General features: G+C 41.8%; 3 protein-coding genes across 3 annotated transcripts in view; 2 read left to right on the plus strand and 1 right to left on the minus strand.

Annotated features, from left to right (window-relative positions):
- The window catches only part of LOC120066628 (cytosolic 5'-nucleotidase 1A), a 2,124-nt gene extending 119 nt beyond the window's left edge, over positions 1-2,005 (minus strand). Inside the window, exons 1-6 of the mRNA XM_039018057.1 lie at positions 1,705-2,005; positions 1,459-1,581; positions 1,164-1,293; positions 949-1,071; positions 612-781; positions 1-360 (exon numbers count right to left, since the gene is read on the minus strand). The exon at positions 1-360 is cut by the window's left edge and continues 119 nt beyond it. Coding sequence (XP_038873985.1) covers positions 88-360; positions 612-781; positions 949-1,071; positions 1,164-1,293; positions 1,459-1,581; positions 1,705-1,740 — 855 coding nt within the window. The 5' untranslated portion in view covers positions 1,741-2,005 and the 3' untranslated portion in view covers positions 1-87. The remainder of the gene's footprint in view (positions 361-611; positions 782-948; positions 1,072-1,163; positions 1,294-1,458; positions 1,582-1,704) is intronic.
- Positions 2,006-3,790: 1,785 nt separating this feature from the next.
- Positions 3,791-14,586, plus strand: LOC120066629 (synaptotagmin-1-like). The gene is made up of 8 exons (XM_039018058.1): positions 3,791-3,889; positions 6,095-6,264; positions 8,054-8,140; positions 9,030-9,197; positions 9,333-9,500; positions 9,686-9,803; positions 10,108-10,241; positions 13,621-14,586. Coding segments are annotated over exons 1-8 (1,086 nt in total). The 5' UTR covers positions 3,791-3,888; the 3' UTR covers positions 13,861-14,586.
- Positions 14,587-34,655: 20,069 nt separating this feature from the next.
- LOC120066630 (troponin I, fast skeletal muscle-like) lies at positions 34,656-50,892 on the plus strand. The gene is made up of 7 exons (XM_039018059.1): positions 34,656-34,722; positions 47,349-47,381; positions 47,498-47,534; positions 48,592-48,720; positions 49,157-49,246; positions 49,350-49,526; positions 50,195-50,892. The coding sequence occupies exons 2-7, from the start codon at positions 47,374-47,376 to the stop codon at positions 50,288-50,290; spliced, it is 537 nt and encodes a 178-aa protein (XP_038873987.1). The 5' UTR covers positions 34,656-34,722; positions 47,349-47,373; the 3' UTR covers positions 50,291-50,892.
- The last annotated feature ends 10,056 nt before the right edge of the window (positions 50,893-60,948 follow it).

Below are 60,948 nucleotides of genomic sequence, written 5' to 3' on the forward strand. Positions count from 1 at the left end.
CCAAAAAGCATACAAGAAAGCTTCTATCCAAAAATGTAACAGAAAAATACCCAAACATACATCTTCTTCCCATTGGTCTGCCATCCATCATGACATTCCAGTGAACCCCTCCATGTGATACAGGCCATCGAGGCAGAGTATGTGAGGCTGTACCAAGTTAAGGATGGGGCTACGAGGGGCTCCGGCCAGGCAAAAGGCCTCATCCACAAGCAGTCCCCAGCCTCGTAGAGTCTTCAGGGCGCTGGCACACACATTCCTGGAGCTCCACACTGTCATCAGGCCGGTGCAGAGGGGGCTGCCCTCCAACCCAAACCTCCTCCTCATCTCTCCCATCAATACGGCAAACTCTTTCACAGAACCCTTGAGTACAAACAGCAATACTTTTATTTAGTGAAAGCCAGTAATTAATCCAACTCACATATAGTAAGTGCATTATCAATGGAAACCCATGCAGTATTATATACACTGCTAAAAATAAAAGTGCTTTGCAGTTCTATATAGAACCTTTCTGAAGGCCATATGAAGTAAGCCATTGAACCCGTTTTGGTTCTATATAGTCATGTCTTCTAGAAGGGTAGGACAGGTATGTTGTTATACCACAACTACTGTACCTTTGCAGTTTTAAAGCCCTGCAGCTGGGTCTCGGTGAAGCCCTGTTCTCTTAAGCCATGCAGCATCTCCTCTGAGGATCCAATCACGTCTCCTGAGAACACCACTTTGAGCTGATCCTCTGTCTGATGATGTGGGTCTGTCGGACGGTACAGTAGGGCTGCTGGAACACCTGAAACAATGTCCAAAGAAACAGGGGAATTTAACAGTTGGGTTGAGAGAAAGATTGTGTGAGTGTGAGTGAGTGAGGGCGGTATTTAATTAAAACCTTTACGATAACAAATGTTCACCAAATTAAGGTTTGTTTCTAAGTTAATGTAAGACTTCGAAACACCATACCTTTTTGTAAGGCCTTGCACACATCATTAGTATCCGTTGACAGAAACAGTTTCACGTTGTTTGATTGCAGGCTCTCAATGGAATCCTCCTTGTTGCAGAAGCAAAATCTGCCAATATCAAGACCTTTTGGGGAATACAAGAAATACAAAATAGTGATTAATCTTACATACAGTACATACCCTTATTGTAGGCCTAATTCGGAGTGTATGCCGTACCATAATGTTTTGCACTGGCAATGATCCGTGAGTGTTTTTCTTCGCTGTCATTGGACAGCAGAATCACATCGAACAGCAATGTCTCATCAGAGTTCATGGTCAGCAGTCTTTCATTCACTACCTGGATGGCCTGATGAGGATGAAAGCATGCAAAACCATAAAAATATAGTACGGCCAACTAAATTTCTGTAAAGACTGTAATTCCATTTCTATTATGCATAACACTTTTAAATGTCACTTCGTAATACTGCTACCTGTGCATACATTATGGGTGCTTAAAATAATACATTTTCACCTTCATGAAAGAAAAAGCATCTCCCTTTCTCAAAGGTTCTGTTGCTCCATGGACTTGCTCAACTTCTGGGTCAAAAATTGCGTCTGATGACACTGCAACAACCACAGCCTGAGCTGCGTCTCTCTAGAGACAGACATAAACATTCAACAGCAGTGCTCAAACATAGACGTATAACAAGTCGTTTTTCTGTTGACGATTATGAAAATACAGTTTTGCCGCAGGATATGTGACATGACGTTGTCTCACCTGCTTGACATCCGGGTTGCGCACCATTGAATCCATCCTGCTCGATAAAGCAGTTTGAACGATAATAGTTTGAAAAATAATAACGCAAACAATCTCCAAACTCTAAAGTTTCTTAACCATGAAAACGAAAGTACAAAGCCAATTGACTTTCAGGAATACTTTAGAAGGCATTTGTTCTTGCAAAATGGTCTATTTGAATAGGCTATAATGACAAACCTCCACATATGTTGAACAGATTATGCAGAATACAGAACCATTTGAAACCAGTAGCCTTCGTGTATGCGAGTGCCTAAGCGAGTACGGTAAAATTGCCCTCCCTTTCTACAGTGTTTTTCCATAAAAAACATCTCAGATACTTATCCAATACTGCCACCCGCTGTACAGGAGTAGTAGGACTAGCAGACAGACAGAACTACACGAATTATGAGATTATGTTGTTTATTTGTCATGGCAACCAAATTTATAAATTGCATATTTATAAAACCAAGAGGACTTAAAAACTTGCAGCATAAATACAAAGTAGTCAGATGTGTGTAATTTGAATACAGGAAAGTAATGGGATAAATATAAATAGTTAATGAGATGATAGGAGAGGTGACTATTCAATCATGGAGGGACGGTTGTCACTTTTCACAGTGGTGTAACAGAACCGTTTTTTATGCTAATTCATATGTAAATGAAAATGCTTCTGTTTACTCTTGCTTTCCCTCCAAGATGTTATTTGATACTCTACTGTAGAAGGCTATTACCCCATGTGCATAAAACATTTCCAGACTATTGTACTATCTCCTGGTCAATCGAATGTCTCTCCTCTTCTAATCCTGAGATGGAGCCAAGCATTCCAATGTTGTACGTGTTCCCTGACACACAAACACACGCACGCACGCACGCACGCACGCACGCACGCACGCACGCACGCACGCACGCACGCACGCACGCACGCACGCACGCACGCACGCACGCACGCACGCACGCACGCACGCACGCACGCACGCACGCACGCACGCACGCACGCACACACACACACACACACACACACACACACACACACACACACACACACACACACACACACACACACACACTGTGTGGTGTCACTGTGTGTACATGAGTTGTTGTAGCCACTGCCTCTGTTACATGTGTTAGGGTATACATCAAAGTTTCTTACAGTGGAGGCTGGTGGGAGGAGCTATAGGAGGACCGGCTCATTGTAATGGCTGGAATAGAATAAATCGAACGGAATCGAACACGGGTTTTGATATGTTTGACGTGTTTGATACCGTTCCGTTGATTCCATTCCAGTAATTACAATGAGCCCGTCCTCCTATAGTTCATCCCATCAGCCTCCACTGGCTTCCTACCATACCTATCTACAAGTTGTAACAAAATAGAGGGAAGGGATGATTGGGATTAGCACACATCATTGGAATAACAAGTTCTGGAAACAAACTTATCTGTTATCATTGCACAAAAAGTTAAGTCAAGCAATATATCAGTGCAATATTTACACATTTAAAAGAAACCCACTCAAGCCTCTCCAAAATGTACTTATCACGTGACTGTCTAACAGACATGTGTTTTTGAGTAATATAGTCAAAATCATGGATGGTTCATTTTGGAAACGTCTTTGTTGTGTTACTCGTTAGGTATACTGACACATGCATCAACTCTGTCAATAGATGACCTAAATGTGTGTTTGTAAAGTGTAAACACTGTATGGCTGAAGATTGAGTACTTAAACACTACAGAAAGATGTGTGTAAACCAGAATACACAGCTTATTGTGTTGTTAAATTCTAGTAATACGCACCTGTAACATAGGTTACTCAAAAATTGTATTCTAAACGAAACTGTGATACTGTAGTTGGAACAATATTAAAGGCTACAGCCTAACTAAGTTGGCCTTTTATCTACTTAGCAATGAACTATGCAAAATGCATAATGGTATAATATTTATCTTCCCCATGTGATCACGTCTTCTTCTCACTGATCAACACTTCATACAGAACGTTTATGGGCTGATCCAGCCACTTTCAGACTTTCAGGGCAAAGTGACTTCCTTCCCCTCGTTTGTTGTTATCCTGTAACTCCCTTTTGCTGGAGAACTGCATGGATGAAGGATAGAGTAATACAGTCTTCAAGTAGGCTACGGTAATAAGGATACAACCTACACTGGTCCTGAAACAGTGAGTGTTAACTCGGTGCTTACATATTCATTTTCCTATATTGTAAAACTTGATTCTGTCAGAATATAGGTATCTTTTGATTACGTTTTTTTGGGGCTATTGTATGGTTGTTGGTTGTGTTCATGGGAACAAAGACTCAAGCTCTTGTGGTACTTTGTCTTTCCACTTTTGTTCTAACGCTCAAATAATGTGAACTGTATTTAATACACAGCAAATTCTCCAGGGTTAAATAAACACCGAGAGTATTACATTTAACACTGTTCCAGTGTCTATACAGGTCCACACTTTCCAGTGTTAAATTAACACACTGCTTAGTTTAAAGCCTTATTTGCATATTTCCCAAAGTGCTTTTCAATGAATTGTAGAGTTACCACCCATGACTGTATTGCTACTGACAGAAACATGGTTGCTGCATTCATTCATTTTCAGTTGTGTGGACTTCACCAAGTGAGATCCTAAGTGAATATGTTATCATTAAAATGTAATTCTTTAAAACAATATAATACGTATTTCATAAGGCCTTATTTTGAGGGCCCAGTTTTAACCTAATACAGTGGCCTCAAACTCATGGTTTACAGGCCACGTCAGGTCTGCAAGTCACATTATGCTGGCCAGTGTGGGGATATCCAACATTTAGAATTTTTATTCACCCGCAACCTGCATTCAGAATGATTTCCAGGGTCAGGAAGACTAAGATATGAGACTACCTAAAGCATCTAAACTGGAACAACCATTTTAGTAATGGTGCAATAAATTAAGTAGCACATTGGATTATTATTAATCAATCTATGTCCCTGAAAAAACATAGATATTGAAACAAACAATTCGAAAAATCAACCTACAAAAGAGCATTCTGGGATATATGATACTGATGGGTGTGGTTTTGGTTCAACACTGGTTGTTAACACCAACACTGGGGTTCTTTAACACCAATGAGTGTTAATTTAACACTTACATAGTTAATTTAACTCCTGAATCAACTCTAGAAATGTTACACTGAAAAATCAACACTAGGTAATACTGGCCAATTTGCCGTGTACAGTGTAAGAAAGTAATCCTCTGTGCTATGGCCATTTTGTCTCAAATAATGTTATCAGGGTGTGCAGCACACCCTCTTTTAATGAGCTACTGCCTGTGTGGAGTTGTCAGCACTCAACTCTGCAGTTGTTTAACAATGGTTATGGCTAAGTATCCGCTCTCTGTCACGGCAACCACGTTTTTGCAAGCAGAGCCACAATGTTTTTAAAGAATGGATGTTAAGAAAGAATGGGTGGGGGCATAACTTGAGTTTGAAAATAGTTTCAACATCAAAGCTATGAAAATGATTAGTGCTTTATGTAACCAGAAGAGGCTGCTGTGGAGCAACAGTACGGTAGCTGTGTTAAAGTAGCAGTTGCCGTCAGCAGACAGAGTAACAACCTGAGCTATGAATTACCCAAATTGCTTTTCCTCATAGCCTGTTTTTGCTGTTTCCTCTTGATTCTAGGTCTCAGCTATTCACCTGTACATATACCATGTTTCCTAAAACCCCATTAGCAAACGGCAAAATAACCCCTACCACTACTTAATAACAAAACTACTGCCAGCCCCACTAACGCCGCCTTCGGGTTTATAGACCATCTGCTGCACAAGATTCACTGTAAGTAACCACCTAACTGCCCACACCTCTTCCACCACTCCTCCACCCCCACCACATCTCTCCCTCCATCTATCTTTCCACCCCCTCTCTTCTTCTGACCCCCCCCCCCCCCCCCCCCCCCCCCCCCCCACACACACACACTCTCATGAGTGGGCACCCCTACGCTGCCCCCCATCTGTCCCACTTTCAACAGACATAGCCGAGTAGAGCAGCCTGCCTGCCTGGGCACCTGTTTCTATGTGACATATCTAATTCCAAATTCCACTTCAAGCGCACATTTTTTAGCTTTCAATTTTCACTTGTTATATATGTTAATATATCCTGCTGGCTGTGCTCTTTGCTGCATGATTCAGATGTGTGAGACTACTTGACTACACTGACTCTCAGGACTCGGCAGCTAGGGGCTGCTGCTGTCAAATAAATGCAAGGCAAATGTTTTCAAATAGCTCTCCATTTCAACTTGTTACAAGTTTATCTCTCCTTAATCTTGCTGGCTGTGCTCTTGCCTCATGCTTCAGAAGTGTGTCATAATGAGACAAACTGCTGTCTTTTTCTATCTCACGCAGTGCCAAGATGGGCCATTTACACCATCTTTGCCGTCATCGTCTTGCTGTTTTTGGTGTGTATTATTTGGGTCTTTGAGAAATACTGCTGCAAGAGCAAGAAAAAGAGAAAGAACAAGCCGGACCATCAGATCAATCTACAAGGGGTGACTGGTTCCACGACTACATCGCTAGTAAGTAAAGGTAGTAGTAGTAGTACTAGCTTGGTCTTCTTGGGATAACTCAGAGCGTCCGCTCCATTCTATCCATTTCTTCTTGCTTGGATTGGTCGCCGTTGTGGAGGAGTAAAGTAGAGGTGTAGCCTTAGCTCCTTATGTACAGTCCCAGTCAAAAGTTTGGACACACCTACTCATTCAAGAGTTTCTCATTATTCTTTTCACTATTTTCTACATTGTAGAATAATAGTGAAGACATCAAAACTATGAAATAACACATATGGAATCATGTAGTATCCAAAAAAGTATTAAACAAATCAAAATAGATTTTAGATTTTAGATTCTTCCACCCTTTGCCTTGATGACAGCTTTGCACACTCTTGGCATTCTCTCAAACAGCTTCATGAGGAATGCTTTTTCAACAGTCTTGAAGGAGTTCCCACATATGCTGAGCACTTGTTGGCTGCTTTTCCTTCACTCTGCGGTTCAACTCATCCTAAAGCAATTGGGTTGATGTTGGGTGATTGTGGAGACAAAGGTCATCTGATGCTACACCATCACTCTCCTTCTTGGTCAAATAGCCCTTACACAGCCTGGATGTGTGGTTTAGGTCATTGTCCTGTTTAAAACAAACGATAGTCCCACTAAGTCGCTCTGGATAAGAGCGTCTGCTAAATGACTTAAATGTAAATGTAAGCGCAAACCAGATGAGATGGTGTATCACTGCAGAATGCTGTGGTAGCCATGCTGGTTAAATGTGCCTTGAATTCTAAATAAATCACAGACAGTGTCACCAGCAAAGCACCCCCACACTATCACACCTCCTCCTCCATGCTTCACGGTGGGAACCACACTTGCGGACATTATCCAAAAATCTCAAATTTAGATTTATCAGACCAAAGGACAGACTTCCACCGGTCTAATGTCCATTGCTCGTGTTTATTGGCCTAAGCAAGTCTCTTCTTCTTATTGGTGTCCTTTAGTAGTGGTTCCTTTTCAGCAATTCGATCATGAAGGCCTGATTCACTCAGTCTCCATTGAACAGTTGATGTTGAGATGTGAATGTTACTTGAACTCTGTGAAGTATTTATTTGGGCTGCAATCTGAGGTAGAGTTAATTCTACTGAACTTATCCTCTGCAGCAGAGGTAACTCTGGGTCTTCCTTTCCTGTGGCGGTCCTCATGAGAGCCAGTTTCATCATAGCACTTGACGGTCTTTGCGACTGACTTTCATGTCATAAAGTAATGATAGACTGTCGTTTCTCTTTGCTTATTTGAGCTGCTCTTGCCATAATATGGACTTGGTCTTTTACCAAATAGGGCTATCTTCTGTATACCACCCTTACCTTGTCACAACACAACTTATTGGCTCAAATGCATTAAAAAGGAAAGAAATTCCACAAATTCCCTTTAAAAAGGCACGCCTGTTAATTGAAATGCATTCCAGGTAACTACCTCATGAAGCTGGTTGAGAGAATGCCAAGAGTGTGCTAAGCTGTCATCAAGGCAAAGGGTGGCTACTTTGAAGAATGTCAAATATAAAATATATTTTGATTTGTTTAAGTTTTACTACATGATATTACTTACTACATTATTCCCTATGTGTTATTTCATAGTTTTGATGTCTTCACTTTTATTCTACAATGTAGGAAACAGGACAAATAAAGAAAAACCCTTGAATGCGTAGGTGTATCCAAACGTTTGACTGGCACTGTATGTTAGGATGGGCCACTGCTTGAGGGATTGATTGGGTAACCGATGAATGTGATTGGCTGGTTCGAGCTATGACAGTGTTCTTGATGGGCAGGTCCAACCTGCATCGGATGATGCAAACTACGGCTCAGCTAAAAACCGTGGAAGACTACTCTACTCTCTGGAATACAAGGCACAAGAGGTTAGTTAGTCTTTTGAACTTGTAACTTTCTCAAAACACCGTAGCCACCACAAGCCAACATCTCATTCCAAAATCATGGCCAATAATTTGGACTTAGTCCCCACTTTTCTGCTATAACAGCCTTTGCTCTTCTGGGAAGGCTTTCCAGTAGATGTTGGAACATTGCTGCGGGAACTTGCTTCCATTCAGCCACAAGCACATTAGTGAAGTCAGTCACTGGCCATGGAAACCCATTTCATGAAGCTCCCGATGAACAGTTCATGTGCTGACGTTGCTTCCAGAGGCAGTTTGGAAGTCGGTAGTCAGTGTTGCAACCGAGGACAGACGATTTTTACGCGTTACGCACTTCAGCACTCAGCGGCCCCATTCTATGAGCTTGTGTGGCCTACCACTTCAACGGCTGACCCGTTGTTGCTCCTAGAGGTTTCCACTTCACAATAACAGTATTTACAATTGACCGGGGCAGCAGTAGCAGGGCAGAAATTTGACGAACTGACTTGTTGGAAAGGTAGCATCCTATGACAGTGCCACGTTGAAAGTCACTGAGCTCTACAATAAGGCCATTTTACTGCCAATGTTTGCCTATGGAGATTGCATAGCTGTGTGTTAGATTTTATACACCTGTCAGCAACGAGTGTGGCTGAAATAGCCAAATCCACTAATTTCAAGGGGTTTCCACATACTTTTTTATATACAGTATATTGTATGAATTAATACACATTACAAGAGCAAAATGTCAGATTTTTCAAAATGTCATTTAAGTATACTTCAGTGTGTCTTTATTTTTATACCATACAACAGTTGGAATTACAGTGATCTTGCATGTGTGTGTGGCCCTTTATCTTCCCCTACTGTCTTTGACTCTCCTGCCGTCTCTCATCCCCTGCAGCTGACAGTGGGGATTAAACAGGCTGTAGCACTGCCAGCTATGGACCTGGGAGGCACCTCTGACCCCTATGTTAAAGTCTACATCACCCCCAACAAGTCAAAGACATTCGAGACTAAGGTCTACAGGAAAACCCTTAACCCCGTTTTCAATGAACACTTCACATTTGAGGTATTAGATTGATATTCCTATTGTATGTTTTATATGTTTAAGAGCTTTTTAGCCAGGCTATTGTTTCATACACAGTGTTAGTGAGTCTGTGTCTCTGCCCCACTCTTCAATCTCATCTGACTGTCTTGTGTCCAGATTGACAAAGCTGAGCTCAATGAGTCCACCATAGTCATGAAGGTGTTCGACTTCGATAGGTTCTCCAAACATGACATCATCGGGGAGCTGAGGCTGCAGCTCGGAACCATCGACTGGAATCATGTGATCGAGGAGTGGAAAAACCTTAGTGAACCCTCCAAGTCTGAGGTTAGGATGTGACTTGATTTTTGGACCGGTCATAATGCTGATACAAGGACAGAAAGCAAAATGTGTAATTGTAGTCTACCTCTTTAGTCTACCCCTACCTAATTTTCCTTGAGATAATATTGGCCTACATACTGTATTTCCACCTGGTTGTTCATGTCGTTTCTGGTTACCTTCTGTGATTACAGGATATCATTCTGGGAGAGATCTGCTTCTCATTGCGTTACATCCCGACCACCAGCAAACTGACTGTTGTCATCCTGGAAGTCAAGAACCTAAAGAATATGGATTTAAGGGGCTCATCAGGTAGGTCCAAGCCCTGGCTCTCTGAGAGGAAGACTGAATGGTTGTTTTTGTGAAGAGGCTAGTCATGATTAGCCTGGAATCCAGACCGGTTTTGTGCTGAAATTCCACTCCTTGTACTAAGCGTCATATGCCAAACATATGACATGGAGTAACAAGGAGTGGACTGTTATAAAACAGGTCAGGATTCCAGGCAAAATTATGAATATTACAAATAATACTACAGGATTATTGTGGCCAGTTTCGATTATTACAAATAATACTGGATGCTCAAACTACATTCTACTGTCATTCATGTACACTGTAGATCCCTATGTGAAAGTGCAGCTAGCTCTGGACAAGAAGAAGTGGAAGCGAAAGAAGACATCTGTTAAAAAGTGCACAATAAATCCCTACTTCAACGAATCTTTTACATTTGTGGTGTCATTTGAACAAATTCAAGTAAGTATGATCGTATCTCAGAATATGGCTAAGATGCTGTTAAGATGCTGTTAAAGTTTTATTCCTATGTTTATCAACCAATTCAATTAAAACACTCTGCCCATACATAAGAATTTGTAAGATACTTATCAGCATAAAATGGGCAGAAACCAGTCTTAAAATCAATCAATCAATAGCGTTTATTCTCGAGAGTACTGATCATAATACATTTTACATCAGGTTATATAATAAAGATGATGTCATAGGTTTTAATGTCCATCCTCCTCTCGGATACAATGGCAGTATAGTTCGAGTTCTCATTACTGTCTGCCACCTGTTAAACTATCTGCAACCAACCCAAGGTCTTTCCCCTCCCTGGGTAGAGACATCATTCTAGCCTGTCTGAAGATAAACCCATTCTTTCTAACAAGGAACACATAACATTCAACATTATGATATAATAAGATTCATTCTTACAGTAATATAGTAGTATTCTGTTTGGTTATAATTCTAAGTCAAATGTATACATATTTTAGTCATTAAACACAAAAATCCCGTAACAGATGCTCTCCAGACAGTTTCAAGCTCAGCTGCCTGCATGTTATGGAGCTCCAGAAAAGAGGCCATCCCTTTACAATCCATTGTTATATTTTGGCTAAAATAATTTCAATCGTCAATCTGCGATTTGTACATCCATTTTTACTCTTTTTAAAGAATGCACTGTTTGAAACTGTAAGTTATATTTAACGAAACTGTAATTTATATGGTAATTTATGGTATTATCAACAGTTAAATACTCAGAAACGTTTTACTGAAGCATACTGTAAATGATGGTGCATTGTGGGAAAATGTTGTAGGCGGGGACATAATTGCTGTATTTAGAATGGAATTCCATTCCACCCCATAGAATACAGTACTGTACTGTACCTGTGGAGCGTCAAAAACCTTTTGACCACTAGTGGGTGCATGGTATTGCTGTTTCTGGCTCATTATTATATTTTGAGTTCTGCCTTGTAAGAGGCGAACCTCTTGCACCCATGAGTGATAATGTTATACCAATTCAACTCATATGTGGTTATAGTGCCCCATCAATTTAAAATGTATAGGGGTCAGATTGGAGTAGCAGCAAGTCTTAAACCTTGAAGGGGGTCTTCCTGTTTTAGCCTCGGTTTCAATTCTCCTCATTATCATTTATTTTTTATTTTTTATTTTTTTAAATTTTATCCCCTTTTCTCCCCAATTTTCGTGGTATCCAATCGCTAGTAATTACTATCTTGTCTCATCGCTACAACTCCCGTACGGGCTCGGGAGAGACGAAGGTCGAAATGCTTCTTTAACACAGCGCGCCTCCAACCCGGAAGTCAGCCGCACCAATGTGTCGGAGGAAACACCGTGCACCTGGCCCCCTTGGTTAGCGCGCACTGCGCCCGGCCCGCCACAGGAGTCGCTGGAGCGCGATGAGACAAGGATATCCCTACCGGCCAAACCCTCCCTAACCCGGACGACGCTAGCCCAATTGTGCGTCGCCCCACGGTCGCGGCCGGCTGCGACAGAGCCTGGGCGCGAACCCAGAGACTCTGGTGGCGCAGTTAGCACTGCGATGCAGTGCCCTAGACCACTGCGCCACCCGGGAGGCCCCCCTCATTATCTAATTTGACTGAGAATGAGATTTGTGTCTTGGAGGAGTGCTTTGATATATGTATCTCTGATGTGGGTATCTCGTGAGAAGCGTTTGTTCTTTCACTCTGCAAAACAGTACACAGTTACAGTCACTCACATTTCTAGATAACTTGAAACAGTTTAACCAGGTCTTGTGTTTGGAAGTAGCCTGGACTAGCTAGCAAGCTAGCCAACTTCTTTAGCCGGTTGGTGTGCGACCTGTGGCAAAATTGGTTTGACTTTGGATTGCCGATCTGTGGGGATAGTTAGGGACTGTCAATGAACTACACAATGTAAATAGGACAATATTTTCATGTTGCACATCTTTTAGTTGTCTCATTAAATGCTTTCAATATTTGTATATGAATTTCTACAGTTTATAATTGGTTTGAGGTTTTTAAGTCATTGAAATTTGGAGCATTTGACATTTTAAAATATTGTCCCCTGTACATTGTGTAGTTGACTGATCGTCCCTAACACAGGAGGTTGGTGGTACCTTAATTGGGGAGGACGGGCTCATAATAATGGCTGGAATGGAGTCAATGGAATGGTATCGAACTCATCAAACACATGGTTTCCATGTGTTTGATACCATTCCATTCACTCCATTCCAGCCATTATTATGAACAGTCCTCCCATCAACAGTGGTCCCTAACTTGCCCATAGGGATATTGAATGTCAAACCAAAGTGCAAGTGATATAAAACACAAAATATTCATTAATATGCTGTAATGTTTAACACTTTACCTAGCAGCCAACCTGCTTGTACCAATCCCTTACAATTACAGTAAAATACTGTGAAATACAAACCCCTCCCCTCAATGAATTTCATTCATCCATTCATTCCTTCAGATTACGGTAACATGTACTTTTTTCTACAGTAAAGTACAGTCAACTTTACGGTATTGTACCGTGTGTCTATCACAGTACTTGGTTTGATACCGTATTTATAGTAGAGTAGGTGTACTGTAATATGAAATATATCATTTTACTTGCCACTGAGCTGCCTGTAAATTACTGTCAAATTAACAGCAACCCCTTTACAGTGTGATATAAACAAATACATTTTTAAAGAATATAACTTAAAAATGCCTCATGAGCTGAGTTCAACTGTTGTACCCCATCAGAACCCAAAATACACTGAGCAAACAAAATATGAGTATTGAGTTTCACCCCCTTTTTCCCTCAGAACAGCCTCAATTCATCGGGGCATGGACTCTATAAGGTGTCGAAAGCGTTCCATAGGGATGCTGGCCCATGTTTACTCCAATGCTTCCCACACTTGTGTCAAGTTGGCTGGATGTCCTTTGGGTAGTGGACCATTCTTGATACACAAGTGAAACTGTTTTTAAAAAACTAGCAGCGTTGCACTTCTTTCCACACTTAAACCTGGATTCACCTGGTCAGTATATGTCATGGAAAGACCAGGTGTTCGTAATGTTTTGTACACAGTGTATAAGCTTGTTTTACTCCACAATTTGTAAACGATTTCATTGTAAACAAACACTGTACAGCATCAAAGCATGGTTAAACTATCATTTTGATATAATGGATGGTCAGTCCTTGCATCCATTGCGCTGTCTATACATTTGAGAGTGGTTAAATATTTTCAACCCCATTCCTCAGCTGTTTACCAAAACCAATATTGTTTGTACTGCAGATTGCCCCTTTAAACAAAAAAGGTGATGGGACCTCTGTAGTACATTTTGCAGTGACTGTTGTCTGCTGTTGCTCCCTCCAGAGGCTTCAGCTGGTGATCTCCGTGTGGGACCATGACAAGTTTAGCAGGAACGATGCTATTGGGAAGATCTTCCTGGGTTGTGATGCTACAGGGAACCAGCAGAGGCACTGGGAAGACATGCTGTCCAACCCCCGTAAGCCTGTGGCCCAGTGGCACAACCTGTTTTCCAGTGAACAGGTGGACTCCATCCTCAAACTCAAACACTCAGTCAGGATCCCCTTCATTAATAAGAACTTTTGAGAAAACTTAGACTTGCTTGCCAGACTCATGGCACTCCAGCGACTGTGGGAAGAGGCTAGAAATAACCAACTTCCGTCCTCTACTTCACTAAGCTAATAGTAGCTTGGAGGCTCTACCACTTTTAAAACACTGATAAAATATTCCAATATGTATGCTGGACATCCGGATTTAAATAGTTGCAATTTTTATAGACATTTTATGAAATACATACGTGATAGGTCCAGTTAAGAATAGGAAAATAATCTAACTATTTTCCATGTAGCCCATTGTTTATTGGTTTTATACTCAAGTTGAATATAGCAGTACAGTCCAACTTGAATGCTGCACAGACAGTATGACCAGCATACAAAAAGACTCCATGGCCTGGGAGAGCATACTGTAGGCCCACCAACTTGGGAGCCAGGCACACACACTGGGAAGTCAGGCCCAGCCAATCAGATAGAGTTTTTCCACAACAAAGGGCTTAATTATTCATCAGCTGTCCTGGTGGCTGGTCTCAGATGATCCCGCAGGTAAAGAAGCCGAATGTGGAGGTCCTGGGCTGGTGCGTTACACGTGGTCTGCGGTTGTGAGGCCAGTTGAATGTACCGCCAAATTTTTGAAAACAACGTTGGAGGCGAATTATGGTAGAGCAATTTACATAAAATTCACTGGCAACAACTCTGGTGGACATTCCTGCAGTCAGCATGGCAATTGCACACTCCCTCAAATTTTGTGGCATTGTGTTGTGTGACAAAACTGCACATTCTAGAATGGCCTTTTATTGTCCCCAGCACAAGGTGCAGCTGTTTAATCAGCTTCTTGATATGCCACACTTGTCAGGTAGATGGATTATCTTGGCAAAGGAGAAATTATCACCAACAGGGATGTAAACAAATTTGTGCACAAAATTTGAGAGAAATAAGCTTTTTGTGCATATGGAACATTTTCTGGGATCTTTTATTTCAGATCATGAAACAACGGACAAATACTTTACATGTTGCATTTATATTTTTGTTCAGTATATTTGTCTCAATTGTAGAACAAATGTCATAGTGTCTGCCTCAAGTTATTCAACAAACACTGCCCCTATATGGAAATACTCTAATACTTGTAATTAATGGAAATATGCAATAAATCCATGTATGGCTTCTCATTTCCGCAAGCGTCTAATTGACTTTGTCTGATTGAATTTCATGTGAAAATATCATGTGGCTTACCGTGGCTCAATTAACCTGAGTTCAGCAGCCTCCTGTCTCCCAAGTGACACAGGGTTGGGACAGTGGGAAATCAGGGAGCCACAGCAGTGTCAGCCTATAGGACCTTATGATACCTCATTAACAGGGATGAAAACAACAGATCAAGGGCTTGGAGTCTCAGCCAGAGATGGTTTATAATGTTTATACACGCTTTGTCTCAGTGTCATCAGCACCTACTGTACACAGGTTCCTTAAAACCTCCTAATAAGGAGCTGGTTTTACTGGGATATTGTTTACAGCTCTCACAGGTGGTCTGGTGTAACACATTAAATGGTATGACAGAAGTAAATACATTTATTTTATCATTTGAGGGCATGTTGTCAGACATATCCTCAATACAATAATATTGCAACACATTTTGCAATATTGCAACAAATATGAAAGCTTGGGTGTAACTCAGAAATGTTTTGACTTTAAATCATGGTACTTTGTTTGACCCGGATTGTAGTCATGCTAGATTTCTGACAGTTGAAGTCGAAGAAGAAGATATGACTTTAAGAGGAAATATAACTCAATAAGGATTTAAAGAAAATGTCCTCAATTTCCAAACGTTTTTTATTGGAAATCAAATGGAGTTTCTCTCGTTTCCATTTCAAATGTTTCATTAAAAATCAAATAGATTTTTTTTCTGAATGATTCTGGTGAATTGTTGCTACTTTTTGGAAAGAGATGAATGGATGACAAGTGTGTGTGAGTGCAGAACTGCAGATGTGTTCCCAGAACCTGAGTATCTAAGTGATCCAGCAGCAGATCCAAAACCAAAGGTCATGACTCACACTGCTGTCTATTCAGTCAAAAGCCAAAGGTCATGTTCACGGTCCTGTGACACATGGCCTCCCGCTGGGTGACCTGGCCTGTGGTAAGCCTCCCAAGGCTGGGCACAGTTACATCAAAGAACCATGAAACCTCTGTTTTCTGATCGTGACTATGGGCCTAATCAATAAACCATGGATGGCATACTCCCTGGTAAAATATCAGATACATCACATGACACCAAGAGTCATTTGGCATGAGGCCAATGGACAGAAAACAAGCAGATTATCTGTCAATGGGGCTCCATCTAATTCAAAATGATGGTGTTAGCTGCCCAAGCCACGCTGCACACTCAAAGTCTTTGAAGTCTGTTTGTCGTCAATGTTTTTATAACAGGTGTTGAATAATAGGCAGGGTGGAGAGAGAAAGGCCTTGGGGGGGGCAGGTGTCTTGACAACAGGCAGGTGGGGCCTTCCCTGGTCGTCTGACGAAGTTCTTATCGACGCACGTCATGCACCTGGAAATGAAGAGCTGAGGAGATGAAGGGGGCTCTTTGAGATGTAAATTATGCCCACCCACCCTGTGGACGTTGTGTGTCTGTCTCCATGCATTCATAAGCGTCCAACACTGCACCAACACTTCATTCACACCGACACCGCAAATGCCCTGGACATTTGTCAGTAAATGTGCAGTATGACACATTGCCGACTGACTCTTCTGTCATCAATACTATAAATACCTTTTGAGTTTACCTATTGGTATCAAATACATCGAACACATGGTTTCCGTTCCATTCACTCCGTTCCAGCCATTATTATGAGCCGTCCTCCCCTTAGCAGCCTCCACTGGTTTTAAGGACACAATTACAACATCTGGCCTTTACTCTCTCCCTATCCCACACCCTATATCGAGTGAGTTCCCTCTGTCCTCCATAGGCTATTATATCTATTCTATCTCCGCGGCTATGTGCTCAGCTCCTCGGTATGCAGCAGGGTGACATCGTGGGACTAGCGTTTCCAGGATACCTGGAGTGCGACTAGGCTGTCCAATTAAAGCACTCCTTGAAATCATTGCCTCATAAGTGATTGCTCTTAGTGAGGGTTTGCTTCTTTCAGATTTCAACCAGTGCATGATAAGACGGATCTTTTGTCATTTCAGAGACGACGAGAGCGAATCCAACAAATTCATAGGCTACTACTACACACGGTGAGTGTTTAAACTTTTCTGGAATGTGAATTAGGCATACAACTGATTAAAGGAACACATCTGTGATAGTGTGCTGTTCAATGGCCATTTAATGTAATGACATGCTCATCTGATTCTTGAATAATATACAAAAGCTACGAGCCTACTCTGTCCTAACACAAAATATAAGGTTGTTTTATACCATGTTTTTGTTATGTGAGGTCTTTAAAAACACACACATAGCTTCAAAATATGTTTAAAACATATATCATGTCATTCTCATGGGCTGCCAGTCCCTTGCATCCATAGCCCCGTCTATGAAATTGAGTTTGCCTAATTTCCCCAGCCCAGCAGATTTATACCAAACCAATTGGTAAAGCTGTATTACTTTAGGCTATTTAATGTTTTATGTTTGATTATTTTATCAAGTAATCATTGATTACATTTGGATACGTTTAATTCAGCCAATATTGAGCATTTTTCTTAACCCTTGTGTAGTCTTAACATTCTGTATGCTCCCCTTGTTCTAAGGGAAAAAAATGACCCGCTTCACTAAACCCCTAAAATAAAGCAGCTTAGTTGAATTTTAAACCCCAAATCAATTTTGCATGAAGAAACAACCTGCCATTCATCACAAACTTTGTGAATATCTGGGTTTTCCCTCTTCACAATGCAGAACGACTACATTTAATCAGTGGACACCACTCGTTTTTATTAGAACACACTTGTCATAATTGTTTTCTTTATTAAAGTAGATGTTTATTATTATTATTAGTATTGCTAAAGGTACTGCATAGGTGTAAACATACATTTTTTAGCAAGAGATAGTACTTGTGTAGTCTAAGAAAGTAGCAGAAATGTGCAGAAAGTAGTTTTGAATGCATTTTATTGAAGGGAAACAATAGTGATATATTCTTATATACTGTACAATGAGGAATTAAACTACAAAATACTAGTCTTCTCCCATTTTTTAACCATTGCCCCCACCTACAAGTGTATAAACAACAACAATAAATAAGAATAAAATAAGAAAATAGATACAAAACAAAAACGTGAAGAAAATAAATCAATCAACTCTAATTAGCACATGTAGGACAGTATTGAAGTGTGTGTATGGAATTTGCAGATGTATTTCTCACATGTGCAGCACATAGTATTTGTTTTACAGTCCTTCTTTGCGGGGCAGAATTGGCATCTCCTCCTCTTGCCTGCCCCAACTGCAGCCTCAGGTCGATCAGGACAAGATTCAGCCCCCTGACAGCTTTCACAAGCACTGCAGAATGTGTGGGGTTACAAGTGCCTTTCCCAGCTGCTCTAGGAACACCCTCCTCTTGTTCCACTTATCAGGCATCCAGGTAGGGTGGATCTTGTTCCATATCACAAAGGCATTGTATGAGGACACATCAATAATGTTATGGAAGATGACCAGGGGCCAGCAGGCAGTCATCCTCCTGCAGCTGTAAGTTCCAATCACCTTGTCCAGGTTGTCCATGCCTCCTTTGTTGTGGTTGTAGTCCAGGATGATGGCTCACGATCATTGATCTCAGCCGTTTTGTGCAGTGTGCTCAGGAGGATCACATTCTTGTTCCTTTTTGGGAGCTCAGGCTTGTTCTTTCTAACTGTGCCAATCATGGTGATCTTCCTCTTCAGGAGCTGGTGGCTGAGTTTATAAGAGGTGAAGAAATTGTCACACGTGACATTGTGCCCCCTCAGTCCATCTGTCACATCAAGCACAACCCGCATCCCCTGGTTCTTCTCCGGGCCTCCACTGGTCGGCTTCCCTGTGTAGACTTGCATCTTCCAAGCTTAACTGGATTGTGCGTCACAGGCCACCCATATCTTGATGCCATACTTGAGGCCATACTTTGCTGGCTTGCTGGGCATATACTGCCGGAAAGGACAGCGACCTTTTGACAAAAGAGATAACTATCAGTAATTAGTATCAGTGTCACAGAAAACAATCACATAAATCAATGATATTACAGCAATACATAATAAAATGAACAGTGAAAATCACTTATATTACAAATATGAAAATAAAAAATGACCTCTGAATGGAACCAGTTGCTCATCCACTGTTACTTCAGGCCCATGGTTGTAGAGGTATGGTAGATGCTCCACCCACTTTTCCAGACCTCTCTTCTCACACGTCTTGCAGGTCTTGACTCATGGTTATCAAATCGTAGCATTCTTGAGAAAGTGTGAAAGACTTTCAGTGGCATCGTGGCATGGAAAATCGCCCTTCCACTCTCTGCATCCCAGAGACTACATGTAGCCTCGCCTCGGGACCTATACACACCCACTAAGAATAGCAGCCCTACATACAGTAGGCACGCAGGTCAATCTCATCCATCCTTTTCCAGTTGTCTCCATATTTACAGAAAACCTCAGAATTTGTCATCTGCGGGATGATTTTTTCGATGGCTGGTGTGATGGACATGTAGAATGTTGAGGCAATGTCCTGGGCATGGGCAACTACATGTCATGTGGGCCCTGGGGTCATCCTTCTGACATTTTGTGCTGCCATCCTGCCCTGGTTGTCATATGGTGACAAGGGCCATGTAATTCTTCTGTTCTTTAAGCTTTCAGCTTGGGGGATTTCTTCTTCATCTGAAGATTATGCATCGTGCTCTGGGTTGTATTCTTCCCCATCTTCTTATTCAGATACCTCCTCTTCTAAATCATTGTTCTCTTGTTCCTCCTGGACATCTGAAAAAATCTGATCTACGACCTGTTGGGCACTGAAACGTGCACTCATGGCTTCAGCAAAGAGAGATATGGGGGGACTGTCATATGCAGTACCTTTATAGACTCTGACTGCATTCCCCATTAGTAAACAATTCTTTCAAGAAATGTTTATTTTGTCTTAAATTGTTTTAATTTTGTCTGTGAACTTCAGTCATATGTGGGATTGTGGAGGAGAGATGCTGCACATGCAAAATAATATTAAATCTCAATTTCTCATTGTGTGTGTGTGTGTGTGTGTGTGTGTGTGTGTGTGTGTGTGTGTGTGTGTGTGTGTGTGTGTGTGTGTGTGTGTGTGTGTCTTTGTGGTTTTTGTGGTGTGTAAATGATTTTATAACTGCCGGGCCTAAAATGACCCTAAGACAATCTTTGTACGCTGGTGGTGTACAGCTTTCATGGAAATATGAACAAAGGCGATGTTTCACTTTTTCTAATGTTGGGGTCACTCTGGGAAAAGTCATCAAATTTCAAGTTGAAAAAACATCATTTAGGGGGTTTTCTCTGCTGTTAAACATAGTGGCGGCTCATTTATGGCCCCTAAGACAACACAAGGGTTAAGTTTCCTCTCACGAGCTCTACAAACCAAAATTATATTTTAATGTACTTGACTGGTTGTCCATGTGGTTGGTCCTTTCGGCGGTAGGAATGTGAGACATTATATCCACAGGAATGTAGAATTACATCAACTTTTCAAAGCACTGGTAGTGCTACGTGTTCAGATTTTCAGCATTCACAAGATAAAAACACATGCATGAGACTCATGCATACTTGCCGAGCTCGTGAACGTGTTTACATGTTTTATGCAAGATTCAGGTGATTGAAATCTGAACGCACTACCAGTGCTTTGAAAAGTTGATGTAATTCTACATTCCTGTGGATATAATGTCTCACATTCCTACCGTGTGTCATCATGATCAAGGGCTAGGGTTGCACTTGTAGTAATGTACACACATAATGTTGGTTAGCTAGTCATTGGGTATGAATGAATGGTAAATAACACAGATGGAACTGCAAAGATCAATGTTCCTTCATTCACAGGAATGGTTGCTAAGCATCTTCACAACACATTCAGACTTCAACATAGTTTGCATAGACAGTCCATCACTTGCTCGGAATATGCCACTGGTAAGAAAACATTTGACCTTTTTACCCTTTCTTATCCTGGTAATATTTCAATGTTGAATCCTGTTTGAGCACTGCATCATAAATGTTGGGTTTTAGCCTTTAGTTTGATAACAATCTGTTTTAGAACTATGTATTAGCTACAGCATATATACTGTATATCCCTAATGTGGTGATGCTTTCCATTGTGTACAGCATAGCCACGCACATTTACATAGAAATGACTCTGCCGATTGTCAGTGGGGTTGGTCCTTCAGCTCGTCGAAATTTGAGACAAAATATCCACTAAAAGTTTTATTAAATTGACTTCAAAACGTGGGTCTCTGTGTGTGGCAATCAAGATGTTTGCTCATGATCTAAGGCACGTACACAAGACGGAAGTACATGCATGCGTATCAGGGGAGAACGTATGCCCCCTCTCATTGAAGCCACAGAAATTCAAGGCCGACCACGGAACTGCAGGCCTTGTTAGCAGAAAACAGGGTCCCCCATTATAGTGCATGGAAAAGTGGAAATCTTCATGGTCAATCTGTGTGTAATAAATCATTCGAAGACAACCATGGTACCTATAATTGCTTCTAATACACCAGATGTAAGTCCTTAAGTGTAGTTATTATGCAATTACTGCGTCCAAAATACCACAGTCGACTTCAGTTACTGCACTTTTGCTGCAGTTTCAAAACTGCTATAATTTTTTGGAAGGGTTGTTTCAGACTGTATACAAATTATTAGTACAGTATCAGTCTGATTTATTAGGCAACAGCACATCTCTAGGATTCATGGGGTTCATAACTAATCACATTTGACACATCCCTTGTCCTTTGTAAATCAGGGATGTCTGTGTTAATGTTTAGTCCCTTAGCAAGCAACATTTGGTCTGATATAACAGACTCTATCTAGTAGAACAGAAATGGCAATGTTCACGCAGTGGTTAAGCTGTAGATAAAATCAGAGTAGTCTTTTTGCTTGTGAGATCCACTATGCTGTTGAGGCCTTTCTCATAGTTTTTAAGAAACTGTGCAAAGTTACAGAAAACCTGGATGTCTTCCCTGTGTGTGTAATTCAGGCTCCTGTCCAAATTTGATGATGAGTAGGAATGAGCACCGTGAGCCTTGGCCTGTCCCCATGGTCCTTGCCCCCAAGTTGCCCCCAAGGGCCCACCGCCCTCTCTGCCTCTCCATCTCCTCAGACAGCAATGGCCGCTTCAAAGCTCTGGAGACCCAGGAGTGGAAGAACAACCTCAAAGCCCAGGTCTGTCTATTAGGCCTACACATACTGGTGGATTTTCTCCTCAGTGACTGCCGTTAGCTATGTGGGTGGCTGTAGTACTTACATTGTAACACTTTAGGTCCACTATGCGCGTGGTGTTGCTTCCTGCTACACAGAGCGCACTGTTTTGAGAGCTGAGAGGAGCAGAGGCGAAGAAGTCTTTATTCTATTTTTCCCTACTGTAATGTACCGTATTCATCGATTATTGCTTTGGTCCAGTTTTTAGCATGTAGTTTAGCATGTAATTGTTGCTAGTGGTTGTACTAAATTATCCTCTAATTACGGAAGTTGCTTTTGTTTACATTGCGAACATAGTCAATTTAGCTAGCAAGAGTTTATGCTAGCTACTAGCTTATTGACTTCATATATCTTAGTACAATAACCAGTGGTATAGGCGACTCCATATGCAACCAAAATCAACTTTCTTTCTCATTATTTAAATACACAAGATATAATGAATGTGTGTGTCAGCCATCCAAAATTTAACCTCTGCAATTATTGAGCTTGTCACCATTTGACGTGACACAACCGAGCGCAACACGGGCAGTAAAGCAGCTTTCATTGATTTCAAAGGAAGCATTTGAATATAGAGTAGCAGGGCTGTAACTGTATGTATGCTAACTGCATTCTATTGTTTTTGTTTATCTAGTATTTTAATGTATTCCTGACCTCTCAAAATGAATTTCCTTGAAAACTGATGATTGTCATGTCATATGGTATCGTATCGCACTTAAATGTAGAGTCCTGCATTGGGTTGGATTCCCACGGTTCCCCTCCAGTGACCTGCAAAAAATTCCGCTGGTGGGTGGAAAAATTATTCTCTCAACCAGTGGGTCGGCTCGCAGTTCAGAACAATTATATTGTGGGTCGATAAACGTTTTAAATCAAGATAATAATTGATTTTAGAAACCTAGGAGCCTGTTGTGTTGCATTGTGTTGCGAATTATTTGCCGAGTAATGGATCGGCTCTGGGAACAATTCTATGTGGGTGGGTCGGGTTGCAGAGAAAAATATGTCCTGATGGGGCTCGGAATTGATATGGACAGCGCAGGTGGGTGCAGCTCCAAAAAACCCATGCAGGACTCTACATCAGTGTGCTGTGTGTGTGTGTGTGTGTTTGATATCGTTTGCGTCTTCCTACAATTGGAGCAGGCCCACAGTGCAGGAGCAGCCGGCAGCACAGGCTGTCTGGAGAGGGACTCGTTGTTTTGTGCCTCTGGTTCCACCCCGGCCTCCAGCTCTGGCCTGTCCAGCCCCTTGGAGAACCTCCCCAAGATCACCAGCCGCTTCTCCCTATTCTTCCCTCCCTGGAACAGCAGCTCAGAGTCCGACTCCAACCCCCCCTCCCGCTCCGGCTCCAAGAAGCTGTGTAACTACAGCATTAGGGCGGCCACAGGTCCGGCCGGGGTAGGCGTGGGGTCAGTGGGCAGGGTGGGTCCACCAGACACCCCAGACATGCACAAACAGAACGTCCCGGAACAATTCCAGTACTCTGTGCCCGTCATATCGAAAGTGACGGACTACATCTTCGTGGGCAACCTGAACACTGCATACAATGGGCGCGTGCTGTGCCGCAACAACATCGACAGTATCATCGACATGAGCAGCCTGCCGGGGGACCCTGGCCCCAGCCTCTGCCTTATCCCATGCACCTGCTCCCAGGGCGCCCGCCACAGCTGGTCCCGCCTCAAGGTGGACATCTGCGACGTGCCGGACGAGCTGGGCGAGGGCAGCCCCGCCCTAAAGCAGTGCTGCTTCGAGGACATCAACGAATGCATCGAGGCGTCCACGGAAAAAAGGAAACGTGTGCTGGTCCACTGTCGTGACGGGCACTCCCTGGCACCGACCTGTATCATCCAGTACCTCATGGTGAAACAGAATATGCATCTGATCGCAGCCTATGAGCTGCTGAGGGCCAAGTATCCTGTCAACATCAGGGAGTGTCACCAGAATGTGCTGGTGACCCTGGAGAGAGCTCTGCGGCCTGGAGGAAACGTGGACCCAGAGTGCTTCAAGCAGGCCATCTCAAGGAAAGTGGCTTGGACTTGACCGGACTCCCTCCCCTCTCGATACAGTTCGGCACTCTTTATTTTTCAAATCTAATCGTGGCATTCACCGGATCATTTTTTATGGACATTTTTTTTAAAGGCAGCATTTCTTTCTGTCATAGTCAACTGGATATATTGATGTTGCACCTACTTGCGGATCATGCAAGTTGATGTAAACTCAGCAAAAACAGAAACGTCCCTTTTTCAGGACCCTGTCTTTCAAAGATGATTCGTAAAAATCTAAATAACTTCACAGATCTTCATTGTAAAGGGTTTAAACACTCTTTCCCAAGCTTGTTCAATGAACCATAAACAATTAATGAACATGCACCTGTGGAACAGTCGTTAAGACACTAACAGCTTACAGACGGTAGGCAATTTAGGTCACAGTTATGAAAAATTAGGACACTAAAGAGGCCTTTTTACTGACTCTGAAAAACACCAAAAGAAAGATGCCCAGGGTCCCTGCTCATCTGCTTGAATGTGCCTTAGGCGTGCTGCAAGGAGGCATGAGGACTGCAGATGTGGCCAGGGAAATAAATTGCAATGTCCGTACTGTGAGACACCTAAGACATTGCTACAGGGAGACAGGATGGACAGCTGATTGTCCTCGCAGTGGCAGACCATGTGTAGCAACACCGGCACAGGATCGGTACAACCGAACATCACACCTGCGGGACAGGTATAGGATGGCAACTGCCCGAGTTACACCAGGAACGCACAATCCCTCCATCAGTGCTCAGACTGTCCGCAATAGGCTGAGAGAGGCTGGACTGAGGGCTTTAGGCCGGCTGTAAGGCAGGTTCTTACCAGACAGCACCAGTAACAACGTCGCCTATGGGCACAAACCCACCGTCGCTGGACCAGACAGGACTGGCAAAAAGTGCTCTCCACTGACGAGTCGCGGTTTTGTCTCCCCAGGGGTGATGGTTGGATTCGAGTTTATCGTCAAAGGAATGAGCGAGGCCTGTACTCTGGAGCGGGATCGATTTGGAGGTGGAGGGTCCGTCATGGTCTGGGGTGGTTTGTCACAGCATCATCGGACTGAGCTTGTTTTCATTGCAAGCAATCTCAACACTGTGCGTTACAGGGAAGACATCCTCCTCCCTCATGTGGTACCCTTCCTGCAGGCTCATCCTGACATGACCCTTCAGCATGACAATGCCACTAGCCATACTGCTCGTTCTGTGCATGATTTCCTGCAAGACAGGAATGTCAGTGTTCTGCCATGGCCAGCAAAGAGCCCGGATCTCAATCCCATTGAGCACGTCTGGGACCTGTTGGATCGGAGGGTGAGGGCTAGGGCCATTCCCCTCAGAAATGTCCGGGAACTTGCAGGTGCTTTGGTGGAAGAGTGGGGTAACATCTCACAGCAAGAACTGGCAAATCTGGTGCAGTCCATGAGGAGGAGATGCACTGCAAAACTTAATGCAGCTGTTAGCCACACCAGAGACTGACTGTTACTTTTGATTTTGACCCCCCCCTTTGTTCAGGGAAACATTATTCCATTTCTGTTAGTCACATGTCTGTGGAACTTGTTCAGTTTATGTCTCAGTTGTTGGATCTTGTTTTGTTCAAACAAATATTTACACATGCTAAGTTTGCTGAAAATAAACGCAGTTTATAGTGAGAGGACGTTTCTTTTTTTGCTGAGTTTATTTGCCGACTTATAACCCTATGAATGTATGACTTGGTGATGTTTCTCAGAAGAGGAAAGAGATTAAATGTTTTACTGTATACAGGTGCTAAATATGGAAAAAAATTGTGTCTTCAATCTGAAGAAGCTCTGTGTCAGGTTGGTTTTATTGCGCCCGTGCCAGTTAGAAGGCCAGCGTCCCGGAGTCGCTTCTTCACTGATGACGTTGAGACTGGTGTTTTGCGGGTACTATTTAATGAAGCTGCTAGTTGAGGACTTGTGAGGTGCCTGTTTCTCAAACTATACACTCTAATGTACTTGTCCACTTGCTCAGTTGTGCACCAGAGCCTCCCACTCCTCTTTCTATTCTGGTTAGAGCCAGTTTGAGCTGTTCCGTGAAGGGAGTAGTACACAGCGTTGTACGAGATCTTCAGTTTCTTGGCATTTTCTTACATGGAACAGTCTTCATTTCTCAGAACAAGAATAGACTGACGAGTTTCAGAAGAAAGTCTTTGTTTCTGGCCATTTTGAGCCTGTGTTCGAACCCACAATGCTGATGCTCCAGGTAATCAACTAGTCTAAAGAAGGCCAGTTTTATAGCTTATTTAATCAGAACAACAGTTTCCAGCTGTGCTAACATAATTGCAAAGGTGTTTTCTAATGATCAATTAGCCTTTTAAAATGATAAACTTGGATTAGCTAACACAACGTGCCATTGGAACACAGGAGTGATGGTTGCTGATAATGGGCCTCTGTACACCTATGTAGATATTCCATAAAAAATCTGCTGTTTCCAGCTGCAATAGTAATTTAAATCATTAACAATGTCTACACTGTATTTCTGATCAATTTGATGTTTTTTTTATGGATTTTTTTAAATATTATTTTTTTAAACAAGGACATTTCTAAGTGACCTCAAACTTTTGAAAGGTAGTGTACATGGGGCTTTGCACGTGGATACCGATTGTAGTTGTTGTAAATCCCTCCCTCACAGCTCCATTGGTCTGTGATCCTCCTGCCCTCTGCAGACATTTTCCATTGTGGTTCAGAAGACCAGGCGGAAGATGATGAATTACCCTGTATCATCCTCCTATGAGGAAAACTAACTGTCGGAATCGTAAATGACATACCTTATCCCTTTTACTCACAATTGCAATAACTTGCTGTGGTACTTCTTGGAAACTGTGACTTTGTGATTTCAGCTTTTGTGTATGCAGTGAAACTTGACGGTCAGTATCTATCTCTCTGGAATGTCAGTATATTATGAATCTGACTGAATGGTGATTCAGTGTTGTACTGCGAGAAATTCTATTGCACTACCTGACCATCTGCATGTCAACCATTTTATCTCAATCAGTTACATGGGAATATGCATTTAGATCTAAAATCTCATAAGAAATGTTTTACAGTAAGGAATGTTATACTATGCTATTAGTTGGTTCTGTTATGTACTGTACAATACTATCATTATGTGATCTTGCAGACATTGATTCAGCTTTGATCTAACTTTATTAAATGAGCACCAATCGCCAGAGTAGCTTGTTTTCTACGAGTAGAGAAGAGTATCCACATGCACAGAGGCTTCAGAGTGGCTGCGGATTATACTTTTCTGGATCTTTCTTCCTGGGGGCTAAAGGGTCCAAAGAAATCGGATTCCGTGGTATAGAAATGTCATTGTTTTGAAGACTTGTGCTCTAGTGTTCGATTCAGTTCATTTGGTCCCAATATTTCTCCCTTAACGGGGCAGTTTGTTCAATTGTAATAATTCCATAATTTAACTTATCTTGGAAGAAGTCATATGCCAGTAATGACTGTGTCTATGATTAGGGTTTCATTACCTTGCTTCAACCACCACAGGCTAAATGTTACCATCCTCTACCCCAAAACCCAAGGGTTGAATGTTGCCCAGTTTAGCACTGTCTGAATTGCAAAATCAACTCAAAGTAACATCACATTGGGAAGCAGCACTTTCCCATAGGAAATTGTGTAGAGGCTCATATGATTTCAAAAATGGTTACATTACTGTTTAAAAAACTGTTTTCTCTGACAGAGATGTAGTATTAGAATGAATTATTTTCGTCGGCAGTGGTAGTAATACATTTTGTTCCTTTGTGACCAGTATGGGTGGAATGGTAGCTATCAGAGTACTGTACGGTGACACTTGTACACTTTGTATGCAGTTGTTGGGCATCAATAAAAGTTTTTTATGCTGTAAAATGTTGTCTATTAATTGATGCTATCAATGTTTTAATTGGAATACATGATGTAATGATTTTATGAAATAATACAGTTATGTGAAATGGTTATTTCTGTATTGCTGTAACTGTTTTGGACCCTTAACATATTTTTAAGTTACCAGAATTTTGCAACCCTAGATGTGGTCATTGAACATTTTGTGCACACCATATAATTTAGGCCATGATATACCTAGACACATGTTTTAATATTTTCAAGGGGAAAATGCTATATTTAAAAATAAACGTTATTGAAGGTTAATTTGACCCTTGTGGTGAGTGTTTGGGTCGTCTCTCAAATTGTTTGGTTTTACAACTTGTTCTTAGGTGAACTGTATAATCATGGCCCAGAATGTTCTGACTGAACTGAATATAAAACCAGAATATGTGAAGAAATGTATTTCCTGTGTCATGTTTTTAAGAGTCAAATGTATTGGTAGGTCTAAATATAAAATAAATACCTGATACATTGTTGCCATTATGTATATTGTTTGACTGGATCATTCTGTATAGGCTTAAACAAAAACCTGAATGAGTTTTTTCTTGATAGTGTTCCCAGGAACGTTTTCATTAGTGCATTCCATAGCAAAATGTTTATGCAACAAAAAGGAGAGTTTCTTATCAGTTAAGGTAGTCCCTCCCCATTTCGGTCCATTTTCTTCTGTTTGGTGTCTAGTGAATACAACCCAGTATTTACATAAGGGTCATTTCATCTTGGATTCCCCCATCAATATCAGTCGTGATGTAAACAAATGCACACTCAGGGAAAAGCAATCCTAGGAAACTAGGAGAATAGGGGCTTCAAGGTCTGAGGTTCAGTATAAGGAAACTCTTATTCTGCTCTCTGAAGAGGAGAAAATCACACATGGTGGGGTTGTGTGTCTATTTGTCAATAACAGCTCGCGCGCGATGTCTAATATTAATGTAGTCTCGAGTTATTGCTCGCCTGAGGTAAAGTACCTCATGATACGTTGTAGACCACACTATCTATCGAGATAATCTATATTTTTTGTCTATTTACCACTACAAACCGACACTGGCACTAAGACTGCACTCAACGAGCTGTATAAGGCCATCAGCACCGAGCTGAAGGCTAGAGCTGCCGCTTACAAGAGCGGAGCACTAATCCGGACGCTTATAAGAAATCCAGCTATGCCCTCAGATGAACCATCAAACAGGCAAAGCGTCAATAAAGGACTAAGATTAATCCTACTACACCAGCTCTGATGCTGGTTGGATGTGGCAGGGCTTGAAAACGGATAAGGACTACAAAGGGAAACCCGTCCACGAGCTGCCCAGTCATGCGAGCCTACCAGGTGGGCTAAATACTTTTTTGCTCACTTCGAGGCGAGCAACACTGAAGCATGCATGAGAGCACCAGTTGTTCCGGACAACTGTATGATCACGCTCTCCGTAGCCAATGTGAGCAAGACCTTTAAACAGGTCAACATTCACAAGGCCGCAGGGCTAGACGGATTACCAGGACGTGTATTAAGAGCATGCTCGGACCTGTATCTTCACTGACATTTTCAACCTCTCCCTGACCGAGTCTGTAATACCAACATGTTTCAAGCAGACTACCATAGTCCCTGTGCCCAAGGAAGCGAAGGTAACCTGCCTAAATGACTACCGCCCCGTAGCACACACGTCATATAGTGCTTTGAAAGGCTGGTCATGGCTCACATCAACAATATCATCCCGGAAACCCTAGACCCACTCCAATTTACATACCTCCCCAACAGATCCACAGGTGACGCAATCTCAATAGCATTCCACATTACCCATTCCCATCAGGACAAAAGGAACACCTACATGAGAATGCTGTTTATTGAATAAAGCTCATCGTTCAACACCATAGTGCCCTCAAAGCTCATCACTAAGTTAAGCACCCTGGGATTAAACACCTCCGTCTGCAACTGGATCCTGGAATTCCTGACGGGCCACCCCCAGATGGTAAGGGTAGGTAACAACACATCTGGCACGCTGATGCTCAGCATGGGGGCCCCTCAGGGGTGTGTGCTTAGTCCCCTAACGTACTCTCTGTTCACCCACAACTGTATGGCCAAGCACGAATCCAACACCATCATTAAGTTTGCTGATGACACAACACTGGTAGGCCTGATTACCGACAATGACGAGACAGCCTATAGGGAGGAGGTTAGAGATCTGGCATTGTTGTGACAGGAGAAAAACCTCTCCCTCAACGTGGGCAAGACAAAGGAGATGATCGTGGACTACAGGAAAAGAAGGGCTGAACAAGCACCCCATTCACATAGACTGTGCTTTGGCAAAGTGGGTGGGGTTATATCCTTCCTGTTTGGCCCTGTCCGGGGGTATCATCGGATGAGGCCACAGTGTCTCCTGACCCCTCCTGTCTCAGCCTCCAGTATTTATGCTGCAGTAGTTTATGTGTCGGGGGGCTAGGGTCAGTTTGTTATATCTGGAGTACTTCTCCTGTCTTATCCGGTGTCCTGTGTGAATTTAAGTATGCTCTCTCTAATTCTCTCTTTCTCTCTTTCTTTCTCTCTCTTGGAGGACCTGAGCCCTAGGACCATGCCTCAGGACTACCTGGCATGATGACTCCTTGCTGTCCCCAGTCCACCTGGCCGTGCTGCTGCTCCAGTTTCAACTGTTCTGCCTGCGGCTATGGAACCCTGACCTGTTCACCGGACGTGCTACCTGTCCTAGACCTGCTGTTTTCAACTCTCTAGAGACAGCAGGAGCGGTAGAGATTCTCTTAATGATCGGCTATGAAAAGCCAACTGACATTTACTCCTGAGGTGCTGACTTGCTGCACCCTCGACAACTACTGTGATTATTATTATTTGACCATGCTGGTCATTTATGAACATTTGAACATCTTGGCCATGTTCTGTTATAATCTCCACCCGGCACAGCCAGAAGAGGACTGGCCACCCCTCATAGCCTGGTTCCTCTCTAGGTTTCTTCCTAGGTTTTGGCCTTTCTAGGGAGTTTTTCCTAGCCACTGTGCTTCTACACCTGCATTGCTTGCTGTTTGGGGTTTTAGGCTGGGATTCTGTACAGCACTTTGAGATATCAGCTGATGTAAGAAGGGCTATATAAATACATTTGATTTGATTTTGATTTGACGGGGCTGTAGTGGAGCGGGTCGAAAGTTTCAAGTTCCTTGATGTCCACAACACCAACAAACTATCATAGTTCAAACACACCAAGAAAGTAATGAAAAGGGCACGACAATGCCTTTTAACCCTCAGGAGACTTAAAATATTTGGCATGGGTCCCCAGATCCTCCAAAAGTTCTGTAGCTGCACCATCGAGAGCATCCTGACTAGTTGCATCATCTCCTGGTATTACAAATGCTCGGCATCTGACTGTAAGCCGCTACAGAGGGTAGTGCGTACAGCCCAGTACATCACTGGGACCAAGCTTCCTGCTATCCAGGACCTATATACTAGGCGGTGTCAGAGGAAGGCCCAAAAAATTATCAAAGACTCCAGTCACCCAAGTCATAGACTTTTCTCTCTGCTACCGCACTGCAAGAGGTACCAGAGTGCCAATTTTAGGTCCAAAAGGCACCTTAACAGCTTCTAGCCCCAAGCCATTTGACTGCTGAACAATTAATCAACTGGCCACCCATACTATTTGCATTGTGTAACGTCCGCCGTTAGGAGAGGAGAGAGGAGGACCAAGATGCAGCGTGGTGAGTATTCATATTCCTTTTAATGAAAACCGAATACTTGAACAAAACAACAAAATAACGATAAACGAGATAAACACGAAACGAAACTGTCCTGTCTGGTGAAATCCACAACGACACAGGAAACAGGAACAATCACCCACAACCCACAATGACAAAACAGGCTACCTAAATATGGCTCCCAATCAGAGACAACGACTGACACCTGCCTCTGATTGAGAACCATATCAGGCCAAACACATAGAAACAGACAAACTAGATATACAACATAGAATGCCCACTCACATCACACCCTGACCAAACAAAACATAGAAACATACAAAGCAAACTATGGTCAGGGCGTGACACATTGACACTCCCACCCCTTTGTTTTTACACTGCAGCTACTCGCTGTTTATTATCTATGCATAGTCACTTTACCCCTACCTACATGTACAAATTACCTCGACTAACCTGTATCCCCGCACAATGACTCGGTACCGGTACCGAGTCAATGGAGCCTCATTATTGTTATTTTATGATGTTACATTTTTTTCTTTTCTTCCTTAGTTCATTTAGTAAATATTTTTTCTTAACTCTATTTTCTTAAAACGTCCTTGTTGGTTAAGGGCTTGTAAGTAAGCATTTCACGGTAAGGTCTACACCTTCGGCGCATGTGACAAATGCATTTGATTTGATTTGAAATTGCATCTTGATGACATCACACATTTCTGTAGAGGGGGGGGGGGGGGGCTTCCTAACCCTGACCCCATCACAGTATTATTAGCCTTATCCCACACACTCAGGGATAACACAACCTCTGCTGTGACCTGTCTGTCACCAGCCTCCATGACTTCTATAACCGGCATGACTTCAGCTCTCCCTTTCATCATTCCACCGCCCCGGGGTCCTCCCCTTCTGGCGCTCAGTGGTGCTACATTTCCCTTACGGTTTTCCTCTCTTCCTTCCCTTCTATCTCCCCCATTCCCTGATTGCATGCTGAGGCTGCTGTCTTCACTAACTCGTCTGTCCAACCCATTAGCGAAGTGACGTCTGCAAAAAGCCCTTTTTACATGCAATCGGGGATTTGATATCATTACAACCCAAAGTCCAAAGAAATAAATCAAGTTATACCGAAGTCTAGAACTGAACAGTACATGAGGTCACCAATCCCATATTTCTATTCATTGATTAATGAGTCACTTTAAGACTGCAGGACATTATTGATTTACATAATTGTATTCTTATTTTTAAATTTTTACCCATTATTATTTTGTATGCACATTGTATTCAGTTTGTATTGACTGCTATATGAGTGTAATAAAACAAATTATTGCCCATTGCAACACAGTGTTGGATTCAATGTAGTCTGGCTGTCTGAAAGAAACAGCTCCTGAGCTAACATCATACACTTGATCAAATCATACAATACTGTATAAGGCACTACAACACTACTTTCTTCTGTTCGGATGAACACTTTTTCTCGGTGCTGTTCTCTGTTTAGGATGAACACTGCTCAGCGCCACCTCTACCTGGTAAGTTCTGGAAAGAAAAGCCCAAGCATGATGCTGTTCTATACTGAACAAAAATATAAATGCAACATGCAACAATTTCATAAGATTTTACTTAGTTACAGCTCATAGAAGAAAATCAGTCAATTAAAATTAATTCATAAGGCTCTAATGACTGGAAAGGGGCACAGCTTATAAGAATGATTTTTTCCCTCCACAAAAGGGCTTTATTACAGACAGAAATACTCCTCAACATCCCTCCCCCCACCTCCCTCAGACGATCCCACAGGTGAAGAAGCCTTTGGGAGGTCTGGGCTGGCGTGGTTACAGTTGGTCTGCAGTTGTGAGGCCGGTTGGACATACTGACAAATTCTATAAAACGACGGAGGCGGCTTATGGTTGAGAAATGAACATAACATTTTCTGCCGGTAGCTCTGGTGGACATTCCTGCATTCAACATGCCAATTGCACGCTCCCTCAAAACATGAGACATCTGTAGCATTGTGTTGTGTGACAAAACTGCACATTTTAGAGCCTTTTATTGTTTTCAGCACAAGGTGCACCTGTGCAGTGATCATGCTTTTAATCAGCTTCTTGATATGCCACACCTGTCAGGTGGCTGGATTATCTTGGCGAAGGAGAAATGCTCACCAACAGGGATGTAAACAAATTTGTGCATATCATTTGAGAGAAATAAGCTTTTTGCGCGTATGGAAAATTTCTGGGATCTTTTATTTCAGCTCATGAAACATGGGACCAACCTTTTACATGTTAGGTTCATATTTTTGTTCAGTATATATTGCATCACCATTAACTGCTCACTGTTTCTCTACAGTAACTTGCACTGTAGGCCACACTGTTGTCAGTTCTTGATAATTATAAGTCTATGGTCACTTGATTAACAGCTTCCTGAACAGTCTCCTTCACTGTGCAGACGAAACCAATTCCCTGGGACCTTTTATCACGTCACACTTACACCTTCCGTCTCCTTAACTTTCATCACTGAGTGTTCCCTCCGTTCCCTCTTTTCTTCTCCCTGCTTAAACTGGTGGTGGTGGTACACTTCCATATCACACCGCCACTTCTTTGTTGACATGTTTTTCTAAATCTCCCTATCAAACACACTAGCAACTCTAAACCTGTCTCTCAATTCTTCACACTTTCTAAGCGAAAGGTGCCCATCTAACTGGCAGTAGTAAACCAAGATACCCACAACCAATCAAAAAGGAAGTACTAAATAAGGCTGTTGTCTAAAGGAAAGTGTGAAGGAGGGGGTTCTTGCTTGCCAGCCTATTGGCCCGTGGATAAATTGACTTCCATAAACAGAAAGATTGGATTTCCTTGGCCATTGGGGAATGCAATATATACCATCTTATAATTCCATCTGCTGCTGTACCCACTAGCCAGTCTCACCCATCCCTCTGCCAAAATCTGTCACTCTCCTCTTCCTACTTAGCTCTTAGGTAAGAACTGCTATTCTTTCAGCCTGCTCTGCTGGTGAATTGGTTGGATTTATTCATTTAGTCGTTTTCTGTTTCCTAGTTTTAAATTCGTTGGTGCTGGTTTATGTTAGTTTTATATTTGGGGTTTTGGACTTAATGCATCTGTTTGGACCTGGAGGTTTTTGTGGTGTTGCTTTCTTGAATTCTGTCGGAGTGGTTGTTTCAAGCAGATGTATTGCCCAAAGGTTTATGATTACAGCATGTTTTCATTGAAGTACCTTGCAAACATTTGTGAAAGAGATATCCAGCACTTTCTACATTACAGTAAGTTGTGTCTCAGTTGTTCTAGATTTAGAGGCTGTTTATGGGGCCGTTTGACATTGCAAATATCAACACCATGTCCATTTCTGAGGTAAACAGGTAAACAAGAGGTAATCCAACCAATATTGCGGAGATATAGGTGGGCTATGTTCATACAGTCACCTGCCTTGATATGCGGTCCGACAAAGTGTTGAAACGTGACACCTTTATCTTATGGATTGCGGTGTAATACCCCCAGTGTGTATCTTGGTGTCAACACAAACTATTTTGATGTAACTAATACTTTAAAGATGAAGGCTCGGCTGGAGTATCTCAAACTTGAGGATGGTTATGTTGATGGTGGGGATGGGAAGGCGTGTACCGTGGTAAAGCAGCTACGTCAGGTTGATGAATTGGGTTTGCATAATAAAGGAGATCATAGAGGATTATACTACGTTATCACAGAGGTGATATCAGTTAAGACTTTTGCCCTGCCATTGTAATGTGATACAGTGATTGTCAGCTTTCTGAACATGTCTTTGTGTGCTGAATGAAGTCACTGCATTTGTATATCAGTGTTAAATCAAGTGTGAAGTTAACTTCAAGCATTGAAGGCTGCATGTTGATATTCCATGGTTTTATGTATCTGTAATGATACCAACACTCATGTCACAGAAATGGTTTTTATCACATGCGTTGATACGTTTTAGTATGCAATACCCTCAAATAATGTATTTCTAAAGAAGTGTACATATCCAAAGTACAACAAGAAAAGTTCCCTTTTGGTCAGGAGTGTAACGTCTGCTTCCAAATCACACCCTCAAACACGTAGATCCCCTGAACGCAGCTCACTTTCCAGCACACTTTCCAGCCCACACTCTCAAATACCTGGATCCCCTGAACGCAGCTCAATCTCCAGATCCCAATCACCTGAATTCTAATCACCTGTTCACACACCTGTCATTATGTCATTATCATTAACACACACTTCAGTTCTTTGCACCCCGTCACTGTGAGATATTGTTTGTTTTGTGACACGTGTCTTTCAGCGCTCTGGGTTGCCCATGATGCACGCCTCCCGTGTATGATAGTTTTTGCCTGCCTCATTAACGATGCCTTTTGCCTATTGCTGGATATCCTGTTCTCTACCTATTGCCTGATCTCCCGGACTACGTTACTAGCCTTTTCCCTGCCTGTACTGTTGCCCTTTTGGACCCCCTGTGTATGACATTCTGCCTGTCCCTGGACCCAGTTACCTGCATCCTTCTGTGGTCCTTTGCAAAAAACACTTGCTTTGCACTGCGCTTTAAACCAGCTCTCTGTCTCCCCTCGTGTTCATTACAAGGAGAACACAGATCTACTTTTTATGTCTATTTTGAGGAATTAGATATGTTTTTCACTGATATCAATGTCACTGATGATGATGACCATCTTTGAAAGCTGTTTCCTTTCAAACTTCCCCAGCTGATAAGCCTCTTTGATTTTTACTGAGGATAGTCACTGTCCATGGCACCATCTGCCAAAGAAGAAGAGTCAAAGCCACATCTAATCCTTTACGAAAGCACTGGGATTATCAAATTCACAATACATGTTTATAGGAGATTTAGGTTTAGCAGATTTATCCAGGGGCTTTTATTGTGGTATTTGACATCAGTTCTGACCATAGGTGTTTAAACACCAACTCAAAGTAGTTATGTTAAGTCTTGAAGCACTGGAGTGGTCTCATTGGTCTGTTGCAGGCAGGGGAGCCTTTATTTCAGATGGTGTATAACGTCTCTGCCATCCCAGGGATGTTCTAGAGGGTAAGGTGGGCATCAACAGAGGTGGTATCAGGTTGTTGATAATCTCCCAGCCTTCCATTACGGCACTTCTCATGGATAACAGCTGGCTCTCATATATTTAGCCTAATTTAGACCCTGCTGCTTTTCCAGGGCCAAATGGCCCTCACTTGCATTGGTAGGCTATAGTGTTTCCCCTTAGCGGAACACTTATGGCAGAATCTACTGTATAGGGACATTCCTAGGTGACTCAACTTGGCATGACTTCTGAACGGGCCTCCTTAAGAGATTCCGGGAGAGGTTAATTGGTACATCTGTTTAGGTTAGGTGAACACAGTCATGTGTAATTATTTTTGGTATGTGGTATCCTCCCACGTTCCATCAACGTTAATCTGAACAGGAATGGAAAACACAAACTATTTGATAGTTCGATACTCATACTCTCATTAGAATATGTCAAAAGTTAAGACCTTTAACCATTATAGTTACGTCACATAATGTAACGACTCTCGTCGTTGGTTGAAGGAGAGGAGGACCAAATCGCAGCGTGGTATGTATCCATATTTATTTGAATACTTTTTTTAAGACGAACAAAACAATAAACAAAACGAAACCCAACGACGCTACAGTCCTGAACTTGAGAATACATAAAACACAAATAACGCACGAACAGGAACAATCACCCACAAACAAACAGTGAGAACAGCCTACCTTAATATGGTTCCCAATCAGAGACAACGTAAAACACCTGCCTCTGATTGAGAACCATATCAGGCCAATTAGACAACCCTAAACCAATGAAACACATAACATAGAATATACCCACCCAGCTCACGTCCTGACCAACTAAACAAAGACTAAACAAAGGAAATAAGGTCAGGAACGTGACACATAAGTTGACATAATGATGAAATGTATTCTTATTTCTTTCCACTGTAAAACAAAACCAGGTAGTTTATAACAAAACGTTGCCAAGTAAATCCTAACCTAATTCATGATACAAACAAGATTTGAAATGTCCCACTTTCAAATACAAAAATTTGAAACATTTCTGCAGCAATGGGAAAAAAACAGGTAATTTCTCATTGGCAAGTAATTGTACTAAATGAGTTGGAAATGTATATGAAATAATTTGGGGTGGGCACCAATATCAATAATTCGATATAATATTGGTATCGATATGAGATAGGCATATCGTAATAAAATAAAATGTTATTTGTCACATACGCTGAATAAAACAGGTGTAGACCTTACAGGGAAATGCTTACTTACAAGCCCTTAACCAACAACGCAGTTTTAAGAAAAATAAGTGTTGAGAAAGAATTTACTAAACAAACTGAAGTAAACAAATAAATACAAATAAAAAAATGAAAAAAATGAAAATAGAAAAACAACAATTAAAGAGCAACAATAAAGTAACAATAGCGAGGCTATATACAGGCGGTACCAGTACAGAGTCAATGTGCGGGGGCACAGGTTAGTCAAGGTAATTGAGACAATATGTACTGTACATGTAGGTACAGTGGAGTTAGTGACTATGCATAGATAATAAACAGAGTAGCAGGAGCATAAAAATGGGGAGGGGTGGGGGGGGCAATGCAAATAGTCTGGGTTGCTATTTGGTTAGCTGTTCAGGAGTCTTATGGCTTGGGGTTAGAAGCTGTTAAGAAGCCTTTTGGACCTAGACTTGGCGCTCTGGTACCGCTTGCCGTGAGGTAGCAAACAGAACAGTCTATGACTAGGGTGGCTGGAGTCTTTGACTATTTTTAGGGCCTTCCTCTGATATCGCCTGGTATAGAGGTCCTGGATGGCAGGAAGCTTGGCCGTACGCACTACCCTCTGTAGTGCCTTGCGGTCAGAGGACGAGCAGTTGCCATACTAGGCGGTGATGAAACCAGTCAGGATGCTCTCGAGGGTGCAGCTTTTTTAAGATCTGAAGACCCATGCCAAATCTTTTCAGTCTCCTGAGGGTGAGTAGGCATTGTCGTGCCCTCTGCATGACTGTCTTGGTGTGTCTGGACCATGACAGTTCGTTTGGGATGTGGACAACCAGGAACTTGAAGCTCTCAACCTGCTCCACTACAGCCCCGTCGATGAGAATGTGGGCATGCTTGGCCCTCCTTTTCCTGTAGTCCACAATCAGCTCCTTTGTCTTGATCATGTTGAGGGAGAGGTTGTTATCCTGGCACCACACTGTCAGGTCTCTGACCTCCCTATATGCGGTCTCATCGTTGTCGGTTATCAGGCCTACCACTGTTGTGTTGTCGGCAAATTTATTGATGGTGTTGGAGTCGTGCTTGGCCTTGCAGTCATGAGTGAACAGGGAGTACAGGAGGGGACTGAGCACGCACCCCTGAGGGGCCCTCGTGTTGAGGATCAGCGTGGCAGACGCGATGTTACCTACCCTTACCATTTGGGGCGACCCGCCAGGAAGTGCAGTTGCAGAGGGAGGTGTTTAGTCCGAGGGTCCTTAGCTTAGTGATGAGCGCTGAGTTTTGAACGCTGAGCTGTAGTCAATGAAAAACATTCTCACGTAGGTGTTCCTTTTGTCCAGGGGGGAAAGGGCAGTGTGGAGTGCAATAGAGATTGCATCATCTGTGGATCCGTTGGGGCGGTATGCAAATTGGAGTGGGTCTAGGGTTTCTGGGATAATGGTGTTGATGTGAGCCATGACCAGCCGTTCAAAGTACTTCATGGCTACAGATGTGAGTGCTAAGGGTCGGTAGTCATTTAGGCAGGTTACCTTTGTGTTCTTGAGCACAGGGACTATTGTGGTCTGTCTGAAACATGTTGGTATTACAGTCTTGGTCAGGTTGAAAATGTCAGTGAAGACACTTGTCAGTTGGTCTGTGCATGCTACGAGTACACGTCCTGGTAATCCGTCTGGCCCTGCGGCCTTCTGAATGTTGACCTGTTTAAAGTTCTTACTCACATTGGCTACGAGAGCGTGATCACACAGTTGTCTGGAACATCTGGTGTTCTCATGCATGCTTCAGTGTTGCTTGCCTCAAAGCACACATTTAGCTTGTCTGGTACTCTTGTGTCATTGGGCAGCTCGTGGTTGTGCTTCCATTTGTTGTCCGTAATAGTTTGCAAGCCCTGCCACATCCGACGAGCATCAGAGCCGGTGTAGTAGGATTCAATCCTAGTCCTGTATTGACGCTTTGCTTGTTTGATAGTTCGTCGGAGGGCATAGCTGGGTTTCTTTTAAGCATCCGGATTAGTGTTCCATTCCTTGAAAGTGGCAGCTCTAACCTTTAGCTCAGTGCAGATGTTGCCTGTAATCCATGGCTTCTGGTTGGGGTACTGGCGAGTCACTCGTACTTCCAGCTTTAGTGTTTTCTTGTAAGCCGGAATCAGGAGGATAGAGTTATGGTCCGATTTGCCAAATGGAGGGCGAGGGAGAGCTTTGTACGCACATCTATGTGTGGAGTAAAGGTGGTCTAGGCTTTTTTATTTTCCTGTGGTTGCACGGATTTATGTTTCCCTGCATTAAACGTCCCCGGCCACTAGGAGCGCCACCTATGGATGATAATTTTGTTGTTCGCTTGTGGCCTTATACATCTTGTTGAGTGTGGTCTTAGTGCCAGCATCGGTTTGTGGTGGTAAATAGACAGCTACGAAAAATAGAGACGAAAACTCTCTTGGTAAATAGTGTGGTCTACAGCCTATCATGAGATACTCTACCTCAGAAGAGCAAAACCTTGAGATTTCATTAATATTAGATTTCGTGCACCAGCGCTTACTGACAAATAGACACAGACTGCCACCCCTTGTCTTACCGGAGGCAGCTGTTCTATCTCGCTGATGCACAGAAAACCCAGCCAGATGTATGCTGTTCATGTCGTCTTTCAGCCACGACTCGGTGAAACCTAAGATATTACAGTTTTTAATGTCCCGTTGGTAGGATAGTCTGATCGGAGCTCATCCAGTTTATTATCAAATGATTGCACGTTGGCTAATAGGGCTGATGGTAGAGGTGTGTTACCCACTCGCCGTCAAATTCTTACAAGGCACCCCGACCTATGAGCCCTATATCTCCATCTCTTCTTCATGCAAATGACGGGGATTTGGTTCTTGTCCAGTGTAGTGAAGTATATCCTTCGCGTCCGACTCATTAAAGAAAAATCTTTGCCCAGGTGAGTATTCGCTTTTCTGATATCCGGAGGCTCTTTTCAGTCATATGAGACAGTGGCAGAAACATTATGCACATAATAAGGTACAAATAACGCGAGAAAACACACACAATAGCACAATTGGTTAGGAGCCCATAAAATGGCAGCCATCTCCTCCGGCGGCATTATATAACACATCGATTTATCCATGCTGTTAACCTACAGTACAATATAATAAATTCTGAATGTGGTTTTCAAGCTTGTGAAGCTGGAGGGTAAATGCTGCCAGGAGAAGACGATGTTTCGAACAAATAGATGTTGATGTTTCGATGTTCCCACCGTTATGGGGTATTTTTCAGCAGGGCACTATGGATTGTCTCCAGACCACCTTCACCTTGTGCAGAGCTAGGGTTTGGAAGCACATGCCAGTGGAATCAGATTCTGTACCACATGACTGTTCCTGTAGGCACAAAACTCTTTCACAGACCTTCTCACAGGCTATCATCTTGCCTGCTGATGAACTTCTCATTGTATTGAAACTGGTTAGGAAGTTTAAGGCCTCAAAAACATTCCCACCTGGCACAATGCGCAATCAACAAATATCTCTCTGGACTTCACAAAGCCTTTGAAGTGAACAGAAAATGAACACCATTGCGATGCAGTGAAGTCAGTGGCCAGGTAAGCACTGGCTATTATCAAAGACAGATTTACTCACAAACCTTGACGAAGTTCACCAAACAACAGATAGCTCCAACAACCAGTGACATAGGCTATTAAACAAAATTGACAAACAATTTCCACCAAATGTACTATAAATATCAATGTACCCAAGATACACAATTGATAGCCTCCGATACGGCATATTTAAATTTCATCCGATAAAATGACACACTTCTCAAAACAGTTCAGCCATAGACCGATGTAGCATCCAGTTACAACTGATAGCTGGCACTGAAATACCAACATATGAACAGATTTCATCTGAATAATTCAACGCAAACTCCAAAGCCTTTTACCATGGATCTACATTTCTTCCAATGACCATGACTATTCCGTGCCACTAGTTTGAAGTAGACTAGCTGGCTAGCTAGCTAATCAGATACATGGTTTTAAGATCACAGACATCAAAAATATAACACAACATCAATGATACATATACAGTGCCTTCAGAAACTATTCACACCCCTTGACTTTTTCCACACTTTGTGTTACAGCCGAAATGTAAAATGTATTAAAACCTCTCTGGGATAGGTGGGACATTAACGTCCCACCTGGCCAAAATCCAGTGAAAATGCAGAGCGCCAAATTCAAATAAATTACTATAAAGATTAAACTTTCATGAAATCACACATGCAATACACCAAATTAAAGCTACACTTGTTGTGAATCCAGCCAACATGTCAGATTTCAAAAGACTTTACGGCGAAAGCAAACAATGCTATTATCTGAGGATAGCACCCCAGCAAACAAACACAGACAATCATATTTCAACCCTCCAGGCGCGACACAAAACGCAGAAATAAAGATATAATTCATGCCTTACCTTTGACGAGCTTCTTCTGTTGGCACTCCAATATGTCCCATAAACATCACAAATGGTCATTTTGTTCGATTAATTCCGTCGATATGTATCCAAAATGTCCATTTATTTGGCGAGTTTGATCCAGAAAAACAGTGGTTCCAAGTCGCGCAACATGACTACAAAATATCTTACAAGTTACCTGTAAGCTGTGTCCAAACATTTCAAACTACTTTCCTAATACAACTGTAGGTATTTTTTAACATAAATTATCGATAAAATTTAAGACATACTGTCTTACTGATATACTGTGTTCAATACTGGAGGAAAACAAAGTGTAGCGAGCTTTCAGGTCATGCGCCTCTAACAAAGATTACACTTCCGTCTACCCTCGTTCTGAACAGTGCTACTTCTTCATTTCAAAGGAAACACCTCAACCAATTTCTAAAGACTGTTGACATCCAGTGGAAGCGATAGGAACTGCAAGAAAGTCGCTTAGAAATCTGGATTCCCAATGAAAACCCATTGAAAAGAGTGACCTAAAAAAAAAATCTGAATGTTTTGTCCTCGGGGTTTCACCTGCCAAATAAGTTCTGTTATACTCACAGACATGATTCAAACAGTTTTAGAAACTTCAGAGTGTTTTCTAATAATATGCATACCTTAGCTTCTGGGCCTGAGTCGCAGGCAGGTAACTTTGGACACGCTTTTCATCCGGACGTCAAAATACCGCCCCCTATCTCAAAGAAGTTTTAAATTGAGATTTTTGTTTACTGGCCTACACACAATATCAAACTGGAATTATGAAGTGTCTTGAGTCAATAAGTATTCAACCCCTTTGTTATGGCAAGCCTAAATAAGTTCACGAGTAAAAATGTTCTTAACAAGTCACATAAAAGGTTGCATGGACTCACTCTGTGTGCAATAGCGTTTTACATGGTTTTTGAATGACTACCTCATCTCTGTACCCAACACATACAATTATCTGTAAGGTCGCTCAATCAAGCAGTGAATTTCAACCACAGATTCAACCACAAAGACCAGGAGGTTTTCCGATGACTCGCAAAGAAGGGCACCTATTGGTAGATGAGTAAATATAAAAAAATCTGACATTGAATATCCCTTTGAGCAAGGTGAAGTTATTAATTACACATTGGATGATGTGTCCATATACCCAGTCACTACAAAGATACAGGCGTTTAGTTGTCAGAAAGGAAGGAAACCACTTAGGGATTTAGGGAGGCTATGAGGATAGATCAACAACATTGTAGTGAAAAGAAGGAAGCCTGTACATAATATAAATATTCCAAATCAAGGCACTTTTAAGTAATACTGATTACAAAGTGTTATGTTTGGGGCAAATCCAATACAACACATTACTGAGTACCACTCTCCATATTTTCAAGCATAGTGGTGGCTGCATCATGTTATGGGTGTGCTTGTAATCATTAAGGACTGTGGGGTTTTTCAGGATTAAAAAAAAAACGTAATGGAGCTAAGCACAGGAAAAATCCTATAGGAAAACCTGATTCAGTGTGTTTTGCACCAGACACTGGGAGATGAATTTACCTTTCAGCAGGACAAATTACAGTCTTGACGTAAATCTCCTTGAAAATCTATGGCAAGACCTGAAAATGGTTGTCTAGCAATGATCAACAACCAATTTGACAGAGCTTGAAACATTTTGAAAAGAATAATAGGCAAATGTTGCACAATCCAGGTATGAAAAGCACTTACAGACTTACCCAGAAAGACTCAAAGCTGTAATCACTGCCAAAGGTGCTTCTACAAAATATTGACTCAGGGGTGTGAATACTTACAGTACCTACTCATTCAAGGGATTTTCAATTTTTTAAAACTATTTTCTACGTTGTAGAAGAATAGCGAAGACATCAACACTATGAAATAACACATATGGAATCATGTAGTAACCAAAAAAGTGTTAAACAAATCAAAATATATGTTACATTTGAGATTCTTCAAAGTAGCCACCATTTGCCTTGATGACAGCTTTGCATACTCTTGGCATTCTCTCATCCAGCTTTATGAGGAATGCTTTTCCACCAGTCTTAAGAAGGAAAGAAATTCCACAAATTAACTTTCAGCCATGCACACCTGTTAATTGAAATTAATTCCAGGTGACTTAAATAAAGGTTAAATAAAAAATAAAAAAAAGACTACCTCATGAAGCTGGTTGAGAGAATGGCAAGAGTGTGCAAAGGCAAACAGTGGCTACTTTGAAGATTCTCAAATATAAAATATATTTTGATTTATTGAACACTTTTTTGGTTACTACATGATTCCAAATGTGTTATTTCATAATTTTGGTGTCTGAACTAGTGTTCTACAATATAGAACATAGTAAAAACATAGAAAAACCCTTGAATGAGTAGGTGTGTCCATACCTTTGACTGGTACTGTATGTAAATTAGATATTTCTGTATTTCATTTTCAATATATTTGCAAACATTTCTAAAAGCATGTTTTCACTTTGTCATACTTTTTTAAATACAATCTAGCTACACTAGCTAGCTGGCTGCTAGTGTAGTTTGAAAACAACGATCAAAACAAGTAATCCATAGTAGCTATAACACTCGCATACATATTTTTAACAACATAGCAAACACAACATATCACTTTATTTAGCAAATATAGCTATCTCTTACCTTTTCAGCCATCTGGTTTTGAATCTCTTAGCTAGCTAGCAAGTAAACTCCATTCCTTACGTCCACAAAGTAAAAGTAAATGTCCAAGATGTGTAAAAGTCTGGTTAACAAGTTTTAATTTGTAATGACATTTCAGACAAATGGACAGTCCAGTGCTCACTCTGTTCACCTGCCAACAGCTAGCAGTGAAGGAGATGGTGTCATGGTGGTTGCCTCTGGACAGCTTACCCCAGGGCAAAACCCAGACAACATGTTGATGCAATATGCATCTCAAAATATGTAATCGTCTCGATTTAAGCTACTTCAAGCAAGGCAAAGCAGCGATGCCCATGCTGACCCTGTCTATTAACAGTGACTGGAGTCAGATAAGATCTCGCGTCAAGGATTCTAATGGATTTGAATGGATGGATAGAAAGGCATGAATACCCTGGTGCCTTTACTTAGGTTTTGATGCAGTTTTAGACAACTTTGAGATTTTGAGCATAAAATCACCAGAATCATTGAGAAAAAACATTGGATAGCAAAACATTTTTTTCATAACAGCTTTTTTTATTTGATTATCACATGGGTACGCCCTGCCTACCCTGAACGCATGTCACTATTGCAATGTTATTTATAAATCTGATATGATATAATTTAAAAAACTGCAACTTACAGTGCATTCGGAAAGTATTCAGACCACTTGACTATTTACACATTTTGTCATGTTACAGCCTTATTCTAATGGATTAAATAATTTACACACAATAATCAATCTGCACACAATACCCAATAATGACAAAGCGAAGAAAAAAAAACTGAAATACCTTATTTACATAAGTATTCAGACCCTTTGCTATGAGACACGAAATTGAGCTCAGGTGCATCCTGTTTCCATTGATCATCCTTGAGATTTTTTCTACAACTTGATTGGAGTCCACCTGTGGTAAAGTTAATTGATTGGACATGATTTGATAAGGCACACATGTGTCTATATAAGGTCCCACAGTTGACAGTCCACGTCAGAGCAAAAACCAAACCATGAGGTCGAAGGAATTGTCCGTAGAGCTCCGAGACAGGATTGTGTGGAGGCACAGATCTGGGGAAGGGTACCAAAAAATGTCTGCAGCATTGAAGGTCCCTAAGAACACAGTTGCCTCCATCAATCTTAAATTGAAGAAGTTTGGAACCACCAAAACTGAGCTGGACGCCCAGCCAAACTGAGCAATCGTGGGAGAAGGGCCTTGGTCAGGGAGGTGACCAAGAACCTGATGGTCACTTTGAAAGAGCTCCAGAGTTCCTCTGTGGAGATGGGAGAACAGTCCAGAAGGACAACTATCTCTGCAGCACTCCACTAATCAGGCCTTTATGGTAGAGTGGCCAGACGGAAGCCACTCCTCAGCAAAAGATACATGACAGCCCGCTTGGAGTTTGCCAAAAGGCACCTAAAGGACTCTCAGACCATGAGAAACAAGATTCTCTGGTCTGATGAAACCAAGATTAAACTCTTTGGCCTGAATGCCAAGCGTCACGTCTGGAGGAAACCTGACACCATCCCTATGGTGAAGCATGGTGGTGGCAGCATCATGCTATGGGGATGTTTTTCAGCAGCAGGGACTGGGAGACTAGTCAGGGTCGAGGGAAAGATGAACGGAGCAAAGTACAGAGAGATCCTTGATGAAAACTTGCTCCATAGTGCTCAGGACCTCAGACTGGGGCGAAGGTTTACCTTCCAACAGGACAACAACCCTAAGCACACCGCCCAGACAATGCAGGAGTGGTTTAGGGAGTGGCCAAGCTGAGCCCGTAATTGAACCCGTTTGAACATCTCTGGAGAGACCTAAAAATAGTTGTGCAGTGACGCTCCCCAGCCAACCTGACAGAGCTTGAGAGGATCTGCAAAGATGAATGGGAGGAAGTCCCCAAATACAGGTGTGCCAAGCTTGTAGAATCATACCCAAGAAGACTTAAAGGCTGTAATCGCTGCCAAAGGTTGAACAAAGTACTGAGTAAAGGGTCTGAATACTATTGTAAATGTGATATTTCTGCTTAAATTTCTTATGAATTTGCATAATATTCTTAACATGTTTTTGCTTTGTCATTATGAGATATTGTGTGTAGATTGATGAGTGGGAAAAAATATATTTAATCAATTTTTAAATAATGCTGTAACCTAACAAAATGTGGAAAATCAAGGGGTCTGAATACTTTCCAAAGGCACTGTATATCAATACAGATTTTCCATATCAGTGCCCATCACTATAAATAATTGACCTCTCTTTTTTCACAGAGTGTGAAATTAAAGAAACGCCAAGATGTCGGAGTGAGTAACTTAGAACGAACATTGATTATGATCAAACATGTATTATGACGTAAATGACCCAGTCCAAGTTTTCCCTTAACCTTTTTTTTATCAAACAATATATTATACCTCCACAGGAAAAAGATGTCTTCGAGTCGGAGGCATTACCTGAAGGTAAACATTTTCAAATATCTGATGTTAATCGTTGTTTTATTATATATACTTTTTACTGCAGTAGCAACCATGGGAACATTCTTTGAGTTGGGGGTGCTGGTGGGGGGAGGGGGGGGGAGTGAAAAAAACTCCTTTATCAATAAATTGCATTTGCGTATAGTGGTATACAGTTAAGGCGTTTTTCGGGTCTGAAAAAAAGGCCTTTTAAAAACTAATTCCATGCAATTCTACGTCATTTACATGATAGAAGACATTACCAGAATATTTTTTTATGTTTTTTATATTTTTTAATACTCTGACCGTGACAAACTGAGAGCAATAAAAACGACCTGGTCTAAAATTCAAACAATAGCTCTGGCCAATGAAGAGACCCTAGGCTAGTAAACAAACTTTCCAGTGGCACTGACTCACCCAATGGTGAAGAAGAAGCCTAGGCTACTCACCGGTGATGTTTGATGCGCTCGTGCCTATAGCCTGACAGTGGCATCCAACCATAGAAATAGAAGTTCCCCTTCAAGTCAGGACTGACAGCCATTGCTAGCTCACCCATGAGTTTAACCGTCAAATTTCCAGGGTTAGAGGTTCCAAAACCCTTCTATGGATTATATGTCTATGGCCACAACGTAACAATCTGTTCCATATTAGGTGTGCATGCTGCCCAAATTGCGGCCTTCCCGACTGTAAATGCTTGTGATAAAACTTAATCCACAGTTATTTTTAGAAGCATTTGATCTTCTGTGGCTAAATTATGCTCTCTGGTGTAGTATTTTATTTATGTCTGTACAGACAGGAGTAATATAAATGTAAAAAAAATTTTTTTATACAATTTTGCCCAAATTATTTCAGTTAATCAGGGAGTGCTGCAGCACCTCCAGCACCCCTACTTCCTTCGGCTATGTCAGCAACCATAAATACAATGGTTATACTGGAGAACACAAGAATATCATATCTTACGGTTAAGTTTTACATGAAAGCCTGTTTACAAAAAAGGTCTACTTGATTCTGGTCGGGCTAGGCTTTTCATAAGTGTAACCTGCATGCTTTCCATTGTCTCCAGAGCTTGATGCTCTCCATTGCTAAAGGCTTACTGGAAGAAGAGGCAAAGGAGAATGAGCAGGAGAGAATAAGATGGATGGAGGAGAACTGCCCTCCCCTGTCCCTACCAGGGGGTACTCAACAGTTAATGGTAAACCAAACAACTAATCAAATAATTACATTATATTCCTCAAGCAAGGGGGGTGGCCGATGCCATCACATCAGACAAACTCCTTGAATGCCCTACTCATTGAAGTTTGCAGTTGTGTAAAGAAAATATACTTGGGATATAGTTTTCAACAGGAAAGATAAAAAAATATCTGGAGTGCATCTTTAATGTGGCATTTCACTCCACAATCAAAGTTTGGTCTATCCCTAAATCTATTTGGAGGGGGGTGGGGGGGGGGGGTGGATGGATGTGCCTTTGTATAAAGATGATTACAACATTTGTTGCTGTATTCAAACGTGTTGAATAACGTTTTCACTATTATATAATAAAAATAATAATAATATTAGTAGTTGTATTAGTATTATCATTATGATGCTGATTATTAATTAATGTCTGATATTTGTTGATATCACCTCAGGAGTTCTTGAAAGAGTTACACCATAAGATTGACGTGATAGATGAGGAGAGATATGATCTGGAGAACAAAGTGAACAAATCCACTAAGGAGGTATATCAAATTCACTTTCCCTCACACCTCCTAAAACTTGAAATCCATTCCATCAGTAGCAACAATGTGGTGACAGTTGTTGTTCTCTTCTTCCATTGACCAGATTGAAGATTTGAACATTAAAGTTATTGACTTGAAGGGCAAGTTCAAGAAGCCAACTTTGAGGAAAGTACGTATGTCTGCTGATGCTATGCTCCAGGCTCTGCTGGGCTCCAAGCACAAGGTGTCCATGGATCTGAGAGCCAACTTGAAACAAGTGAAGAAGGAGGTGAAAGAAGAGGTGTGTAACTGTTCAATAACATAACACTATATTATAGAGTTGTCTCATCGACTAACTTTGTTCTGGTGCACTTATTTTGAGTCACTGATCATTTAGACAAATCACAATTCCGGAAGTCTTTCGAATTTCAGAAGGGGAGGGGACATTTGGACCATAGACTTGCCGAAAATTGTCTGAGAGTTTCCGTTTAGAGGGGTGGAGACTTAACTTGTCTCATTAGCACATTTTCTAACACGTCTCCCCCTCAATCGAGCATCTGACGCAATTACACAAGATTTTAGTTCTGGGTGTCCAAGGTGACCCATTGGGAGACATTGTTATTGTCAAACCTGAGGCCTTGTTATTATGTTCTATTGTAAGAGGTTGGTCTTACTGAAATGTGTTCATAGATAAGCTCAGCAGAGGGTGCCTATGTTAATAAGACTGATTGATTTTATATAGAGTTGCCCCAAACCCCTAATACAGGGTAAGATATATTTTTATCCCCCTACTGTAAGTAGGATTGGGAGAAGGGTCAAGGATCATCTACAGTAGATCTGTGGTTAGGGATCATGTGACATGACAAACAAGCCGCCTTCTTTGCCTTCACCACTCTATTATCTCAAGGTTTCACGGACACCATTTAGTGAATTCTAAACCCTGAACCTTTGACTATGTTGCTATTGCAGGATAAGGAACTGCGTAATGTTGGAGACTGGCGTCAGAACATTGAAGACAAGTCTGGCATGGATGGCAGGAAGAAGATGTTTGAGTCCGAGAGTTAAATTAGTCCACATATTTTCCCTGTATAGATCCCGATAAGCCAAAGTTATTTGTTCGACCGAATGGGAAAACATTTGTGTGAGCATCTTTAATGGCTCATGCTAGCAATGGCTGATAAGCAACACATAGCTCAGAGTTTGTCATATTTATCACCATGTTATAATTTGCACCAGTGTATGTTTCTGTAAAACAAAAGTACATTTACATTTTATTAGTGGAACAGAAAAGTATTAATACATTATTTTCAGATTGCCAAAGACACACAAAAGATACACGTCAAATAACACTATTTGACGTCACAAAATATTTTTATTTGACACTTCAAAAAACACAAGTCTATTATAGAATGTTGTGTGCACTGAATTTGCATGCGCAATCCATTGAAGTCAAGAGCCACCACTATGGTCAGTAGCACTGTCAAAGCTGTAAAAAAAACTCTGCAAACAGGCACACACACCGGACACGATGTGATTACAATACAGCGTTTGTAATAAGCCAAAGTTATTTGTTCGACCGAATGGGAAAACGTTTGTGTGATCATCTTTAATGGCTGATGGTAGCAATGGAACAGTGGGACAGAAACTTATTAATAAATGCTTTTCAGTTGGCCACAATTTCTTGTCCCTGTGTGATCAAGTCTATGTTTTGTTTATGACTTGTCTCTGTCTTGTCTACACTCTAAGACATGCTGGTTTAAAAACAACCCAATATGGATTATTTGGTAACCCAGTGCTGGGTGAATATAAAACAGAACCCACGTTGGGTTATTTTGATCCAGCCAGTTGGGTTGCGTGAATAACCCAACATGTTGGGTTGTTAGGATTTCCCAAACACGGGTTCATTTAACCATCAGTTGGGTATTATTTACTTTCATGACGGGTTGACCTAGCAGCTTGTTCTTTTTATATTAATCCTCAGGTTATTTTCAGGAGGCGTGGCTTAGTAGTGGCATGGCTTTCAGACCTTATTGGCCACCCGTGTGAGTACATGTAATTCCTGTTCGTCATGTTAAGTTTACATACTGCACATAACATTTTTCTTTGTGTGCATTTGACACGATGTGATTACAATACCGCGTTTTTAATAAGCCAAAGTTATTTGTTTCACTGAATGGGAAAACGTTTGAGTGAGCATTTGACATAAGATCAGGATTAAAAGATCAGGATTAAACTATCAGGATAAAAAATGTTAGCTAGTTAGTCCAACATTCTCTCCGACCATAAGGTTCCTGACATGCAACCATCCCACAGGCAGAGAAGAAAGGATGGTGATCCTGTTGCTTCGAGAGTCCCTGCTGCTTTTGCCTGCCAGCCAGCCACATCCCAAGCAGTTGCACCTGATTCATCCTAGCAATTCAAAATCCAGAATAATAATCAAGCATTGTGTCAACATTGATGACAGTTTAGAAACTGTAGGTAGGCCGTCTCCCTACTACATTGACTCTGGTTTTCAGTATGACAAAGTCAGTCACAAATATCTTTGATGTTATTAGCAACTTTTGAGGTAGCTAGCTAGCAAACTTTAGCTTGGTACTTAGCTACTGTAGCTAGAACAATGCAACCAGCCTGAAAACAATGACCAGAGAAGCTGCAATCATTTTCAAAATTGTTAGCAATTATTTAGAAATCAACGTGACTAAGTACTAGCTAGGCAGCCACTTGTTGTCCTACTATTGAAAATAACAAACTAAACAAGCTAGCCAGCTAGGCAGGCCTCTTGCCCCAAGCTAATATTTATAAGCAGCTACATTCAGTAGCTATCTTCATCTGGCTCGTGTGGCTTGACCGCATCGGGTCCGACCATCATCAACCAAATACGGAAACTGTTATATAAATTACGTTGTTTTTAGATGATAACACCTAGCTAGTGAAACAGATATCATTTTGCTCTGTTTTTGGCGGAGAACATTGTTTGCATCCATCAGCTAGCTAACCTTTTTTCTAAACAGCACTGTCCCAGAGCCTGGGGAAGTGTGTGAGACTAGGAAAACAATTATAGCTCAATAATCACTCAAACCCTACCCAAAAGGCCTGAAAACTAGCCCCGGTTTTCTTTTCATGGAAAGAGAGTAGTTGCCACATTTATACAGTAAACCCTTTTCCATAACTTTATTGAACCAATTAAGAAGGAATATCGATGTAACTTCTAATGATGTTAGAAGCTAAATTTTGTTTTCATCAAAATAATAATATTGCAAACTATGACATGAAGTAATACACCATTTTGAATATGTTGCAAGAGAAAATATAATTTGCCCTTGTTCAACTCGCCAGATAATTTCCCATCAATGGATGTCGATTTAACTAATTTGACTGCTATGATTAAGCAAAACGATATAGCACGGCTTTCAGCTAATCAGCATTCAGGACTCGAACACAGTTTATAATCATGAATAAATCCCTTTTGAGAATTTGCATAGCTACAGATAAATTCGATAGGAGAGTTTGAGTGATGAAAGTTGGACAGAGGATCTCAAAATCTCTGAGCAGGAAACACTTGGCAAACTATAAAAAAAACTAATGTTAGGCTATCTTCGGTCACGTCTACCGCCGCTCCCCCTCTCTGGCGCTTGACATCGCCGGAGACAGTTGAGGCTCTGTTCCTATTGTGGCCAGGAGGGGCTTCAGTGGTGTCCGGTGCGCCCTGACCTGGGGTCCACTAGAGCAGAGAGGCGGCCTCATGACCTTCCGTATAGAGTATTCCAGTATCATTGTTTTCTCCCAAACCCTTTATGGTTCCTATTTCACTGGCTGGCTGTCCCTCAAGTGTTGTCTCTACAGTTATCGTGGACTCTGGTGCCGCTGAGAACTTCATCGACCAGGCCCTAGCCTCCTCCCTGAACTTAGCCTCGTACCCGCTCTCCTTTTCTTTTCCTTTCCTAGTCCTAGATACGTGGCCTTTGGGATCCGGGACTATTATCCACATCACAGCACCACTCACCCTCACCATGCACCAGGAAAGTCTTCCCTTTTTCATCACCACTGCACCCGGACACAAGGCCATCACTAGCACATTAGAAGCTGCTGCCCTATATACATAGACTTGAAATCACTGGCCACTTTAATAATGGAACACTAGTCACTTGAATAAATTTGACATATTTTGCGTTACTCATCTCATATGTATATACTGTATTCTATCCTATTCTACTGTGTCTTAGTCTATGCCGCTCTGACACTGCTCGCCCAAATATTTATGTATTCTTAATTCCATTCCTTTACTTTAGATTAATGCACCTCATCACTAGGCACATCTGGACTTCACCACTTCACTGATTACTTCACCTTTACAGTTAAAGTCGGAAGTTTACATACACTTAGGTTGGAGTCATTAAAAATAGTTTTTCAACCACTCCACAAATTTCTTGCTAACAAACTATAGTTTTGGCAAGTCGTTTAGGACATCTACTTTGTGCATGACACAAGTAATTTTTCCAACAATTTTTTACAGACAGATTATTTCACTTATAATTCACTGTATCACAATTCCAGTGGTCAGAAGTTTAAATACACTAAGTTGACTGTGCCTTTAACCCGTTTGGCGTGCAAGCCCGACGTCGGTACACTTATGACAACAGCCACTTCAAGTGCAGGGCGCGAAATTCAAAAGATATTTTTTTTAAATATTTAACTTTCACACATTAACAAGTCCAATACAGCATATGAAAGGTACACATCTCGTGAATCCAGCCAACATGTCCGATTTTTAAAATGTTTTACAGGGAAGACAAAATATGTAAATCTATTAGCTAACCACGTTAGCAAAAGACTCCACTTTTATTACTCCATCAGTTTTTGACTCCATCAGTAGCTATCACAAATTCGGCCAAATAAAGATATAAATAGCCACTAACCAAGAAACAACCTCATCAGATGACAGTCTGATAACATATTTATTGTATAGCATATGTTTTTTTCGAAAAATGTGCATATTTCAGGTATAAATCATAGTTTACATTGCAGCTACATTCAGAAATTGCACCGAAAGCAGCCATAATATTTACAGACACCAACGTCAAATACCTAATTACTCATCATAAAACATTTCTGAAAAATACATAGTGTACAGCAAATGAAAGACAGGCATCTTGTGATGCCAGACAATATTTCCGATTTATTAAGTGTTTTACAGCGAAAACAAAATGTTGCGTTATATTAGCTTAGCACAATAGCCAGAAACACTTGGGCGCCGGCGACTACGACAGATATATGAAATAACATCATAAATTGGGTCTTACTTTTGCTGATCTTTCATCAGAATGTTGAACAAGGTGTCCTTTGTCCAGATGAGTCGTTGTTTGGATTCAGAATGGTAACTTTCTCTCTCCATTTAGCAAGCGCGCTAGCCGGGTTGCACGGATCTCTCCATGTAAACAAACGGAAGAGAACGGAACACGGCAAAACTCCCGAAAAAATTTCAATAATCTGATGAAACTATATTGAAAAAACATACTTTACGATGATATGGTGACATGTATCAAATAAAATCAAAGCCGGAAATAATAGTCGCCTATAACGTCAGCAAAACAAAAGGCAACCCCACTGTCCAAATCGCTTTCTTCAGAGTACCGGAACTGGGGTACACGTCATTCCAAGAGGATTTATTCCATCCCAGATCGAGATAATCACCTCATTTCTTCTCTCACAGCCTTCTTGACACTCAGAGGAAGGTGTATGACGTGTATGTATACTAATAGGTCTTGTGCCCATGTATAGGCATGAAGAAGAACAGAGCATCGATTTCAGACGTTCCACTTCCTGGTCAGGAAAAGTGCTGCAGAATGAGTTCTGTTTCACTCAGAGAAATAATTCAAACGGTTTTAGAAACTAGAGAGTGTTTTCTATCCAATAGTAATAATAATATGCATATTGTACGAGCAAGAATTGAGTACGAGGCCGTTTGAAATGGACACATTTTATCAGGCTACTCAATACTGCCCCTTGCATGATGTCATGGCTTTAGAAGCTTCTGATAGGCTAATTGACATCATTTGAGTCAATTGGCGGTGTACCTGTGGATGTATTTCAAGGCCTACCTTCAAACTCAGTGCCTCTTTGCTTGACATCATGGGAAAATCAAAAAAAAACTGTAGACCTGTAGAACCTAACAATACATACATACATACATACAGGGCACATTTGTAAAAGAGACTTAGGTCTCAATATGACTTCCTTCGTAAAATAAATATCTAAATGTCACTTTTTCATATGGCAGTGGTTCCACACATTGCCGTGATGCAAGTTGTGTGGGAAAAATATTATTTGTATTTTATTCTGTCATTTTTCATTATTTTCTTAGCTTACGATAAAATAGCCTATGTGTATATTGACTGTGATCAAGGTAGCCTAAGTGTGTCTTGTCTGTTTAATTAACAAAATAACTACTGATATCATGTGCATGGCGCCACCATTTAACATATAGGCTGCACAGACCAGTAACATAATTCAATTCAAAATATGCCATTCTATTCTTTTGAAAATACATTTTTATAATGTTTCTTAGGACCTGCCGAAAACAAATTAATAATGGATTTATTTGTGATAGAGTATATTCAATGTATTTATTAAAATAGAAGTCCACCCACATCAGCCCACCTCAACTCCCACTACTAAACTTGCCGGCATGTGCACAAAGATATAAGTCTTATCCTGCGAAAAATGTGGTTAAAATGGGACTGTATGAATTGGGCTCTAAAAAACATGGCTTTTTTTTTTTTTTTTTTACAGGCAACTGTCACGCCCTGACCAAAGTTTGCTTTGTATGTTTCTATGTTTTGTTTGGTCAGGGTGTGATGTGAGTGGGCATTCTATGTTGTATGTCTAGTTTGTCTATTTCTATGTGTTTGGCCTGATATGGTTCTCAATCAGAGGCAGGTTTCTGTCGTTGTCTCTGATTGGGAGCCATATTTAGGTAGCCTGTTTTGTATTGTGGGTGATTGTTCCTGTTTCTTTATGTATGTCACCATACGGGACTGTTTCGTCTTTGTTCGTTTGTCGGTTTATTGTTTTTGTTCTTTGTTTAAGTATTCTTATTAAAATGAATACTCACCACGCTGCATCTTGGTCCTCCTCTCTTTCGCCCGACGAAGAACGTTACAGCAACACACAGTAAGGTCAGTCTGTAAAGGCTATACAGTGGGGCAAAAAAGTATTTAGTCAGCCACCAATTGTGCAAGTTCTCCCACTTAAAAAGATGAGAGGCCTGTAATTTTCATCATAGGTACACTTCAACACCGACAGACAAAATGAGAAAAAAAAATCCAGAAATCACATTGTAGGATTTTTAATGAATTTATTTGCAAATTATGGTGGAAAATAAGTATTTGGTCAATAACAAAAGTTTATCTCAATACTTTGTTATATACCCTTTGTTGGCAATGACAGAGGTCAAACGTTTTCTGTAAGTCTTCACAAGGTTTTCACACACTGTTGCTGGTATTTTGGCCCATTCCTCCATGCAGATCTCCTCTAGAGCAGTGATGTTTTGGGGCTGTTGCTGGGCAACACGGACTTTCAACTCCCTCCAAAGATTTTCTATGGGGTTGAGATCTGGAGACTGGCTAGGCCACTCCAGGACCTTGAAATGCTTCTTACGAAGCCACTCCTTTGTTGCCCGGGCGGTGTGTTTGGGATCATTGTCATGCTGAAAGACCCAGCCACGTTTCATCTTCAATGCCCTTGCTGATGGAAGGAGGTTTTCACTCAATCTCACGATACATGGCCCCATTCATTCTGTCCTTTAAATGGATCAGTCGTCCTGGTCCCTTTGCAGAAAAACAGCCCCAAAGCATGATGTTTCCACCCCCATGTTTCACAGTAGGTATGGTGTTCTTTGGATGCAACTCAGCATTCTTTGTCCTCCAAACACGACGAGTTGAGTTTTTACCAAAAAGTTATATTTTGGTTTCATCTGACCATATGACATTCTCCCAATCTTCTTCTGGATCATCCAAATGCTCTCTAGCAAACTTCAGACGGGCCTGGACATGTACTGGCTTAAGCAGGGGGACACGTCTGGCACTTGAGTCCCTGGCGGCGTAGTGTGTTACTGATGGTAGGCTTTGTTACTTTGGTCCCAGCTCTCTGCAGGTCATTCACTAGGTCCCCCCGTGTGGTTCTGGGATTTTTGCTCACCGTTCTTGTGATCATTTTGACCCCACGGGGTTTGATCTTGCGTGGAGTCCCAGATCGAGGGAGATTATCAGTGGTCTTGTATGTCTTCCATTTCCTAATAATTGCTCCCACAGTTGATTTCTTCAAACCAAGCTGCTTACCTATTGCAGATTCAGTCTTCCCAGCCTGGTGCAGGTCTACAATTTTGTTTCTGGTGTCCTTTGACAGCTCTTTGGTCTTGGCCATAGTGGAGTTTGGAGTGTGACTGTTTGAGGTTGTGGACAGGTGTCTTTTATACTGATAACAAGTTCAAACAGGTGCCATTAATACAGGTAACGAGTGGAGGACAGAGGAGCCTCTTAAAGAAGAAGTTACAGGTCTGTGAGAGCCAGAAATCTTGCTTGTTTGTAGGTGACCAAATACTTATTTTCCACCATAATTTGCAAATAAATTCATTAAAAATCCTACAATGTGATTTTCTGGAATTTGTCTGTCATAGTTGAAGTGTACCTATGATGAAAATTACAGCCCTCTCTCATCTTTTTAAGTGGGAGAACTTGCACAATTGGTGGCTGACTAAATACTTTTTTGCCCCACTGTATGTAGGCTATTACATTATCAGCCACTGTTGTTATTTTGGATGTGCGTAAACAAATGTCAATGTAGGCTACAGTATATGTCATGGAAGGAGAAATGCGATAATCCGTTGACATTTGTATTTAGAAACATTTAAGTTATTTTCCAAAAATTGCTTGTTTTCCGTTTACTTTGATTAAAAAACAAGCCCTTAGTAGGCTACCCTTACCCTACTATAACGAAAGCTGGTTCAACAGTAATGCTTCTCGTGCCTTTTGTATCCTGGCCATGCATTAGCCAAGTAGCTTGTCCATAACATGTTTCTAAATGGTCTACTCCTAAGGCTTTTGCCGACATGCTTTTGCATTATTCACATAGGCCTACCTGCAGTGCTTACTCCATTCGGCTTGTATCCATCCCCATTTCCAAAGAGTGCCTCTTGTCCAGTTAAGAAAGACGCACTACTCCAAACATAGGCTATTCAAATTTGTCAGTCCTACACTCTGAAAATTAGGGGTTCAATGAGGGTTCTTCAAAGATCCTCAAAGTTCTTTGAAGAACCTTAGGGTTCTTGGCACTGAATTGCCCCCAAAAGGTTCTTCCAAGAACACTATAGGAGACAGGGTTCATTGAGGAACCTCCTTAGTTAGTGGTTTTTTTTGTTGCAGGAACCTAACTGCCCAAGAGAAACATTTGGATTTAAATTTGAAAGGACAGCAGGTGTAGTCACTTAACTGAAAAATGTAAAGATCTCAATTTAAGATAAGGTTTGTCGGTTGTATGATCTAAATTGATATTGATTTATGATGATAACATCTATCTTTTCATATTTGTACCAATCTTTCTAACGCAGAAAATGGACACAATTCAATGGATATCAATCAACAAAGAGGTAAGAATATGTAGGCTATAAGAATATGTTGAAGTCTAGCTGTATTGGGTGCAGATGACTGAACTGCTCACTTTTGTGTCTGTGTCTGCAGGTATACAGACGAGGAGGCATACAAAGGTATTTGTAGCTGGGGATTTTAACAAGTCTAATCTGAAAACAAGGCTTCCTAAATTTTATCAGCATATTGAATGCGCGACCTGGGCTGGCAAAATTCTGGGTCATTGCTACTCTAACTTCCGCGACGCATACAAAGCCCTCCCTCGCCCTCCTTTCGGCAAATCTGACCACGACTCCATTTAGTTGCTCCCAGCCTATAGACAGAAACTAAAACAGGAAACGCCCGTGCTCAGGTCTGTTCAATGCTGGTCCGACCAATCTGATTCCACGCTTCAAGATTGCTTCGATCACTTGGACTGGGATATGTTCCGGATAGCATCGGACAACAATATTGATGTATACGCTGATTCGGTGAGCGAGTTTATTAGCAAGTGCATCGGTGATGTTGTACCCACGGTGACTATTAAAACTTTCACCAACCAGAAACCGTGGACTGATGGCAGCATTCACGCAAAACTGAAAGCGCGAACCACTGCTTTTAATCATGGCACGGTGACCGGAAACATGACCGAATACAAACAGTGTAGCTATTCTCTCCGCAAGGCAATCAAACAAGCTAAGCGTCAGTATAGAGACAAAATAGTCGCAATTCAACGGCTCACACACGAGACGTATGTTGCAAGGTCTACAGTCAATCACGGATTACAAAAAGAAAACCAGCCTCGTCGCGGACACCAATGTCTTGCTCTCAGACAAACTAAACAACTTCTTTGCTCGCTTTGAGGACAATACCGTGCCACTGACATGGCCCGCTACCAAAACCTGTGGGCTCTCCTTCACCGCAGCCAACGTGAGTAAAACTAGCTGGCTGGTGTGTTTACGGACATATTCAATCAATCCCTATCCCAGTCTGCTGTTCCCACATGCTTCAAGAGAGCCGCCATTGTTCCTGTTACCAAGAAAGCTAAGGTAATTGAACTAAATGACTATCCCCCCATAGCTCTCACTTCCGTCATCATGAAGTGCTTTGAGAGACTAGTCAAGGATCATATCACCTCCACCCTACCTGACACCCTAGACCCACTCCAATTCGCTTACCGCCCCAATAGGTCCACAGACGACGCAATCGCAATCACACTGCACTCTGCACTAACCCATCTGGACAAGAGGAATACCTATGTAAGAATGCTATTCATCGATTACAGCTCAGCATTTAAAACCATAGTACCCTCCAAACTCGTCATTAAGCTCGAGACCCTGGGTCTCGACCCCGCCCTGTGCAACTGGGTCTTGGACTTTCTGACGGGACGCCCCCAGGTGGTGAGGGTAGGAAACAACATCTCCACCCCACTGATCCTCAACACTGGGGCCCCACAAGGGTGCGTTCTCAGCCCTCTCCTGTACTCCCTGTTCATCCATGACTGCATGGCCATGCATGCCTCCAACTCAATCATCAAGTTTGCAGACGACACTACAGTGGTAGGCTTGATTACCAACAGCGATGAGACGGCCTACAGGGAGGAGGTGAGGGCCCTCGGAGTGTGGTGTCAGGAAAACAACCTCACACTCAACGTCAACAAAACACAGGAGATGATCGTGGACTTCAGGAAACAGCAAAGGGAGCACCCCCTATCCACATCGACGGGACAGTAGTGGAGAAGGTGAAAAGTTTTAAGTTCCTCGGCGTACACATCACGGACAAACTGAAATGGTCCACCCACACAGACAGCGTGGTGAAGAAGGCGCATCAGTGCCTCTCCAACCTCAGGAGGCTGAATAAATTTAGCTTGTCACCAAAAACACTCACAAACTTTTACAGATGCACAATCGAGAGCATCCTGTTGGGCTGTATCACCGCCTGGCACGGCAACTGCTCCGCCCACAACCGTAAGGCTCTCCAGAGGGTAGTGAGGTCTGCACAACGCATCACCGGGGGCAAACTACCTGCCCTCCAGGACACCTACACCACCCGATGTCACAGGAAGACCAAAAAAATCATCAAGGACAACAACCACCCGAGCCA

Source organism: Salvelinus namaycush, chromosome 21 (genome assembly GCF_016432855.1).
Source record: "Salvelinus namaycush isolate Seneca chromosome 21, SaNama_1.0, whole genome shotgun sequence".
In the NCBI taxonomy this organism is placed as follows: Eukaryota; Metazoa; Chordata; class Actinopteri; order Salmoniformes; family Salmonidae; genus Salvelinus; species Salvelinus namaycush.

Bases quoted from the DNA above. Each gene is read 5' to 3' on its own strand.
- LOC120066629 (XM_039018058.1), top strand. The intron at 9,198-9,332 runs GTATTAGATTGA...TCTTGTGTCCAG, and splicing joins ATGAACACTTCACATTTGAG to ATTGACAAAGCTGAGCTCAA. The intron at 9,804-10,107 runs GTAGGTCCAAGC...TGTACACTGTAG, and splicing joins GGATTTAAGGGGCTCATCAG to ATCCCTATGTGAAAGTGCAG.
- LOC120066630 (XM_039018059.1), top strand. The intron at 47,535-48,591 runs GTAAACATTTTC...CATTGTCTCCAG, and splicing joins GTCGGAGGCATTACCTGAAG to AGCTTGATGCTCTCCATTGC. The intron at 49,247-49,349 runs GTATATCAAATT...TCCATTGACCAG, and splicing joins TGAACAAATCCACTAAGGAG to ATTGAAGATTTGAACATTAA.